The sequence below is a fragment of the Leuciscus leuciscus genome, assembly GCF_965113295.1.
Source record: "Leuciscus leuciscus genome assembly, chromosome: 10".
Taxonomy (NCBI): domain Eukaryota; kingdom Metazoa; phylum Chordata; class Actinopteri; order Cypriniformes; family Leuciscidae; genus Leuciscus; species Leuciscus leuciscus.
This window is the reverse complement of record NC_138734.1, coordinates 11,332,991-11,405,079: the sequence shown is the minus strand read 5'-3', so window position 1 is coordinate 11,405,079 and position 72,089 is coordinate 11,332,991. Positions and strand designations below refer to the sequence as shown.

Genomic DNA, 72,089 nt, shown 5'->3' with positions numbered 1-72,089 from the left:
GATCAAAGACTTCCGATTTTAGCCAAGGATCAGAGGAATTTTTTTGGATTTTCAAAATTAATCTCAGATGGCCAAAATCGCACAGTGTGCACCCCGGCTTTAGACTCCTTCAATTCTTAGGTGTGTTCGCACTTGGCAGGTTTGATTCAAGTAAAACTATCTGTTGTGCAAGATTGTTCTGTTATTGCAGTTCATTTGAATAATTGTAAAAGCTTCCATCCAAACCTTGGTGTACACCAAACAAGCAGACTGAGACCACTAAAAAGGAACTCTGGTCCGGCTCAACTGGAATTTGAATGCAGCACGGACCAAAGACATCTAAATGAACCAAAAACAGGATGTGATGTTACAAAATACGACCCTAAAAAGTACAGAATGCTCAAGTATACCTGTTTGTTCTCATCATAGGAGCTATGTGGCCCATTACAGTTTAGTACAGGCTCAGAAATGCCGTCTTGCAGCAGATCCTTGTCTGTGTCCAACAGAGGAATTCCTTCTGGTGTTTTGACTAATTTACATATTTTTTAAGCTCTTCACAAGTTCTCAGTTGGTAAAAAATACCATCATACTGTATATACGCACAACGAGCAATTTAGCCCATAAGAGAACCAAACTACAACTTTGAACACCCTTAATCTACGTAACTTGCTCCTAAACCACATTTTCAATTCACATCACCTTTATTTATGTAGCTCTTTATACAATACAAATTGTTTCAAAGCAGCTTAACGGTAATAAATAGGGAAATAACATGAATCAATGATACAAACAATCAAAAATGAGACAAATTCAAATTCTGTTGTAAAGCAGGTCTAATAAGAATAGTGTCATTCAGCTCAAGTCAGTTCAGTCTTATTTCAGTTCAGTTCAATAATTGTGTAAAATTCAGGAGCTCTAAAGAAAGCAATAGCGTCATTCTTCAGCTCAAGTCAGTTCAATGTTGATCCAAGTCTGTACAGTAACATGTCGATGATGCAAAATTGGTCAATTATGAAACAAATTCGACTCAGCTATTAAGCAACTATAAAGAATACATTATTCAGTTAAATTCAGTTCAAATTCTCATCTGATAGTGTCAGTGTGGTTAAATCGATAATATTACTGAATATTAAGTGTTTTTTAAACTCCAACTAGACAAGCCAAAGGCGACAGTGGCAAGGAACCCAAACTCCATCGGGTGACAAAAATGGATCAAGTGGACTTGTTTGGAAAACCGCTGTTACACAAACTAAAATCTAATGTCAAACATACTCAAGTCCACACCAAGGGCTCTAGTGTGAAAGCACCCTGAGTTACCTGTCAGCCCACACTGCATCTTCTATTTAGATAGAGTCACGCTCGCCTGAAGCGACAAACACTATTTCCAGCCATCATCATTATCTGCTCTGTGATAAATCTGGAGTTTATAGACATACTTCCTGTGAGACAGCACGAGTCTTACCCCTACAACCTCACGCTATGACCAACAATTGCCCTCTTCACCAGCTAATGCCTATCTATTTATCTAGCAGCTAATAAAGGTCTGTGTGTGTGTGTGTGTGTGTGTGTGTGTGTGTGTGTGTGTGTGTGTGTGTGTGTGTGTGTGTGTGTGTGTGTGTGTGTGTGTGTGTGTGTGTGTGTGTGTGTGTGTGTGTGTGTGTTTCATAATTTCATCCAAACAATCAGCTTAATGGAAGCCATAAGCAGATGGCTTTATTGCCGTTCGTCTCTCAGATATTACCATAAACACTAACTGCTGGCACAGTAATCAGAATTAAAGAGCACTCTCATTTCATATACACATGCGCGCACGCATGAATGCAGATCCGGGCAACAGTAATGACAGCTTTATATGTTATAGAGAAGTTAACGTACTCCAGCCTGAACTGGTGTCATTTTCATAGTGGATTCATTTAGAGACGCTGGGCTGAATAAATCTGCTGAATTAAAAGCAGGACTGAAATCTGTGCAATTATAACATCTTAACCCATCAGATCTGTTTTTATTAACAACTTCTCAGTCTATTCATACACTCCCACAGTTAAATGATTCATATCTGCCCAGGAACATTGCGTTTAAAAGCCCTTGTTAGAATTCTGATTCAAAAAAAAAAGGTGTTTATTAATTTCGGATGAGTGACCCTGATTGCTAAAATGTGTGACAAGTACACATTTTCAATTACGCCGATGTCTGGAGCCAGATCTGGAGAGTATGAAACAGACAACGACGCTGATTTAATTAATGTTTCACAAGCCTGATCACAGATAGAGACAGGTACGGAAAGATTTCCAAGACTGTCATGGAAAACACACCTGTTCTGAAGGATGAAATTAATTTATTCTTGTGGCTCCAGTCACCTCTAGACAGAAACATCAATAGTTAGCAATTAAATCAAGTCTATCGGAATCGGTTCCAGCAGGTGTCAATTTTGTAATTATTTTGTAAAGATAACTTTGGAGCTTGTTTTTCTGTTCATTCAGAAGTGAGAGACACAGTCGTCCATTGTTCATACCAAACATACACTCTTTTGTCCAACTGTGGACACACACACATGATCACAGAGACCATTATCCTGTCATTCTGCTTGTCAAAGGAAACTCACTAGTATGCACATACACACACCCGTACAACTAGAAGTAGAGTTACATAGATTTGAAGCAGGTGGACTTTAATTAAGAATTCTAAGATCTGTTCCAAACTCTAGTGTGCTGCCTACCTAGAAATACATAACTGTAAGGCATCATTCTAACAGACTAGCAACAAAACTTTGATTTTGATATGTGGTCTGTAAATACTGAAAAAAATATTTTTTTTTGCTTAGAGAACTGTATTAGTCAATTATCAAAACTGAGCTTAGCAACATTCTAACATATAACTCAATTGGAATCAATTGTGATTCAAATCTCCTGTGCACTTAAGATGAGAAGTGCTATTTGTGTGGTTTTCAGAGTGGAAGATAGGTTTTATTTCAGTAAGCATGCTGCCTTAAGCCCAATGTATACTTTGGAGAGCATGTCAGTGAGAAAACATGTTAGACACAAAGGATGTAGCTTCAATAGTAATGGTAAATTTGTTTAAAAAATTAAATTATATATATATATATATATATATATATATATATATTTGCACAGTACTGTATACAGTACTGTGCAAAAGTCTTAGGCATGTTACTATCAAAAACTATGCGCAAGTGTACCTGGACAAAAACCGTTTTAAACGCAAAGGGTCGTTACACCATATTGATTTGAATTGGTTAATAGAAGTTAAATCATAAATAAATTCAATTTTTGATTTTATTTTTGAAAGCATTCTCACTTTACAGCATTTTAACACAAGTGCCAGTACTTTTCACAGTACTATAGCTTTGCAGGACGTTCCCGCAGTTCTTCTGGATTTAGTCTGTCTCAGTTTTTTCCATTTCTTCATGTAATCACAGACTGTCTCATTAACATGTCTCATGTCTCATTAACATGCCTAAGACTTTTGCACAGTACTGTATATATATATAAAAATGTATATTTATATATATATATATATATATATATATATATATATTTGTTTTACAATACAGCTTTATATTGTGCATGTGTCAACCTCCTATGTTCATGCATGCTATAAAATGGAGTGTGCTTTGAAAGGCTACCCATTTGGCTTTTCGCATACGCTAACATTCAAAAAATAAAAGTATACTTTGGGCTTTAGAAGGCAGTCGACAGCCACTGTTGACAGAGCTACAGCTTCACTAGGACAAGCCATTGTGTTAACAGTCCAATGATTCAACCACACTCACACAATAACATCATTGTCATTGGAGCCCCATTTCACAGGGTCAGTGAGTCAGGTCAAGGTCAGAGGTCAGTGAGTCAGGTGAAATCTGTAGCACCTGCAACTCAGCACAACACAACTCATAATAGAAAGCTGAGATCAACAAAATGCACTCAAAATGCACCCCCCCAAAAAAGTCAAATGTTTTAGTCAAATGTTCGTGTTACTCCAATAGAACTGGAACAAATGTTCAAACAGAAGTCAATTCAGCCTTATCTAGGAAAACAAGACTCTCCCAGTTACCAAAAAGTAACACACACACACGTATGAGCCCCACAACATGACACACTTGTTGTGTACCTGGTGTGGTGGCAGTGAAGATGATTGTGGGTTAACAGCCATATGGCCTTCCTGCTGGAGTGCAACCTGTCTAATAGTGATTTTATACAGACATACTGCTTCACACCTGAGTCTGTCACTGACCTCTGATGGATTAAAAACTGGTCAATCTGCTCTGAACTGATTGGAGATAATCAGAACATGTTTGAGAGGAGTGCAGGCTTATGATTAATCTACTGCAGAACTTCAGAAATGACTGATGCTCCCTACAAGTAGATCGCACAGTAGAATAAAAAAGTTAATTTAAAGTAGGCATATATGTGTGTATATATATATATATATATATATATATATATATATATATATATATAATTAAAATGAGAATGGAATATGATTAAAAAAACTATTATATTCATTAAAATTTGCCTGTAGTTTATCTACTTTTATGATGAGTCATGCCTGGAAAATTAACCTATGCAAAAATTAAGTCAAACCCAGAGAAAAAATTAAAAAGACAAGTCCCCCCTAATAATCAGATATGGTGAACGTGCAATTCATAATTGATTGTGACGAGACAAGAAAAATTAGGCCTAATAGACCCATTTTCAGCATATTAGGCATAAGATTGAGAATGAATGTGTGCATGTTCTGAATTCGTTTAATAAACGTGGTTACCTGACTTGCCTTGAAGCATTTCAGAAAAAAAAAAAAATATATATATATACTGTATATATATAATAATATTACTTGCAAATGAAATGCATTATTTTACAATAAATAGTTATTACAAGGAGGACAATTACATTTGTGACATCCCTATGAATTTATTTATTTTTTTATTTTTTTTGGTCCCCCGCAATGTTCAAAACATGGTTAAGGCCTTGCCTGTCTATGTTTGAAAAACGATTTTAGAGATGCTATAATTTCTTAGCCACCTGCAATACCTTTTGCATTCTCAAAGTTTTACAAAAATGAAACTTATTAAAACATAGGCTACCTGTGATCAGGAGTGCCGCAATGGTTTCTGGGCCCCTTGGACCGTTTATTGGCCTGGGACCCCCGTCACGATTGCGTCCTTTCGGGCTCCCTCTCTGTTCAGGGTCTCTCAAGCTTTTAGAGAGAATGTGGAGGGATTTTTGAGGTGTAACATAAGCTTATTTGCTAAATAAAAAGTCCCCAATGTATTCAGTTGCCAAACTAACTAAACCATAACTGTATGTTTTCATGTTTTTCATAAAAATCCATGGAAGACATATTTCCTCACATTTTTACACATTATCTGGCAACATGCATTAAAAACATAGCGACTCTTTAAGTTCACAAACAAAAATCAAAGCCTGAATTTCATTTAAAAAGGTAAGAAATTGACACTTTTAAATCTATACCTGCCTGTCTGATTTTGGTTTGTATCTTTGAGTTTGTCCGAAGCTTTATACCGTTTACAGACGGTGTCTGGTTAAATAGAAAAGGTAGGGGAAAGTTAAAGCTTATTCAATAAAATAAAAAATAAAAAACTGTTGCACTTCCATGACTTAACAATGTTTGAGTGGTCTGGTCATCATCAGCATCAACTCATGAGCAAAGCAACTGGCTGAGCAGTTTTCTTATGAAAAGTATAATACCTATTTTTTACTACTATAACAACTATTACTCGTTATTATTCTTTAATGTATGTATATAAAACATGCTGGCGCCTCGCCAGTCTTTACAGACCAACAGCCTGGACATCAAGCTAAAGTTACCTCACCTCATCCCTTAAGGACATCCTCTTTTGAATGAACTGAATTTCATTAAGGGTTTAGTTAAGGTTCTCTGGCTGACAGTGATCTATTACAGATCCTGGATCATCAGTTTCAGACGAATCCACATCAGATCCAATCCTCCAGATCAGATCAGATTAGAAGTCTGCTCCCTAATGCTACAAAAGGTCAAATTTTTCATGTAAAATTGTTGGTATTTATAATAATAGTTCCTCTTTTCTTTCATTTATTACAAACATGAACCAGGATTGGAATTAGTGAGAAGAATGTTCATTTACAGGCATAATTTCGTACTAATAATATCTAATTTTGTTATTTAATATCTAATAATATATAGTTTTGACACGCTCCTTATCTTTGAGTCACAGGCTGAACAAAAATTGTGTGTCTAGGTCTAACTCTATCTAAATATCTAAATATGTCTCAAACAATTTCAGGCCATTTTCCATCCATTTCCACCTTGCAGCAAAGTTTGTATCGTTTCTGGAACTTGCACTTTCTCACTTGCACCCACACATCGAAAAGGAACGTTCTGTCCCTTGTCTACCTAATTTGGAGAGAAAATAACAAATGAGTAATAGATTTCAATTTGGATTTTGTAAACATAATGAATAAAATGTTATCTTTTGATATACAGTATATGAGATTGATGTACAATACTATGTAACATTTTGAACTCAAAACCTAATTTCCTGTCCTAAAAGAGTCTATAACGAAACCAAACTGCTAAAACACACACACACACACACGTTTGTTTTGCTTTACTTGTGGGGACTCTCCATAGGCGTGATGGTTTTTATACTGTACAAACTGTATATAGAATATATACACTAACCTACCCTAAACATACCCATCACGGACAACTTTATGCATTTTTACATTTTTAATAACACACTGTTAATAACACACTCTTTAGTGTACTTACAATTTCACAGCACAGATCAGTTTGGGACAGTTTGGACTTTAATTTAGGGCATTTAACACCTGCGAAGCCCTCTTGATCTGGTGGATTCATAACAAAATGACTTGGCCTTTGTGTGCATATTATGTCTCCTTTTCATTGTATTCTTCACCATTTTAATTTTGTATTCATAATTTAAAGTTAATTGAGAACATGGCATACATAACAATTTCCACTTATGCTGGCACAGGAACAAGTGTTCATAAAAGATGTGCATTTGAGGGCATCACACAAACAGTTTTTTGTGTGTGTCACAGAATGGTGCAGTTCCTGTGTGAACATATGGCATGTAAGTGTCTGTTCAAAACTCCTACTGAGTCATATAACAGATCTCTCTCTCTTTCTCTCTCTCACACACACCTCACACTTCAAGTCTCTAGTAGAACAGTGCATAGTAAAGGCTCCGCCTACACTCACAACTCAAATGAGATTCACTCAGGGATGAGATTCACCCTTGCAAAAGCGCTGAGCCAGCAAGAGGACATGCGCTGAAAATCCCACAATGCTCGGCTGCAGATGAGTGGGGGTCCCAGTGATCACCAAGTGCTTCAATAGGACAAATAATAGTCAGAAAAATCGATTTATTTTTTCCGGCAAAATCTAAATAAATAAGTAAATAAAATGGTTTGCTAATGTATTTTTATTTTTTTTATTTTTTTGTTTAGTATCATATTTCATACATCAGGCTTTAATTGCTCATTGGCAAAACATATAATGCAATGCAACACAATGATGTTTGAGAGATGTATAAAAAACAGTACTCAAAAGCCTGATGTATCGTATTATCATTTTTTTTACAATTATGCATAATCATCTAAAGTCTAAGTGTTCATAATGTATGCTTTATAAAAATCTGTAAAGATTTCACATATACCATGACCTCAGGGTGGACATTATACTAAATAATGTTTTTAGTTCTTAGTAAAGAATTGTACTAAAAGGCCTTTTTTTTCTTTTCTTTTTTTTTGCTATAAAAGCAACCAGATTGTGTACAATCATTTTTCAGCAAAGTTTTGATAATTTGGAGGCCTTGGAAATTTGTGTACCAAATACAATTCAGTAGACTTTTTAGGGTTAAAAAGGGGGTGGAGGTAACAATACTTAATTGGAACACAATATTCAGGATATTCACGTAGTTATTTTACACACAAAACTAGCGTGTGCTTCAGAAAGTTTTTTTGGACTACTTTTATGATACTTTTATGGAACTTAACAGCTCTAGTTCACTTTTATTGTACAGAATAGAGCGGCTCAAATATATTACTAAAATCACCTTTTGTGAATGACATTATTATTATTTATTTATTTTTGGGGGGTGGACTATCCGTTTAACAATAAAATCACCATGCGAATACAAGTAGCACTGTGCCTCTCTTCTGAAAATCACCATCAGACACCATCAGTGCCATCACTGCCCTCAGTGAGTCAGCAGCGATTCTAGTGCTTCCTGTGGATTAGGCTGTATATACAGCGCCTGTGTAATCTGATGGCTGTCTATAAGAGCGGCCACAGCAGCGTTAAATTAAGAGTGCCGCAGTAGAGCTGTGGGATTTGTCTGAATGAATAGAGCATCGTGAGTTTCTCCAGTGGAGCCCTGGAGGAAAACAATAGCTTGATTCTGTGTTGAGCTGCATTAAGCATGACATGATGAGTCACATACACACTCTCACGTCTCACACACAATTCCAAACATGCACTCACACACATGCATGCAACCTCTTAAACACATTCAGAAGCACTGGTAGATGCACATAAATGTGAAAGCAGAAGGTGCATAACTTTTGTTTGTATCTTTTCATCCCAAATCGCTTCAAAGACTAGAAAAAAACCTGTAAACACACATTCCTAGCTTACAAAAAATATGCACCAAGAACATTTTGCTAACGTTCCCAATAAAGTCATCTCTGAATGTTCTATGAACTTTCAAAACATCCAGTTTTTCAAATGTTTTAAAAGCTTTTAGAACTTGCAGTGGTGGAAATGGCCAAGAATTTCCACAACAAATGTATATTTTCAAACCATAGATACAGAACATCCTATTATATTTTATGTATGAAATTTGCATAGCATTTGTAGGCTACATGGATAAAAGATAAAAAATTTTTTTTACAAAATCTATCCTCCCTTGAAATCCACTCCCTGGACTCAGTCTTGAAAGTAGATCGGACCGAGCACCAAAGCACACTTGTAGCCAAAGAGCAGTAAGGGGCGTATACACTCATTAGGGGGAGGTGCCTGTGTTGCATAGCGTGTTTGGGGGCGGAGCTATGAAGATAAGGGTGTAATCCTTTTGGGTAGGGGCGTGTTTGTTTTGGTGATTTCAAATATCAACAGTGTTTCTTAGAAATAGCTTACTGCACCTTTAACATCAATAAAAAAATAAAACTTTAATTCAAAGTTGTTACAGAAATTGAGCAAAGAATTCTCTCAATCACTCATTTCTCTTTCCAAAACTCCTGTTATTATCAAAAAAGTTGTCTACATTTCACAATTAATCTCTTATGTGTTAATACTTTATTGTTTTTTATGAAATTATTTGTGAATGTGCATAACTTAGTCAATGAGCTCTCGCGTTTTGAGCGGTGTTGAGGAACTTAAACCCCTCTGATTGGCCATTGCATTCATGCATTCAACAGACATGTTTGTTACTGGCTAAAATGCTCCAGGCTGGCTTTGTTACTGGCTAAAATGCAAAAAAAAAAAAAAAAAAAAAAAAAAGAAGATAGAACACACTTTAATGCACAAGAGCGTTGGTACTACCAGTACTGCAGAAAGGCTGGTATTGTTAATTTTTTACATTTCAGTATCAATTTGGTACCAAAGTAGCATTTTTGAAAACAGTATAGTGATAGCATAGCCCACATATTTTTTTTTCTTCTTAAAGTCAGCATGAAAAGCATGCAAACCTCTTTTCTTGCCAATTGATATCTGAGTGTATATCTAAAATCTATTTTTTTTTTTTTCACATTTGTTATATTTTTTGTAGAGGCTCTTTAATGTTTTCCAGAAGGTGTTTGTACAATATAACTTTTGTTTCTTAAAAAAAAAACAAAAAAAAAAAAAAACAGAAGACCTGGGGCCTCATGTATCAATCTTGCGTACGCACAAAAACGTTGCGTACGCCAGCTTTCACGCTTACGGTCGTATGTACCAACAGTGAAATTAACGCGAGAATGTGCGTTCCTCCACGCCAATTTCATGTCTGGCGTACGTACATTTCTCATTGTTTTTGTCCGTTGGCGACTCTTACAGGCAATGAAGTGAAGTTGCAAACATTACACAACGAATTGTTCTACAAGTCTATCGCACCACCACCTGTGGGAAGCATTGCTATTAATTTGCAATTTATAAAATAATTGACATATATTGTCGAGCCTTATGGGAATATTCTATCAATTTTGCAATTAAGTAAGAACATATAAAAGCATATGCAAATTGATACAACCCATAGTCTATGGCAATGGCAGCTTTGGTGTAATGTCCACCTTTATATCAGACCATTTCTTTTTAAGGTCATTTAGGGTAGACTGTGTACAGTTGAGACATGTGTACAGTTGAGACACCTTAAATAACTTGCGTTCGCAGCAAGCACAAGTTTTGCTGTGCACGTGCGTATTAGTGTCCTCTTTGATCGTGGGAAATTTGAACAACGGACGCATCTCCGATCCGAAGATATCGGGGAAAGTTTTTTTTTCTAAGATATGACGTTCACTTCACCATGCACTCTCCACAATGAATAGCTTATTATCCTTATGTGACTGTTAAACGTAACTGGTATCACCACAAACGTTATTCTGTATTTCATGGTATTGTGTCATGCAAGGTAATTGCAAAATCTAGAGAAATGTGCGAGGTGGCCAGCGGGGGATAGTTGAGACACATATCTAGAGTTCTATTAAGAAACACATCGTTTAGTTGTTCAGTGTTATGATAACAGTTTAAACGCCGTTATTAGCCAGCATAGGATGCAAATGAAAATAAAATGTGATATTTGTGATATTTAAACTGTGTATTATTAATAAATATTGTTACATATCTTGTTCCTGCTTTATACATTTTAACCAGTGCTAATTTAAAAATGTTGCCCAATTGTTATTTTCTTTATTTGTCTTTATTTTTTTATTTATTTACAATGAATGGTTAGTTACCTTCACATCATTAAAAATGGGGTGTCTCAACTGTACCATGCACTGTCTCAACTGTACCACATGATATGGGTACAGTTGAGACAAAGCTGAGACAAAAAGCACCTTATTTTTATGAGCTAATTGTGGAAAATATAAACTACTTGTGGGTATTATTGATTGATAATATCTTAGTCTACAAGGTAATGAAATGTCATGTGGCGTGTCATGTGGAAATTCACTTCTTTTCAGTGTCTATTTTTGTGTGAAAAAATCAAACCGCGACTGTACTCAGTCTACTCTACAGTGCGACTTTCAGATCCCACCGCATTGACGGCATCAGCCAAACTCTCCCACTCATATTTTTTCCTTTTGTTATTAATTCCGGAGGACAAAGTTCCAAATATTTTTTTTTTGTTGTTTCTACCTCCGATAGTAGCACCTCCAATTCACTCTCTGTAAAGTTTCGTTTCTTGCCGCCATTTTCTTACTGCTTTCTTTTGCCAAAGTGGACTCATTACCATATTTAAATTAATTTAATTAAGGGAGGAGACTGGGTGGGGCGTTGTGTTCGTGCATGTGCGCTCAATTTTACGTTAACTGGGATGTACAAAGAGAATATGCGTGGGATCCATCGTACGCAGAGATTTACATCTGGGTTTTTTTGTGCGTACGCACATTTACAGCTTTGTTCGTACGCAATGTTTTAGTATGAATTCAACGCAAGTCTTTGTACATGAGGCCCCAGGAGAGAGAGAAATGTAGGGCATGACTTGATTTTGTCTGTCTGGAATTGATTGGACGGTTGGATTGATGTTGTTTCCTAATTTCTTTGCGCACAAGTCATCAGAGAAGAGATATCACTGTGAGGGGGAGGGAATGTTAATGTTTTTGATTTATTTATATATATGTGTGTGTGTGTTCAGGATAAAAGTATTGATTTTAGTATTGACTACAAACATTTGATGAGAAATGTTTAAATTGAGATCTCTGAAATTTGATTGCAGACTTTGTTATCTTGGGACATCTGAGCACAGTTTGAGATATTCTTGAGATCATTTCTAGATGTAACCAAAGTATGCATACAGAAAAAAAAAGAAGAAAAAAAAAGGAAAAAAAGGATATATAATATATATATAAAACTAGGATATTGAAGTTTTTAGATCCCTTTGGGCAAAGAGAATTAAATTTGTTTCTTCAAACAAACATCAACAAGCAACATTTATTTATTTATTATATTTTCATAACTTGAGAAGCCCAAAGCTAATCTTGCCAATTAATCTTACCTAATTAAACTGCAAAAAAATTATTGAAATGTCACTTTTTTCTGATTAATCAGATCTCTTCTGTTAAAAAGTAGAAGTTAATAATTAAACAACTCTTTTGTGTCTTTTTCTGTGTGCTCTGAGAAGGCAGCGTATGATTGAAGACCAGAGCAGAACACGTCACCCTGCATCCAAACGCTCATCACAGTAAAGTGCTCGTGCCATTTATCTCTTTCATCCAGAAACATTTGAATCAACATTAGTGCCAGGATATTGAAATACTCCCTCCCAATTTCTGAAAACAGCATGAAACGACATTCACAACCTGTTTAACTTCTGTAATCCTGATTAAAACAGAATATTCAGTGATTCCAATAATGTAGGATGGCACAACATGCAGAATTTGATTGGATCAGGGATGTTGGGTTGTATTATTATTATTATTATTATTATTATTATTATTTTGTTCTTCCCTTACCTTCTTATGCTACATTCAAGTCCACCTTATAAGTTACTTCATACAAATTTGGAAATCATAACTATCTTGTAATGTGCATTTGTGTAGTTTTAGTAGAAAGAAAAAAAACATACCTAGTGGGCAATTTCACATGTATATGTCTCTTTTTTCACTTAATGGCAAACACAGGAAGCTTTTTTAGGACTGATGCAAGAATAAAAGTGCAAACAATGTGTCTTAGATGTTTAACTGATGCTTTATGCTTAGTCACACAAGCCTGTCATCTTATAAACCTTACTTTACTGCAGGCATTGTTGCTATTCTTTATCAACGGTATATACAATGCATATAAAACAGTCAACATTCACAATTAAAACGTATTATGTCCAGTGCCAATTTGATTCTTGCCTTGAACTAGGAAAGACAATGCACAAAGAAAATCCCACTGGTAATTATGCCATGGCATTCATGTCTTGTAAATGCGATTATTCCGACATGACTTGAAAACAGCACTGCTGACATCAACACAAAAGAAAAATAATTTCAGAGGTGGAGAAAGTTACTATGTTTCGGTGGAAGATTCTGAAAAATGTTTTCTTGAGAATAACACACACTGATGAATCATGCAGAATAAGCAAGGACATTTATTAGAAAAGTAAAAAGGTCAGTTTTGAGTCCATGTTGGCTTTAATATGTGTGTTTGAGCGGATATATAGACCTATGAACTATTAAACAGCTGATAAAAATCTATGGCAGGCGTTAATAAGCACAGTGAGAAAACTCTCGCACACACACACACACACACACACACACACACACACACACACACACACACACACACACACACACACACACACACACACACACACACACACACACACACACACACACACACGCCATCAATGAGATAACAGCATGCAGCAGAAAATGAGAGTAAATGTTTACAGCCACTGTATGCAGCCTGAAGTCATTAGCGTGGAATGCACCAATATGACCCTAATTAGCACACAGGTGTCAGGGGAACAGAGTGGCAACACAGAGTCAGAAATCATCCCCATCCACACACACACACACACACACACACACACACACACACACACACACACACACACAGTACCTCTTCACGTCCTCTTCGATTTTCAAGAAAATAAATAGTTTACTGGAGGACAGAAGGGTACAGATAGAGTCACATTACAAGTCTCGTATGGCTCGTTTCCACTGAGCGGTACGGTATGCAATTATTTCCGTTTCCACTGTCAAAAGTTGTGAATGGAACCAAAATGCCGAACCGTACAGTCCCGCCCCACTTTTTGGGTACTCTTCCGTTAGGGTACCTAGCACAGTGGTACGGTACTAAAGGGTGGAGCTAGACTCGCTGCAGAACGTTGATTGGTTGACAGAGTATCGTCACTTGCACATGCTACAAGGGGAAGGACAACATAAGAGGCGCCATTTTTTTATATACAGTTGAAATACAATACTACTGTTATTGTGTCACGAAATGTAGTTTTAAGAGTTTTTCAGGCATTACACCCCTAGTATACGCAGATGCGACTTATATATGTGGGTTTTTTTCTATCAACAATGCAATTTTGACCTGGTGTGCCTTATTTTCCAAAAATATGTTAATGTAGTGGTTTTTTTTTAAAAGAGTCTCACAACCTCAAAGCTCTGGCAAATCCAGTGACTAGTTTTTGGAAGTGTTCATTGCAGCAGCCTGGGAACTGGTTCAAACATGCACTCTGACTCCCGGAAATTTATTGGAGCTGGCAAATTTAACCATTTTTGTATGCAATGTGCATCGGCCATCCTGTGAACGGTCCGAGATTATTGTTCAACAACTGCAGTGCCGTAAGACCGATTACTGAGCAGTTAATACAGATCACACACACAGAGCCCCTCGTGATGAGATGTTGAAATTAAAGCTGATTAGTGTTTGCACTGGCCCTACAGCACCGGCCCTCAGGATCCTCGGCCACATCTCTTTCCCGGTTCTGCCTGCGGTTCGATAAGACGGAGAGAAAATGAGCTTATCAAAAATAATGGATTGTCTCAAACAAAGTCAACATGGACAGCGATAGGACAGGACGTTCAGAGAGAGAACGAGGGCATAGGGTACCAAACAGCTAGCGAATATCGGTTTTCCTCGCCCTAGCAAGGAGAAACTGATGAGATGCAAGAGGACAGACACACACGCACGCAATCAATGCAGCGAGCACGCTACGACCTGTGTGAGAGGAATATTAGCCGAGCAGGTTCAGCCTGCAGGCGCCCGTATGCACGCGCTACAGCCATTAGAGTCCAAACAGAAGGAAATATGGGAGTGACACGCCAGGACACACTAAACAGAGTGTTAAAAAAATCAAACATCTCTTCACATGCTGCTGCGCTGAACCTCGGCAGATGGTTGCAAACATTCAGTGGGATAGAACAAGCGTTCTCTGCGCTATGGCAGCCATCCACGTCTGGACCGAAACACAGCACGATGCCGTTCTCAGGGCAGGGCTGTGTAATGAATAATTAAAGAGCAGAGTTTGGCACCTTTCAGGGGAGAGAGGGAAGGTTGGGACGTCCTTTATACAGCCATGTGTGTACCAGAGGCGGCGGATGCCAGCAGGTCAACCCTCATATTATACAGTACACCAGCCAGACACAGATGGACAAGAGAGAGAGAGAGAAAGAGAGAGTGAGAGTGAGGTAAATGAGTGTTATACTGTAGTGGCAGATGGTTTGTGCACACTTTCTATCCAAATAAAAATAACTTTGAATAATTTGTTAAACCCTTAACTGTACTGAGGAATTACAGACCTTTATTACCTAGTTCTGGCATGAAACTCTAAATGGTGCAGGCTGATAAGTCTTTGACTCATTTGGTAGCGATCACATCATTATCTACATAGCTCAGCTGATTGGTTGCTGTTGCGTCAGCGTCCAATGAGCTGTGGCTCAACATTAGAACAAATACCGGGGTGTTGCTGGTAGCAGTATGCAGCACGCTTTCAGAACGCATTTGGAATCAACATCTAAGATAAGTGATTGACATTTTATTCCATATCTCTGCGCATATTGTGTGGTCCGGTTATTAATTCCTAAACGGAGCAGTCTTTACAAGTTTAAACTAGGTTCATGTTAGAACACTAGTGTTAAGCCTGTCGGTAAGGTAGCCAAGGCACACATAGATCCTAAAACATGCGGTCCCATGAAGAAAAAACAACAACAACAGCAATGTCTGTGAATGTATTGGCAGTAACAAGTCTACTTGCTCTGCTGCAGCAGCAGATCTATTCCACCAAGACCAAATACATTAACATTGCCATATCCATAACCATGCCAATCTCTATTACAATACCAATCTCCTGAGAGTTGTCATGACAGAAATATAATTAAACACAATAATATTTTATTTAGCAAAGACCTATCTAGACTAACGCTGCATCCAAAATCCCTACTTTATAGAATGTGATAGTACACCAACAGAGTAGTAAGTCTGAACTTAGACTGAACTTAGACTTTTTCACTTTTAACACGTAATATGCGTGCGCATGGTGTCACCGTTTACACAAATGCACTTTTTTTTTTTTTTTTTACACAGACAATAACGGTATCATTTTCAAAAACTTGCACTTTGAAACCCGTTTTCAAAATTTAGCATTTTCAGTCCCCCAAAATGCCGTTGTCGTATATATGAACGGCCAAACTCATAAAAAGTTTTCTGTTTTTAGTTGAAAACAGTGTCATGTAAACAGCACATAAAAAAATGTATAAGAAAAATTTAAATTAAACATAGCAAAAATGTTATATGACACACCAAACAGGACATCCTGTAAGGAATAAAGTTCAAGTCAAAATGCAATCCTTGATATTCAGTATGAAAAATATATAGGAATTCGTAATGTCTGCTAGAAAGCAGAGCACATTGAGACTTTATCTTAGTCCCCTGTTTTTCAGAGTTTTCTACAGAGAAAAATACCCTACTAATCTTGTGTCTCCACTATATTCCCACGAGAGAACAAAACAGTGCTTTGATTTGCCAAGACAGTGTTTACAATCAAAAGTCACTGAAATACCAAATCTTTGCTCTATATTCTTACTATATGTGTTTTTTAAGTCTCCATAAGAATTTTAGGAGAAACATCTGAGACATGATACTTGAAGAGATAGTCAAGTCACCTTCATAAGCTCTTTTTACAATACAGATTGTTTCAAAACAACTTTACAGTGATAATAGGAAATTAATGCAACAAATATTGTTTTGGCTGTGCAGCAGCTCTAGAAGAAAGTCATTGTCTAGCTTAAGTTTTTAATTGATTCATTTCCGTTGTAAAAATCATTAGTTATTAAGTTAGGGGCCACTTACATGACACAGATTTCAACTGAAAACAGAAAACATTTAATGCGTTCTGGCTGTTCAATAGTTCACCCAATAAGTTCACTCACCCTAATGCTGTTCCAAACCTGTATGACTTCTTTCTTCTGTGGAACATAAAAGAAGAAATTTGGAATAAATTTGGTAACTAATCAGTTTCGGTGACCATTGATTTGCATTGTATGGACAAATGTTTTGCAAAAGAATACAATACAAGTTTGGACTTTGGAACAACATGAAGGTGAGTAAATGATGACAGAATTTTCATTTTTGGGTGGACAATTAGCACGTACCTCTAAAAGCATTACTGAGAACTCAATTAATTTTTCTTAAGCTATGAAAGGGTCTCTGAGCAATACAATTTTCCTCAGGGAATGACAATTTACCGCAGTAAGAATTTATAAGCCTTTACTGAAGTTATAGCCCTGAGGAATTACAAGCTTTTATTTTAGCAAAGACTTCTGATAAAGTCAAAATATCTTTATTTCCTTTCATTTACTGCTCTCAAAGGGGTCCAAGCATGTCTTTTGATCATATGGTGTATAGTTGGTGCATTTATTACTAGACCAATATTACATTTGTAGCATTTGAAAATGAAAAACAAACAAGACAAAAAGGTCAAGGATAATGCTTGTGGATTTATTTGGCTTGAGATTATTTTGGCACATTACTGAGAGTCAAGTATTTCTGTGAAAGTATCAAAGCTGACGCTCCTAACCAGAGAGTTATATTCAGGTCAAAGACAAGCAAACGCTGGGTCGGTTTCCCGCCCACTCTCTTGTTGTTTCCGAACCAGGGCCTCCTCATTGTGTTTGAGAGGCATTTGATGCGTATTAACATACAACACACAAAATCATGGGAAGGGGTTATTGGGGCGGTCAGAGAAACTTTCGGAAGTTGTAAAGCTCCTTCAGAACCTTCACAAAACAACGCTTTCCCCCTCTAAATTCACCACCCAGGGCTCGTCTTTCTGCTTGTGACCCCAAGGCTGATCCCAGAGCAGGGCTGAAAGAACGCATTGAGTGGGTGAGGGGCCCTGAGCGGCCATCTCAGGATCAGGCTGACAGGGTCAGAAGCAAAAGTGCCCCGTCTCCTTGCCACGCTAGACGTAGCGCTAAACAAGTTACACAAAAGCTGGGACAGACAATTCCGAACCACTCCTACGGACTTCCTACATCTTGGTTGTGATCAGGATAGAAAGGCACATTGTGAAATCTGTTACCTTGAAAAAGCCAACATTGAATTTAAACTTGAAATTATTCTTATTTTTCAAAGATACAATTTCTTACTCTATCTCCTCCTTGAGCTTCAAAGCTACCTGGGTCAGACCTTCAGGCTGTTATATTTTCGAAATGATCGTGATTGCGGTTCTCCTAAAACAGAACCTAAAAATTGGCTCATTCGGTATTCCCAAAATGAGCAAAAACTGTTCAAACTCCAACTGTCATAAATTAAAATCTAAACACAAACAACCTCCCTTTCTCTCACCCTAGCAACCACTCAGAACACCCTAGCAACCTGTTTGTCTGATAGACTGCATTGCCTTAAAACCTTCAAACTTCAAGCTTTTAAAACTACTTGAATCTATTCAGTGCCGGAGCCAGAGGGGTGTCCACCCCAAAATTGTATTTGCTACTGGCAGTTGCTGATGCTGAATATTATAAAAAAAAAAAAAATTACTTTCACCGGCAGCGTGCGCAGTTTTCAAACGGACGAGCAGAGGACGAGAGAATATGGTTGCAAGATACCGAAGAATAAGAAAACATCATATTTGAAGTAAGTTTTTAAGGTTTAACATCAGGGTTGTTTGCTCTGAATAAATTGCGCAATTTAGCATAACAATCCGTATGCTTACACCTGTCCTAGTACTGTGCATGTACCATGCCGTGTGTACGTTACAGTATACAAATGTTTAGCTAATGTGGGGAAGTAGGCTACAGCTCTCAGTGTTCAGCGAGTTAACATTTGGCAGTTTGAAATCGATTAGGTAGCTCAGTTAGGCTACTTAAATTCAGAATAGGTCTAGCAATGATCAAATTGGTAATTTAGACTGGTAGTTGATTTTAATGTACAGTTATGAATGCAATTTAAAGTTACTCTCTCCTCGCCATTGACGAGTTTATGGCTTTCTGTGTTTTCACTGTTATAAGGTATGGGGCACTATTACGCATCTCCTGAACGAGTATCTCCAGAACAAAACGCAGGAAAAGAAGCAGATAAGCGATATCATAATGCGATCACTATAGGACTGTGAAGTTTTGGGGGTGTTGATGGACTCAATCAACTCATCTGTGTTTTGATCATCATTCTGAATCTGATCTGGATGTAGTCTTTGATAAAAAAAAAATTAATGTTGCTTATTTATGAAACTTTATTAATGAAATTAATAAAAAAGGATGCATGAAGCTAGAATAAAACTGTTTTTTTTTGTTTTGTTTTTTTGCTGGCAGGAAAAAGTTACGATAAAAATGTTGGTTATTGGATGATTAGACACAAACAAGCAGATCAGGTGCAAACAGACCCCAGCCCTTGCATCACCACTGGACCCCAGAGCAGCTCCCTACCTGAGGCTAGTCAGAGTCAGTGTGGTCAGACTTCAGGAGCATCTACCAGACTCAGGCAGTCAATCACATACCGAAATCAGGAATTTTAATTGAGATGATTTTGTCAAATTAAAAGGATAGTTCACCCAAAAATGAACACAAAAAGAAGATATTTTAAAGCATGTTGGTAACCAAATAGTTTTGGGTTCCCGTTGACTTCCATTGTAATTTTTCTTTCTATACAATGGATGTTGATGGGAACCAAAACTGTGTGGCTACCAACATGCTTTAAAATAATCTTCTTTTGTGTTCTGCAGAAGAAGGTCATACAGGTTTGGACCTTTAAAATGTTGGTTCATGTGTGTTCTTGTTGTTGATGGCTGTGGCATTTATATTGTGATTATACACTAATGGTTCTTGTGTTATAAATAGATGTATCAAGTGTGTGTGTGTGTGTGCGTGTGTGTGCGTGTGCGTGTGCGTGTGCGTGTGCGTGTGTGTGTGCGTGTGTGCGTGTGTGCGTGTGTCCCCGAAAGTAGTAGTGACCACCCCCTGGCCACCCCATGTATAAAACTCTAGTTCTGCCACTGAATCTATTTTAGATCTTCAAACATTCATTGCAGGCTTTCTCTAGCCAACACCAAAGTTTGTTTTCACAAACTTTTTTTCTTCTCTTTTTCAATTTAAGACTTTTAAAGACCAAATGAAATAAAAATGGATATTTTGTGTGTCTCCATCTAAATGCTAGTCTGTATGATGGTTGCATTTAAAACTTAGTCATTTTCTTCATGGGAAAATTGCTGATTCATCTTTTCTGCTGGAGAATATACTTTTAACCCAATATAATAGTCTTTCGAGTGGAAACATCCATTCCCCATAAACTATAAATACCACTGCCTCTGAAGTAAACTGAAGTCTGATTCATGGGGTCTTGTCATTTATGGTATATACATAAAGCCTCTACGTTACTTTCAGATGGAATATTCTTAGGCAGCCTCGCAGCCTAAACTCTACAAATGCTAATAGCAAAACTTGTGTAACCCTGACATTGACGTTTGTTCATTCATTTACAGGTACTCTGAGAGTGTTTGGCTGCAGTTTCGGTGAGTACTGATCTATAGATCTTTTTTTCTGTGCAGTTTCATAAGTGCCACAATATGCCTCTAACGTCTCATCAAACGCGATAAGCGTTCCAATCGCTTCAAAACTCGACAGGAGCCCACACAGTTTCTCCCTGTAGTGCTGGCCTGCTTTCAGAGCCAAACCATCCTCATTCAAGTCCGCTCCCACTTCCTCTCTCTCCCCGAACAGCAGAAATCCCTTTTTGTCTTTGGCTCAAAGTGGTCTCTAATCCGTTTATTAGCCTGAAAGCTACTGGGACGTGAAGACAAACCACATGATTCCTCTGCCCTGCTCCTCTCTCCGTCCCCCCCCTCGGGAGGAGAGCCTCGCCTCGCCTCGCCTCATACTAACAGCTAGCGTGATTTATACTTCTGTCGGCTCCTGGTATATCCCCTAACACCTCGTAATGTGTCCCTCTTGCTGTGCCGCCCTGGCCAAGCTAAATGGCTAAACGACTGACAGTGAAACAGCACTGCTAGGTCAGACAAGGCAAAACCCGTCATGTCCTCTACTCTTCTAATTAACAACCATTGCTCTCAATTACCAACACACACATACACGCTTGTACCGCCAATGGCTCAAACACACATTCTTTCACATTATTTGCAGCAGGGGCATAGCAACAATGACTTTAAAGACACCATGAAATAGTTTTCTATTGAAACAGGAAGTTTGGACATATTGCACGTCACAGACACAAACACGCTTTGCAACTTGCTTTTTGCTATCTGGACATTCTCATAAAGGAATGCAGAGATTTGCCTAGATTAACAGTCTGGACAAGTCAACGCTAGTTGTCGAAAGTCAGAACAACTTGCAGAGTTGATTTGACAGATTTGACAGAAAGTTGTGTAATGTATGATGGGTTAAGACTGTTTAGCTTCAGACAACGATTCCCATCCAGTCTGAGGATATAAAACATGTTTGATATTTTGAAACAATTTTAAAACACATTTTGTTTAGTATTTTTTTTTTAATACAAAAATCTGGTAGTTTGTCATCATCAGTCATTTAGTGAATGACACCCAATTTTTCCTCTGTAACCATTTACAATGTATGATGCCTAGTTTTTTTTTATTTATTTTTTTTGTTTTTTTTTTATCATTTTCAAATGTAAAAAAATATTTTTAAAGTCTTGTAGTGCATGTTTTGTTCATCATAAACATTTTCACAAATTAACACTTTTTATGAATTTTGAAGCCTAAATACAGTCAATTAGAATTTGAATTAGAATAATTTGCAAGAGGATGATTATAAAGATAACAAGGATGTGAAAGAGGACTATTGAGTAGATGAAGTTACCTGTTCGGCCTGATGACGTTTAATGTTCCTGATAACCTCTTTAGTTGTAGTCACTTGTTAGCAACCACATTTTCCAAAACAAGTAAAAAAATTTAATAAAAAAAAAATAATAATAATAAATACAAATAAATTCATTGGAATTCATAAAGGTTTGCCTAATGTATTTTGTTTTGTAGAATAAAAAATATCTTGAGCTTGTGTTAATTACAGACCTTATTTCAGACATTTCCCCAAAAACCCATTCAAGAAACCCATTGACTCCAGGACGATGAAATCAGAAGTGCTAAAATGCTAACTCATTTTTGGGTTTTTGCCTAAAAAAAAAGATGTCATCCCTGCTGTTGAGCTTATTTACAAAATAGCTGCCCAGGGAAATTTCCAAGATGGCGACCAAATTGACTGATTGACTTAAATGTGACTTTGACTGAACAAGCACACTTGCGGCCACAGCCTTTCAGCAAACCAGTTGCAAATAATGTTGGCGCTGGAAAATGTTACGTCACCTAATTAATATTCATAAGCCAGGCTGATAAGATTTATGAGTCCCCTACCATTTTTCAGATCGTTCCTACAACCAAGATCTGCAGCCTCTCTCTCTTTCTCTCTTTCTCTCTCTCTCTCTCTCTCTCTCTCTTTCTCTCTCTCTCTCAGGACGCTCCAGGGTGCACATTCTGACATATGTGAGCCAAAATAATACAGCACTCACTGTAAATATTTACTATTATATATTAGACAGTCTGGCCAGTGTCCGCCAGCCCTACATTAATCATCATTCTTCTATCAAATTGTGTTGTGACTGAATGATCAATACTGACACAGGTGCCAGATCTTATTTACCAGAGAGAGAGAGAGAGAGAGAGAGAGAGAGAGAGAGAGAGAGAGAGAGAGAGAGAGAGAGAGAGAGAGAGAGAGAGAGAGAGAGAGAGAGAGAGAGAGAGAGAGAGAGAGAGAGAGAGAGAGAGAGAGAGAGAGAGAAATAAAGGACCTTCTTTGTTCAGACAGGAGCACAAAATGTCTCTTGCTAAAGTCTCTGACTGCTGTAATATTTATTCTGATAGGAGTGACCAGACAGGGATTCTTCATCAAAGAAACCAGTTGTTCAAGCAGGAACAGATGAAAAGATCTATTCACTTTCCTTTGATATCCAACTTCAATTGTTGAAAAAAAAGGATTTTTTTTTTTTTTTTCTATCTACCTGTAAAGCTTTCATAAAAATTATTCTGTCATGGCTGGGTTGCAGAAACTAGGAGAAATGGACCTAAATGCTGCAGTTTTATTCATAAAACTCAAGAGGAAACAAAACACTCAAGAGCAAACTCAAGGCAGGAACAGAACAACCTAGCACAATGTAACAATAATGGACAAATGAAGTGAACACAACACAGAGTTTAAATAGACCAAACTAATTAATTAACGAAATTAACATCAGCTGTGACAGATAATAAAGCAATGTAAAACCATGGAAACTATAACACAAACACAGAAACTTGAACTAAACGTGCCAAACCCACCCGCAAACAGAAACAAACCCAGAAGCTAACATATAAACGCATATTCACTTAAGGCATATTTTCTCATGGCCGGCGCTGCGTAATATATGTTTGTTGAAAACCAAATAAATCAATTCAAGAAGAAAACCCCACATGAGGCACAGCTACTGATCTCCACACACATATTAGCTAATGTGGAAAATACATGTGTACCAATAGGTGAACCACAATTACCCGTATCACACCTCAATAGCATCAAATGTGTTTTGCAATACAACATGAACACACGTACATTGTACCTAAAATTTATTAAATAATTAATTAAATAATTAATTGATTAATTAATTAATTAATTCATTCATTCATTCATTCAGATGTAAGTATATAGTAGTTAAAGACACCTATAAAGTGTGACTACACTGATATATTTTGCTTAAAGATAATGCATTTTAAATGTGAGGACAACTAAGCATATTTCCTGCAAAATTCCTATTACTGCAATGCTAATAATAATAATAATAATAATATACTTAAATTAATTACAGTTTTTATGTGCGTACAGATGATTTTCATTACTATTTTACAGAAGAAAAAAATATTATTCCAAAATTTGGGGTAAGATACAACATTTCTTTCTGAGATTTACCTGCATTATGTAAAGGTAAATCTCTCCACACAATACACCCTATAAGACCTAGCACTTGTCTGAGGCGATGTAATAAGTACTATCAAAGTACATCCACTAAACACATACAGAACTCTCTTTCTCTATCAATTCATAGAATCACTCACAGTAATAACAGCTTTGAATAACTGCAGCCAGGGAAGTGAATGAATGAGTGACAGATATTTTTCATGGCTAATGTTCAGTAAAGCTTCACCATAATAAAAGGCTTAAGACAAGTATTTTTTAAAGTAACCAAGTAACACGTCTGTCTCCGGGAAACCATTAGTGTTTACTTAGGATTTATCAATATGATTAAGTCTAAAATAGATCAATCAGACTTTTATGATGGGTTTGAAACTTGAAGTCATGAGGGACTTGTAGAGAAGGCAGAATTTCTTGCTGTTGCTAGAAACACTAATATGACATTATGTCTGGTGCAAATCTTTTCTCTTTTAACATAAACGTTTCATTCAAGGTGACCTACAATATCCCATTTCATAGATAGTCCCACTGAACCAATGCACTGATAAACATATTTTATAGAATGTCCAGTTTTCTTTTTTCATAATGGGGACTTGCAAGCAAAAAAGCACCATAAAAGATATGAAATGCTACACATGACTCATGCGCTATATAAGTAATTTAAAGCCATAGCTTTGTGTGAGGAACAGAATGAAATCTAAGTTATTCAATGAGAAATTTGCCCCTCATCCCTGTGCTGTAGATTTGAAATATCATTCATTTCAGATATGGAACAAAATAAGGGGATAAATGTATGATCATTTTAAGAAATATATAAGATATTAACTATTAATTATTATTATTATTATTTTTATTATTATTGATATCCATTTTTTTTTTCTAGGTCACCTTTACTTATTATTGATTCTTGACCATTAAGCTTCTACCATCACAACAGTTGACTAGGATCACTATGATCACAAAGGGAAAGCTCAAAAATCCAACAAGCAGCACACACATCATAAATAAATAAATAAAAACTGGCTATTAAACCTTAACATTATATAAGTGATGTTATATAAGTACAACAGACTACTAAAAATAAAGGCTCTTTCGGCCTGACCTCTTATACAGTAAGGCAGTGAAAAATTCTAGAGATAATAGGGGGCTCAAAAATTAAAACATTTATGCAACTACTTGATGTGTGTAAATCCGTGAACTCTTCAACTGTTGCCCTAAAGTAGGGCGTTAGTTCCCTTTCGCTGACTTGGTGAGGATTGAAACAACATCACTACGTATTTTTAACCAGCAATGCCTCCTCTCTGGTTCAGGACTTCATGAGTAAAGCCAAGCAGGAAAACAATGGTGTATGAATCTCTCTCTCTCTCTCTCTCTCTCTCTCTCTCTCTCTCTCTCTCTCTCTCTGTGTGATTATTACCTTTCTCTGTTTGCAGGATAATTCCCCTTTTTGGCCCTGCGCTCTGCCGGGCCCCGTTACTCCAAACAAACAGAGCAGAAGCTCTGGAGGGCTTCAAGCTAATGTAGAAACACTATCCTCCAGCTCTCAAACTGCATGTTAATGCTTGCATCTGTGGTGCCGGCCACTCGACGGGCTCAGCCACTGCAAACTGCCCCGGTAGAGCCGCGGCTCTCTCCTTATTAGCAGGCCTGACAGCACACCGTAGACAGAGCGAAGGGGATTAGACTGGACTCCAGAGACGAAAGACAGAAGCGCTCAGTATCACCGCCCGTACATGTGTACAGAACAACTCTCGTGGGTTTTAAAGAGGGATATGAGCAGTGCCAGACTGGCTGTGACTTAAACTCAGCCTGAGAGATAAAGAGACAGAAATGTTTTGGGTTTGACAATATTCGTGGCATAGTGGCACTTGCTTCAGAAAATGTCAACTGGTTCATTGGAAAAACTTAACACTGGCAACATTTTTGCAAAACGCGAAATACGTACCAATATGTACATATCACTGCAGTTTCCAACAGAAATTAACACTAGAGGCAGTAAAACAGCAAGCACTTTTAATCGTTTTCACACACAATTATGATTGCAGGGGCAGATTATGGATTAATAAAGACTTGTTTTCATGCGGCTCCTTGCACCATTATATTATGACCTCAAAACACTTTTTACTATAGTGTATGATTTGTAAACAAATATGTTTTGGAGTTTCCAACACTTAACCAGCTCCATATGTTTGGTTTTACTGACATACTAAGCTTACTCGGTAGCTCAGCTGGTACAGAATTGTACTTGTGATGCGGAGAGCTTGGGTACGAATCCTGTGAAAGACGAGTTACAATAAAAGAGATCGAAAACAAGCTAAAATGGCTTCCTCTTTATTACTAGTTATAGCATGAAAAATGATCAATGAGCAAAGGAAGCAAAGCAAAGATGAAATACAACTTGCTATCATACAACCTCTGACGTCAATGAAACAGCTTTATTTTTACACTTTTACCCAGTGGTGGACAAAGTATTTTTACTTTGTTACTTAAGTACATTTACCAAGTATTTGTACTTTATCAGAATATTTTTATTTTGAAAAAATACATTCCAAAGCATAATTTATTTTATTTACTCCATTACATTTCGTTAAAAAAACTAAAACAAATAATACATTGTCTTTACCTATGTACTGACATTTAAATTTTGACATGACATGATTTGATACACTGCATTTATTGTGTACATACATCTTTTTACATTGTACTTATATATTTTTTAAATACCTGCGTGTAATTACAGCTGCAATTCATTTCTGTAATTACATCTATAATTACACTGTTAGCCTTCCTTTATACCTTAACCCACCAAACCTGTCCTAACCAAACCGTATCCCACCTCAATTGCAGCAAATGTGTTTTGAATACAACATGAACACAACATCAAAGTACATCTGTAGTTAAAGACACCTAATATAAAGTGAAACCTTATATAAAATGACCCTATATTGTGTATTTAACACGCCTGAAAAGCAGCATTGACAAATCAACATCCAGGACTAGAAGTTTATAATAAACTATACTGTTTTCAAAGTATAGCTATACAAGAATTAAACATAATATACGTTACACATCTTGTCTGGGTAAAAAATATATTCAATATTTACATTCATATCATGACCATTTAAAGCCTGTAAACCCAGTAATTGTCATTACATTATGCAGAAAGATACAAGAAAATGAGATCCTGCATTGAGAAAAATCACAAAAAGAAAGAGTTAAAGGAAAATACATGCTGCACATTTATGCTTTTAAACTCCTAAAGCTGGGACTGTTGACTTTCATTGTAAGCGCCTTACTGCAACTATGATTTTTGTTTCGCTTTTTTATTTTAAAGAAGAAAAAAAAAAAATTCTGTGCTAATCGACATTATGCCGTTAATGTTGTCGATAGAGCTTAACCTGTATTGAACCTGGAACATTACTTTAAAGGCTGGATTATGTCCAGTGAGTTGATACTGGACATAGAGCTGAAGGTCATTGCTGAGAACTACTCTCACACACACACACACACAGTTTTGATATCGCTGTGCGGGAGCACTCTGACTTTGCGATAACAGAGAACCCATGATTTACCTCAAGGAGCTGACAGCTTTACCCAGAGAGACAATGCGCACATGTACAGACCCGTCTGCAGGAGGCGTGTGGTGGGACGAGAGGGTGGAGTGTCTGTCTTTGCTGACTCCATCTGTTCAGTGTTAAGGCTGACACAGGCATATGCAGGCAGACTGAACCAGAATGAGACTTCACATAGTAAAAACAGCTTCATCACGCCGTGTGTCATGAGTCACTCTTCCTCTAGATCAGGAATTGAGGTAAAACACAGGGAACTTCCCAAAAAAACACACCCATGCTCTCAATCCTTAAATAACGTGAGAGAACCCGTTCTTCCCCGAAAGATATGTTGCCCTAAAACCTTTCTCTTTTTTGTTAAAGTGTTCTTTTTGAGTCTCCTGCTTCATCTCTGGAGCCATAATATTGGATCTACTCCATCTGTACAGGTGATCAATATGTAGTGGGCGAGAGAGAGAGAGAGAGAGAGAGAGAGAACTCTCAAAATATCACAGGAGCTCATGAGAATATGTGGTATGAACTTTACCAAAGACAAACAAAGCCAAGAGAAAAGGTTCATTTTGGCTTTTATTGACATTAGGATTGACATTGACAATCAGGAGCGGGCAAAAGTTGGACTGCTAATGAGCATAATGTTCAACATTAAGTTCAAATCCCAGACGGGTGATTCATGAACAGGCAAAATACTGTTCTCCTGTATCATCACCGGGTCATTCACCACATGATTACCCCAGGAAGAGCTGTACAAGTCTTTCTACTGTTAGCCACTTTGGGAAAGATAGAGTCTGATAAATTACTAATATCTGTGTCAAACATACTATTGCTTTTGTCTGAAAACATCCTATAGCTTTTGCTCTTCATAGGATATGTTCCAAAACCAACTGACTTTTAAAGCAGCATCATAAAATGTAACCACATAAGTAATTGAGTTGGGCAACAGTCCAGCAAGCCACACAAATACAGCTTTTCATGCAAACCCACAGTCATGACTCACAATTAATTCTCTAAGCTAATACTCTGGTAACATAAAAACACAGAACACACACATTTGTTAAAATAGTTTTTTTCCCCCATTACATTCAACAATTTATTTATTTTTTACTTCTGTAATGTACATTTCTAAGATCCAAAGTGCATCCAGACTAGAGCTGCACAATTCTGGATGAATTGAGAATGACAATTTTTGTTTAGTTTTGTTTCAAATAGAGATCAGAATGATTCTGAATTCTCCCATGATTCTGAACAGACAACTAATGCCGGGGACAAACTTAACAACTAACAAACAGTATGTAAGTGTGTTCAGTTCAGTCTTAGAATGATTCCAATCACTGGAACAGATTTTAAACACAGACTGAACGCAACTGTCTCTGACTCAGCACGTTTGGCCATGATCAGTCGCACGTATCAAATTGCATTCATAATCGGCCTTTAAGTCGTTAAGTGTGTCCCCGGCTTAAGGCTGGAATTTATTATTTATAAGGATTTCCGTATTTTTCGACCTGGGAGCGAAGTGAGCTGCGTTGACTTCACTGTGTGAATACTGAAACTGCTGTAAACAATTACTAAACAAATGGTAGATTCTGCGTTTCCTAACACATTTATTTCATGCATGGCATGCGCGAGCTCGGGGCTCCATCTAGTATATCCGAGTATCTCAATATCATCACTGGTCAAGCGCCAAGCTCATGATCCATTATCTGATCTGGATGGTACTTTTTTCCTTCTTTTTTGTCTTTACCCGATCTCGTAAGTCGTCTCCATTTTTTCTCGATCTTTGTGAATTTGCACCCTTGATTTCCATTGTCTGGTCAGCGTATTATGGACACTATTTATAAGCGATGCTGATGCATCATACACTATATGTGTTTTCTAAAATCGGCTCAAAATACCAAACATGTTTTGATGTCCTCAGACTGGATGGAATCAAAGTCTGAAGCTAAACGAGTCTGTGCCCATCATACACTAAGTAATTTTCTGTGAATTCGGTCAACTCTTGGTCAGACATTTGGGAACTACTGCCGACTCACCCAGATCTCAAATCAGGACAAAAATCTGAGCAAAAGGCGTGTAGTGTATTCCAGCCTTAAACAAAATAACATGCAATTTACTAGTGCTTCTGACAAATTAGTAATTGCTGCAGACTATTTAAAAATGTTTAATCAGTTTGAATGAATTATTTTTAAAAAGGGGATTGAGTGAATGATTCATTAATACTTCAATTGTTACATTATTCGATTAATTGTTTTTGAACGAATCTCTTGAATAAATGATTCAGTGACAAATACATTTTTAACAGTCACTTGTTGCACCTAGTGGCGTAACAATGCAATTAATTAACGCAATTGTTATTTGAAGCGGCAAGTTACTTTGAAAAGGTGATGTGATAGTTCGATTTCAGTTATCATTATAATATTTGTAATAGAAATAACAATACAGTGTGGTTGAAAAGACTGTTTGTGAAGTTGTTTCATACCTAAACATGCAACGCGAACACAGATTTGAATGTCCCACAGTATGATTTTTTTCGAATTTTGCGAATCGTTGTCATTTAGGAATAAATGGGTGGGTGTTTAAATCGAGATTGCGATCTTTTAACGTTTAATCGTGCAGCTCTAGTCCAGACCTGAATAAGAGTTTGCTAAAACAGTGCCTATAGATATCTGCATGTTGGGTAGGATCAAGCTGCCTAGGGAAGCAGCTCACCACGCTTTGGAATAGATCATTTAGCCATATGGTAATGGCTTTGAATTCCCATTTTTCCTCTTTTAAGCACTAGGGCGTATGAGCGAGGCTGCGTTTTTTGCAAAGGGAACATAAATTTCTAGTCTTCTGATGCATGATTGTTTGAACTTGCATCTAATTGTAGAGTCATTACAGGTTAAACCAGCAGACGACTGTTTCTAGCTTCAGGTCTATTCACCTAGCAACCAGATGTCCCTGGCAAAGAGAAGTCCTTTATGTGTTACACTCTGACCTCTTACAAAACAAAACATATTTAACCCTCACCTCCTATACACACACACAGAAAGCAGGACAGTTCTGCTGCTGAGGGGAGGAAACGCTATAGTGAACAAATACGGTTGTGTGAATGCTACTGGGGCACATTCTCATACAGAGCCATGTGAGTGCCAGCAGGCCAGTGTTCGGAGACAGCAGAGGAGGGGGGGGCTGGGATCTTTGCAAACAGTCCATAAAGAGACCCTGCCACCCTCCCGTTCACATGCTAATGAGAGCCACTTTGTGTGGGGGTTAAAAAACTCTCAGGGGTCCGAACAACGTCGATTTAAACCCACAATAGAGCCTCAATTCTCTCGAGAAAAACCCACAATGCTCTCTCTCTCTCTCTCTGTCTCTCTCGCGCTGATAAAGAGATCAGTATGGATGTGTGGGTGTCAGGGTGCATTAGGCACTGACAGAGTGTGATGTACAGAGATCATAATTCACTCACACACACATTTCCTGAAACTAGTATTGATCAGCTGTCCTGAAAAGCAGGCCCCCTCCTTTTTTTGACATTTTCTGTGCGGGTTTTTTGGCAAAATTGTTGAGTGGTTTTAAATGTGGTAAAATGGAGCTGAGTGTACTGCGATCTTATTGATACCTGAATAAATACTCAAATTAACCAAAATACTTACAAAATATAGATTTTGAAACCCCAAAATATGATGATTGCCTTGTGATGGGCAGACTTCCTCAAATATAAAGGTATCTATATATTTTCTCATATTTTATTTTATTATTTTATTTGACTTTTTTAAAGAACTTACTTAAAACTCCAAAACTGAATAATTAACTTTTATGTTGTCACAATTTACTAAAAACAAAACAAATGATTAAAAGTATAGCTGGAAAAAAAGCATTTTTTACACTATTAATTTGAGCTCAATTAATTTGCATAGCATTTTACAGTAATACAGTAACAGTTTTAAAGAGAATAGAGCCCTACAAACCTCAGTCAGAAAGCTAAATGCACACAATGTGTCAAAATATTTGTTTGATTAATTGCTATTGTTTTGATTAATCAATCAGCATTTTATGCAATTCAATCAAAATATTGAATTAATTGACATATTAATTCAAACATATACGTAAACTATTATATTTATGCAGACTAAATTCTGCTGTTTGTGTTGCCAAAGCAGCCCTAGCTACGCCACAAATAATGTGAAATGGTGTAAAATACAGAATGCTAAATAAATAACAAAGAATAAAAAAAAAAAACATTTTCAAAACTGAATAAGAAATATTACTATAATAATATGAATGAAGAATAATCGAAAAGAAGGAACAATATTGGAATTGACAGATTGTGCTGGCACACAGCAGTCCCTCTTCTCTTCGTAGGTTAAGGAGTTTTTATTGTTGTTAGATTTGAAGTCTGTCTGTTAAGTTTTGTTGAAGGACTTTTCAGAGACCTCTTTAAACGTTTGGCATTCAGTCAAGAATGTCTCTCAGACTAACACATACACCTGCTGCTCTTTCAGATTGTTAAACTCCGTGTAAGAGGTAGAAAGTAGAAGTCAGAATACAGAGGTTACATTTTAAATGTTTCATTATATCCAGAGCAACTTACAATGATACAACACAGTGATTCACCCTAAGGAGGCAATAGCACAAGATGTGCTAACAATACAATGTTTCAAAGCTTGGTCAGAATGCAAGTTCAAGTCCACTTCCATATCTATTTATTTTCTCCTAAACCTAATATCATAACTATTTTATGAGGTGGTGAGTTCGTACAATTTAATGCTTATGAAAACATAAGATTTTTAGAAAAAAACTAAGCCTGAAGGTCCACCCCTAAATCTGACCTCAACGAGACTTAGGCAGATTGTATGATGTAATATTAATAGTTAGTACATTAACTAATGTCAACAAATTAAACCTTATTGTAACGTGTTACAAATGAATAGCCACCAATTTGCCTATATATTTGTGTAGTCTTGAGCTTGATGCTGCTTGATGAAAAATGCTGCTCATTATTGCTCTAAACTTGCACTAAAACTTGTGATTTATATCATCCAAGTAGCCTACATAATATTAATAAAACAACTATTTTCTACATAGTAACGATACAACCACAGAGACATTTGCTCTTTGCTCATTTGCTCAGAATCTGCTCTTGAATAGAATCTTGACATGGTGCCCTGGATATTGACATTTGGCATAACTCATAATTAAAATCAGTATAAAAAAAATGTTTTGGTCATAATTTCAGGAGAGAAATAGCACAAACTTTCTACTGTGCATGTGTCTGTGCTCCATAGTCATGGACTATTCTTTGAAAGGCTACACATTTGGCCGTGAGCATGTTCAGTGTACACTTAAATCGCTTTGGATAAAGCGTCAAGCAAATACATAATTTTATAATGTAAATGTAGCTGGTTCTCAAAGTACCAAAGTACTTTGAGAGTACACAAAGTACACGAACCGCACCCCACATATCCATTTTCAAGCACACTCAGTGAACAGTTCCTTCGTGCACACCGGAGTTCAGAAATCAACATTCACATCAATCAAAATCACTGAAGTTTGATGTCAAATGGACTTGGATCCATATAAAAGCTGTGGGGTGAAAACACCCATAATATTTCTCCACCCTTCAGGTGTGTTATAATCATCTCAGGTGTAAACTTGTCTCTCTCACACCCACGCAGATGTACACACACACAATGATAGCGTTACAGAATCTGAGCTTATCTCTAAAAGGTATTCTTTTGGCAAAAAAGTGTAATCTGGAACACAATAGCTAGTGCTAACATTGCTAACTGTCATTCTCGCTGTAATCGTATCCATTTTCACAATCTTATAAAATGATAACATCTCTTTCTCTGGAAAAGTGGCCTCTTTCTCTGGAATTCCAACCAAAACCCAGATAAAAGCCGGAGTTGGCAAACATTCGGTATGCAACCCAAAAATAGCTTGGAATAATAAGCCTGATTTACAAACGGCTTACAAAATATGGATCACACATGTCAGCTGTGAAGCGCGTGCATGTTTGCAGCGCTGAAATGTTAAAGTTAATCACGCAGAGGCTAAGGAGGTCAGAACAGTGAACGTGTCCTCATCAGCTTAAAGCAGTATAACATACACACACACTGACAGAGAAAGAAGACAGGCTTAATATTCTCTCTTTCAGAGTCTGACACTCTCTGGCCCACTTGCTCCAGTCAGTCAGGCCGCTGAGACACAAGAAGTGAAAATACATGTATTTATCTAAACTGTCCCTATTTCCACAGCAGCAAAAAACCACCGCCTTATGGATTCACAAACTATTCATCACATGCGAGTGACTTACAGACACTGGCACAAAATGAAATGCTCTCGAGTCAGTCAGAAGGAAAGGCTGTATATTTCCTTTGGCCTGTCCTTTAAAATAAATCTTCAGGATGTTTTTGTCTTTATCGTCAACCAGATGCAAAGTTTGATCAATTTGATCGCAGAAAAGAAAGGGTAGAAAGTAACAGCACACCTTATTACCAAGCCACCAAATTTGAGGTTTTAATCATGTTCATAGCACAAAGATCAGTTACAGATCTGAAAAAAAACCTTAACTTTTAAGCACCAAAATATTCATCCAAAACATAGACCTCTATATAAACTGAATCAATAATAAATTGTATATGTATTCAGCATTTTGTACCAAATATTTTCGGATTTTCTAAACTATTTTAAGTCGTAAAGTGAGCAGGATATATTCAAATTTAACACATGACTTCGGCAGGCGTGCATTATGATACTAAGCAGGGCAGCGTGGGCTTGAATCTTCCCCCGGCTCTACAGCTCCCCACAATTTTCCAATGCAAGTCTTGTTTTACAGTTTATGATGGAAATCTGTGGTGAAGAATGGAACTGCAGCACACTCTATTTGAGAGCCATTGGGGCAGATTTCAGATTGCCCTGTTTATGTTCATGTTACCTTAAGTAAACCTCGCTCCAGACCAAGACATCAGATATCAGTCTACTTCAGCGATGTGTATATTAGTCTGCATCAGGTCAGTAGTTTGCATGTCTGTTCTTCGTATCAAATTAATGAAAGTTTAAATGCGAAAGCTAATGTGAATAGCCTTTATAGTTCTGTTGTTTTTGTTTTATGTTTGTTTCTAAGAATAGAATAGAAATGATCTATTAATGATCTTTCTTTTCCTCACTGGAATTCCTCGACAACTTGTAACACTCTAAGGGAATGTTTCCACGACAAGGATATGCTTAAAACGGAGACGTTTTTTCTTTGAGTTTTCCTCGTAAAGAGGACACCATTGTCAAAACTATCCCCATTCACAAGGATCCGCGAAAATGACAAAAAATTCTGCTGCCATGCCATTAGATGGCGATGAAACATATAGACTGAACATGTTTTTTGAGACCGCTTTCAAAAACTGGCACTTTGAAACCCATTTTTGTTCCGAAAAGTTTGCGTTTTCAGGCACCCAAAACGCCGTTGTCGAGTAAACGAATGGCCAAAACGCATAAAGTTTCACGTTTTTAGTTGAAACCGGTGTTGTGTAAACAGCCTCTCAAACAACATTCGGAGGCAATAATTACTACATTAAAGCATGTAAGATAGCTTTCTATGCGTGCCTGTCAATCAACATTAGAGCGCCACTCTCAGTCAGAATAACGGAAGGACGATAGACCTCTGCCAAAAGTGTGTGTATGTGTTCAGCGATTACAATATAAAGCTTACACATTGTTTATCATAAACTAGCGCTAAGTCCCAGAATCTGCCTTAACTAAATATATGATCAGGAGCCACTACTGACTTTAAATATTAATCTTTGTTCCACATAATGAGCAATAACCGTGATACATTCCTCAGAAAACGGCAATAATGCAATGATGCGAATTCAAGTCGGTGACTTTCTCGTCGTTTTGTTTTTGTGCAAAAGGAAATGTGAGTAAAAGAGGCAGATGACACTGACAATGCTACGGGAGGTAAAATGACCCCTGGAACATCTTCTTGTCTCATTCTTTCATTCATTCGGCAGTTTAATATTCATCACTTCCCTTCAGCTATGCCCTCACAGGCGTCCCACCGCCCAGATCGCCCCAAATCCCCTCACAAATCCCCACTTCAACATTACCTCATTTACAAAAGCAAAGTCAAGACAAAAGAGCACGTCTCCGAGCAGCGCCGCCTTTAACATGCAGGACGCAGCCATTGAGGCGACAGAGAGGCGCTATTATGAGCTCTTTCACCTCTGAGAACGTTTCTTTAATGATTCTGTTCTGTTTCCATGTTATTTCTTTGCTTCCTTCATTATGTTAATCATTTCTTCACCTCAAGATTTGCCCACACTGTCACACCAGAGCAAACAGAGAGGTGTAAACCTGAAAATTAACCTTGAAAATCCGGCCTCTCTCCTTATCGCATATTGCACCCATACACGAAGTGATTTATGACCTTGCAGGAAACTTGTGTTTAAAATCCTATTACATAGTACGTGAAGTCCGAGCTGTCCACAAACCTCTGTTTAACAAAGATGTATTCAGTCCTTTAAAGGCAATTCTCTCTCCAATCAGGGTTTATAGCTCATCGTTACCAAACAGGCTACTAAAACAAAGGTCTAATCTCACGCATACACACAGCAAATGTGTGGCATATGTTACTGTTTCCGCCCTCCAGGGGACGTACAAACCTTCGGATGAGTCTATCAGGAAGACCCCTGTTGCCATCTCCAACTCTTAAAGGAGCAGTTCAATGAAAATGCTGTTGTGATTTATTGACCTTCGTGTCATTCCAAATGTGTTCCTTCTGTGGAATACAAATGCTTTTTTCCCCCCATACAACAAAAGTAGCATAATTGTCTGTCAAGCTCCAAAAAGCTCTGTAAAGGTATTTATGTAGTCCATTTGACTCACGCACTATATTCTAAATCTTCCAAAGTCATACAATAGCTTTATGTGAAGAACAGAACAAAAACTGAGAAATAAAAATTAGGTTGAAATTATTTTTATTTTATTTATTTTTTTTGTCTTGTTGTAAATTGGCAGACCCCACACAGATTTTTTTCTGGCCAAAATATATTTAAAATATATGGTAAATGTGTTGTAAGAGCACATATTAAAGAAATATATTTTTTAGAAATGTATTTATAGTTTAAGCCTTCAAATACAAAAACATATTACAAAATGTATTTGTGTTGTAAGGGGCAAGAAAATACATATCAGTCTTTAAAATATTTTGAGTAAATGCAAAATGTATTTTTGTAAGCATACTTTGTACAATATAAATATATTTTTATATATAAAAAAATTTAATAAATTGTTTTTTTCTGTCCTGGGTCACTTCATGGTCAATGTCTACTTTTGTTATATGAAAAAGAGCAGTGTGGCTATCATGCCAAACATCTATTGTTGAGTAAATTATGACAGAATTCCTTTGAAATTTCCTACAAAAGAGTTTTTGTTTTAATCTCCTTTTTTTGGCTCTCACATTACACACTGTACGAGTGAGGGTCAAATTCAGTCCAGCTCAAATTATAGTATATATCAACCGTGATGTACTCACACTCATATAAACAGACAACACATGCACAAGATGCATATGGGTAAACACTGTCACACACCCTAACAGACTTTAGCTGCATCAACTGGTGTTGAGATAGCTTGTTGGGGCTTGTTGCAGATTGGAGCAGATCTGGCGCGCGTGTGTGTGTGTGTGTGTGTGTGTGTGTGTGTGTGTGTGTGTGTGTGTGTGTGTGTTGATGAGACTAAAGGAAACAAGGCTGGTTGCAGCTTGTTTACAGGCAGGGCAAATAAAATATGGCCACTCATCTACAGTAAATTAACACAGGCAGGCACACACTCTTGACGGCATAACACACAAAACATTCCCCCATTTCCTGCTCCACATACTTCCTCTCACAACACAAACTTGCAGAAGCATCTCTATGTTGACACAACATATGAATGAGATAAACAGTGACCCCCCCCAAAAAAAGTATTTGGAAACTTCAGTAAATATCATTGCAATACATTTTGAAAAGCCATGGCAGTTTTTAGACAATATATGAAGTCACTTCCCCTTAAAGGGACCGTTCACCCCAAAAATAAAATAAAAAATATTTCATAATTTACTCACATTCATGTAATTCCAAAACTGTATAACTTACTTTCTTCTCGGAAACATGAAAGAAGATATTTTGAAAATGTCTCATTGTTTTTGTCCATACAATCCCTAGTGAAAAAAAAAATCTATACCAAAATGTATTTAAAATACATTTATTTCACACTAAGTATACTACAAATCCATTAACATATTTACTGACATATCGCTTGAGACTTAATGATATAAATATTATAATTAAACTTTATTTGGATAACTTTTTTTGCACAATGCACATTTATTAATATTAAGCCTAAAATGTGTTTTAATATCACTATTAGTAAGGATAGTATGATCTCTGTATAATATCAGTCTTAGATTCAAGATATTTAAAATTTACCTAAAGTATACTTGCAATAGTTCCACTTTAGCACAGTCAAATATACTCCAATATATCTTTAGTTGGACCTCAGCACTATTTCCGTATATTTCCGAAGTGCATTTGTTACAGTTTCAATTTAGCAGACTTTAAGTACAATTGCAGGGTATTTATATTATATACATAAATAATGTGAATGTATGTGTAGCATACTTGACATACACTGAAAAAAAATTGGAGTAGGATTTACTTGAAAAAAGCTAGGCAACTTTTTCCACTCAGAAAATGCTAGTAAATTTACAAAGATTTGCCAAGTAAAAACCTAAACATATTCATCAGTAGCTTTAATAAGAAATCTTTAAGTTAAATTTACTTGGAATATGGAATTAAGTAAACTTTACTTAACCTAGTTAAGTGAAAGTAACAAAGAAAATAAGTCATTTTAACTTGGCTAGTAAAAGGTTGATTATTATCGATTTAGTTGAAATTTCCTTTGCATTACATTCCACTCAAACAATAATATTGAATTATGCCAGTCATTCATAGTATGTGTTTTACTTAGATTATCTAAGTAATTTAAACTACATCATGTTAGATGTTAGGTGTCATTTGAATGCAAAGACCTCAATACTTGGTAGACAATACACAATGACGGTGACATTTGACGGATCGTTTTTGTGTTTGAATGTGTCATTTTGAGCAGAAAATTTACTCAAAATGTCACAAAATGGCAAGTTACTAATCCTGACAACAAAAGCAATGATAAAACAGTGTAAATACAGCTGGAAACCAGTGAAAAATGAACCTCATTAATTATTCAAGGTCCAGTTCATGATGGGAACCCCAGTATCAGAAAAGTTGAGTAATTTTTACTTAATTTTATTGAGTTGATATTTACGCTTTCATTTCTACTCGCTTGAATTAAGTACTGATATGGAATTTACTTAGTTTTTTTTTATTCTTGCCTGAACTAACTTTTTCATGTAAATTACATTGTTGTTTTTTCAGTAGTATTTACTTCACCAAAAAATCATTTTTTACAGTGTACAATTAATGTATTTAAAATACATTTTAGTATTTATTTTCACTAGGGATGGTCTCCAAAATTGGTTGGTTACATTTGTCAAACATTTTTTTTTTTTTTTTTTTTTTTAACAAAGGTGAATAAATTATGACAGAATTCTCATTTTTGGGTGAACTTTTGTCCTAGCAGAGTAACCACATAATGATCAATAAAAATGTAAATGAACTTTTCATAAAATGTAATAGTATTATGTAATTAATTATGCAGGCAAAATTGCCTTTTGTGACTAAGGTCATGAATGTGGCAAAATCAATAATAAGCCAAATTTGCATTGAAAAACATGTTTAACCTGAAATGAATCACAATGTATTGGAATAAAAATTGCATGTGGTTAGTTAAAAAGACAGGTTTTACTGCTTGTGTGCATTTAATTTTGTTCAGTTTAAAGGGATAGTACACCCAAAAACTTTTGTCCATTCAATGAAAGTAAAAGGTCACAGATTTGGAACTAGATAAGGGTGAGTCAATGATGACAGAATTTTAATTTAGGTTAAACTATGCCTTTAAGTCTATAGACTTTATAAGCCAGAGAAACAAGTGCGGAGCCATCTTTAGAATTTTGTCTTTGAACTTTCGTTTTTGTGGTTGCTCAGTATATTTCTATGGCATCGCTGTCTAAGTGAAATTAACTGGTGAAGTGGATTTACCTATTGTAGAGTTCACAAAAGTTATCTTGAGCATTGTAGGCATGAAGCGGATGTCATAACAAATGCCAGTAGATGGGGAAGATTTTAAAACGAATGGTTCATTCATAAATCTGTAAGTTTCTTACCTTCATGTTGTGGAAATGCAAACCGGAAGACAGAAGACGCTAAAAAGGGGGGGGGCTACATAAAGTCTATACGTGTGTGCAGAGATGTGACTTAAAGTGTAACTTCACTGTTACAATGTCGGTAGTATATGTAAATTAACAATGTTTACTCGTTCTCCATGCTACCTGGAATGAGGAATTCATGGTTATTTGTCAGCAAATCTTTTGACGGCTCCAGGGCTTTTGTGAAAACTACAGATTATACTTCCGCATTTGCTATTCTCTCCTACGGAAAGTTGGATCGACAGGGGATTATTAACAGAAGGGTAGGTTTAGCAGGAACATTGTCTACTCTTTAAACGACACTATGGTAAAAATGGAACACTATGGCAATAGCTTTCTTACCTGTACACAACGGCGTTTTGCTTCGGGAAGTTGGGCAGAACTGACGGAATGGCAGTTTCTTTCAGTTTTCCCTCTCCGTTTGGCCTGAAACACTGCTTTCGTGGTCATCCAGTTTGAAATGGTGGCTACAAACATAGAGGTTTTTCAGATTCTACATCAAGGCATTATTTTCGTATTTACGATTCTTTGCAGCCTTTACAACGCACTGGGTCCTTCGTAAACCTAAACGTTACTCATTGAATTATTGCACCAGGGAACAATACAAGTTGACACCATTATAACTAAAAGTTTGCTAAGTAGTATTAAGCAAGGCGATATTTGACCCTTGTACGCATATCCATAGAAGATTGGTGGAAGTAGGCGTGGATGGCAACATACCCAGTGCATTATGGGTGTTGAAGTTTTCGTACCTATTTGGCAAACTGGAAGACAGCAGCCTTATTTCTCTGTTTTCTCTTGTCTGGTAGCACCAATTTCAAAAATGTTTTATTGAAAGCCCATTTTGCCAGCGCAAGAAACTAAACCCCATTCTCTGAATCCATTTGTTGAATTAATCACTCTTTCTGCAAAACATTAAACAAGTTCAGGCAGTTAGACACCATTTGCCATCTTCATGCAGCCTGGGAAAACCCAGACAACTTCCGGCAAATTTAGATTTGCTCTGCAAGTAGTCTGGCAAAAAGCCCATTCAAGCCCATTTGTAATCCGTCGAAATTGCGGCACCAATCAGAAACGTTGAGGCGGGCTTTACACGATGACGATCGCTCTGATTGGTTTTAGGTCTATCCAATTGCGCCCAGAGGCATTTGAGCGACGTCCGTTGGTGAAGCGCACCAACAAACTTTTAAATGCATTATTATATTCAAATTGCAAACACATGAGGACAGTTTCCATGAAAGACCCTCTGGCAGATGAACGTGCTACTACATTTCTCTCCGAAACGGTAGGAAATTAAATTAGATTTAATAGAGGATTTTAACTGTGACAAGATGATTGACAGGGCAGTTTACGTGACAGGATGCACGCGACAGATCCGTCCGATAAAGATGACGAAGTAGTATGTCCCAAAGCTTGCCTACTTTTTTGCTACACATTCAAAAGTAAATACCTTTTCTTCACAAAAAGAGTACATACTTTTATGGCGTAATGTAACTTAGGCGAATTGGGACGCAGCATATGGCTTTACACGATGACGATCGCTCTGATTGGTTTTAGGTCTATCCAATTGCGCCCAGAGGCATTTGAGTGACGTCCGTTGGTGACGCCCCTTTGGAAATGAGTTATTAATGAAGCTTTGCCAGACCATAACTCAGTTACTACTGAGAATGGTCTGGTTTTAACCAGGCTAATCTTCATGCACTCTTTTTGCAAAACTCTAAACACATTCTTACTCATTAAAACACATTTTGCACTGTGATGCACTTGTGTTGCAAAATGGTAAACACAAGTGGCAAAAGGTAAACGCATCTACAACAGTTGTCATCATTGTTTACACAGAACGTCTCAAACTTGTTCACACTTGTTTGTTAATGATGTGATCAAACCAACTGTACAAAATTTAAGCCAGCACAGGTGACACAGGTGCACTGAATGTTGATACCAACAATGGATGGAAGTGGATGAGGACGAGGAAGAGCAAGGTGTGGAGTGTTGTCAAGGCTGGATCTAACACACCAGAGGTTTTTTTTCTTTGCCTGGCAAGAGACAACATTGCCTGTAAAGTCCTCAGGCTGGACCCAAAAAATTATTTGTAGAGACTGGCTGTGTGAATGATGTGAAAGCATTGTTTGATTTTGAGAACAGGTGAAATGGTTTTGAGCTGAATGTTTGATTTTGCCAGAAGAGTCAAGGGTTTGGTGAATGAAGATTTGTGTTTAATGTGAGAAAATGGGTGAAGGTTTCAAGAAATGCATCTTAGCAATTGTGAAAAACTGTAATAACCACATGGTACATTTTAACACAACATGCCAGCTTTTTAGGAAACACAGATTTTCTAAAAGAATGTCAAACATTATAAAATCAGACACGTGTGATATTCAGACCTTCTTATCATGCTGAGCTCAAACATTACCTTTTGAACCTGCAACATAAAAAAACACCTTTATGACTTGACAATTGAAGTTGAGATCTGATACTGAGAGCGGGTAATAAGAGCGACATTATGAATGTCAGTCAGGAACAGCGTACTGATGTGGATTAATAGCTTAATGTCTAATTAGTTTTAGTCTCTGATCTGAAGAAACAACAGACACACGTCCCTCAGCAAACAACAGGTTATGAGTGCTGAGAATATCCTCAGCACAGAAAGCTGTTATCAGGACCAGATAAGAGCAGCTAAGGTGAGTGCTGAGTCTAAAAGACAGACATAATGAGAGAGAATATTTGACATTTTCCAGGCGAATGAGATCCTTGAATCTCTCTCTAAAAAAAAAAAAAAAAAATTTATTTTGCATGTAAATTTCATGGCAATGAGTCAATAAATAATGAGCTCGAATGTCATTTCCTGTCTTCAATCTGTTGGTTCGCACGGACGCTGACATATCCCTCTGGAAATTACCTACAGCGGAGACTATGAATATGATTATGTCTATCTGAGCCACGGTGATAGCTCAGTACATTCATAATTAATGTAAGTGTCAACAAAAATCTTCAGTTCTTGTGGCGTATTCTTAAACCGTACACACATCCTGTCTTCAGTTTCCTGTTGGGATGTAAGCACAAGGTCTGAGGAGAATTGTTTCAGTAGTAAGAGTAGAAACTGAAAAAACAAACTGGGATGTTTGTAATGTTTGAGACGGAGGATGTGCACAGGGCTGTGTCTTCAAGGACAGGGCACTTTCAGAGGGTTGTTGACCGCAGTTACAGCACACTGACCCAGAACCATGACAGTTTATACCAATGTGTGTTCAGAAAGTGAACGCTCTTTAGAACATCCTTACTTTTAATGGCCAATATTCTTGTTGTAAAGTTAATGTTGCAGCCAACACTGGATCTCCCACTGAGATCTATCTATCTATCTATCTATCTATCTATCTATCTATCTATCTATCTATCTATCTATCTATCTATCTATCTATCTATCTATCTATCTATCTGTCTATCTGTCTATCTGTCTATCTATCTATCTATCTATCTATCTATCTATCTGTCTATCTGTCTATCTGTCTATCTATCTATCTATCTATCTATCTATCTATCATATTTCTGTCCGTCTGTCTATCTATCTATCTATCTATCTATCTATCTATCTATCTATCTATCTATCTATCTATCTATCTATCTATCTATCTATCTATCTATCTATCTATCTATCTATCATATTTCTGTCCGTCTGTCTATCTATCTATCTATCTATCTATCTATCTATCTATCTATCTATCTATCTATCTATCTATCTATCTATCTATCTATCTATCTATCTATCTATCTATCTATCTATCTATCGTATTTCTGTCCGTCTGTCTGTCTGTCCATCTATCTATCTATCTATCTATCTATCTATCTATCTATCTATCTATCTATCTATCTATCTATCTATCTATCTATCTATCTATCTATCATCTTTCTGTCTGTCTGTCAATCTATTTTCTGATAGTACCTATCTATCTATCTATCTATCTATCTATCTATCTATCTATCTATCTATCTATCTATCTATCTATCTATCTATCTATCTATCTATCTATCTATCTATCTATCTATCTATCTATCTATCGTCTTTCTGTATGTCTGTCTGTCTGTCTGTCCATCTATTTTCTATCTATCTATCTATCTATCTATCTATCTATCTATCTATCTATCTATCTATCTATCTATCTATCTATCTATCTATCTATCTATCTATCTACAGTATCTACAGTATCTATCTATCTATCTATCTATCTATCTATCTATCTATCTATCTATCTATCTATCGTCTTTCTGTCTGTCTGTCCATCTATTTTATATCTATCTATCTATCTATCTATCTATCTATCTATCTATCTATCTATCTATCTGTCTGTCTGTCAATCTATTTTCTGATAGTATCTATCTATCTGTATCTGTCTGTCTGTCAATCTATTTTCTGATAGTATCTATCTATCTGTATCTGTCTGTCTGTCTGTCTGTCTGTCTGTCTATCTGTCTGTCTATCTATCTATCTATCTATATATATATATATATATATATATATATATATATATATATCTATCTTATTAATAACAGTAACGTCAATCACTTTGTTCAGTCTCTAAACATGGCACCGACAAAACTGTGTATTTAAATAAATTATGAAGTTATCACATCTGCTTTCTAAATGCTATCTAGGAAGTGACTATCCAAAGAAAGAAAGAAAGAAAGAAAGCGGGACAAGTCGTCTGCGAAGGAGTGTAATTATGGACCGTTTATTGTGTTCAGCTGTGTGAAGTGTTTTGAGGATTTACATGCCAGAGCAGTTGGTCTCAGTAGCAGGAGGGGTCGGGCTTGTCCGAGCTTGGTTTAGTCTCTCACTCTCTCAGAACGATGAACATTAAATCGCTGAATCATAATCTTCAGCGCAAATAACACGCCCTCTCAGCACGCGATTTCATCAACAGGTCCTGACAAAAAAGCATTTCCCATGATGAAATTAAGTGTGGAGTATGCCATGGGTCACTGTGGCTTTTACGATTAGAAAGAATAAATAGCCTTTCTGCAAAAGAACTACAGTATGTGTAATGTGTTCATTCAAAATTGAATGTATATGGAGTATTTCATTTGTGTACTGATGGACATTTCCCCTGAAAATATGAAACTGTCCAAATGAATTATCTAAACAGTATCACACAGAAATTCAGCATGACATTATGACAGAGCGAGTTATGCAGTCTGGGTGTCAAGCAGTCGGACTCAAAGGCTCCAGTCCCTCTCTCACACACACACATACACACACACACACACACACACACACACCCCGCCCGATTAAGAGCGTGTCTGTGGCATGATGCTGGTCTGGGCTCCATTTGTCACACAAGTGTTGCACTTCCACGGCCTTGTCTCTCTGTGTGCGTCTCTCTGTGCCATCTGTGGGGGCTGGACTGTACTAAATCAGGCTGAGCAGTGAGAGTGGATGGGCTTCAGAGGTCCACAGGCTGACCCTTCACCCTACACCCCCCACAGAGCACTCAAGAGGCCTGGAGTGCCCACCTCTGCTCCTCTGCCGTCAATCTCAAACATACAGTACAGAAGACAACGGCAGACCAGTAGCAAGTAGTTTAGAAGTCGTTCGGCCTTCTTGCTAAACATTCAAATGTTAATGAACAGTACTGGGGGAGATAATGGAGAGGTGTGTGTCACAAGTGTGTGAGTGTGTTTATGCATGCATGTGTGTAATTGTGAGTGTATGGGGGAAGGGGAAGGTGTTATCACTGCCACAATCTGGACCCCCGAGGAAGAATGATTAAATCTCTGCAAGCATTTTATTTTGCCATTGCTGCTTAAGAAAGATTTGCTGTTTTTTGTTTGTGTATGGTTTATAGATGACTCATTGGATTATAGCATGAACCTGCAGTAATACTGTGAAAGCTATATATATATATATATATATATATATATATATATATATATATATATATATATATATATATATTCAAAGTGTGCTCAGATTTGCCAAAATGCTAGTCTGCAATCAAAGTCAAAGATCTCAATATAAACTCAAATATTTCTCATCAAATTTGATTAAAACTGAATGAGCTGCTCTCCACATAAATTTTTATAACAATTGACAACAATTTGTTTCTATTTGTATTCCTCTAAAACAAGTTTAGGAGAAACATCTAAGGTAAAGTTAAAACTTGGAAACTGGATATCTCAGTTATGACTCATGAACTCTGAATGAGCAACCTCTGAACAATAAAGAAAAAATCATTTGGGAGGTCTTAGGATGTAAAACTCTCACTTTTCAATTTACTATTTCCCTGTAACATCTTCACCTGAGGATGCAGCGCTCATTATGGTCACCACGGCTGTTTTGTGTGTGTGGGCAGCAGCACACACATCGGCTCTGGCCCGTGGGCCCTCGACCAAGAGGGGACGCCCTTCCAGAGTATCGTCCCGTCGGGGCCGCCGCCACGCCCGAACCAGAGACTTCAGCCAAGATGGCCGCCGCCACGCCTGAGTCTTTGACCAAGATGGCCGTCACCGCGCCTGAGAATTTGCCGCTGGTCCGCCCTGGTGGGTCCCTGAACTGTATCACCGGTACCGCCCTGGAGGCATCCTGTCCTACCTATGCCTCTCCTAGTTAGCATCCAGGGCGCCCACCCTCCCACTCCCACTCCCATTTTCATGTTTATTCCTGGATTAAAGTCTTCCTTAATATCCCCGTCGTTGTACGCTTGATTACAGCCACTCTACCCGTGACATACACTGTGTCTGTCAAGTTACCTGCAAGGATGTGTTGGCATTCTGAGTTGCTTCTCCACAGTAATATAATGTTCTAATCATTATATCTACTCCATTAGCAATTGCTGAGAGCAGAGAGATAATATTGACTATTAACATTTCACAGCAACAGTTGTGCACTTATAAGAACCACAATACTAAATGCTGTTGACTGCAGTGTCTCTGCACAGCTGCCAAATCGTAACACTCTGCCACGTTCTTTGTTTTACTATCAGCTTGTACGTGTTAATGTTCACACCCGTACACAATACAGCGAAAAGTGAATCTGTAACTAATTCACACAGCAGCTTATGTTAATATTTAATTGATCAACCAACAATTTTGAAATATATATATATATATATCACAAGATTGAATTCTATTTGTGCAGACATAATTAACTTTGAAAACTTTAATCACGGCTGTGTTTAATGTAAGAGAATGTTTTCTATGCACGCCTTATGTTATTGAAAATGGTTCTAAAAGGTTGACGGTCCAAATGCATGGGGACACTGTGTCAAAATAAATTATATTCGCTTCTTTCTTTTTTGTCTCAAGCTGAAAGTCAAGATTTCCTTGCAAAGAGCAGTTCCAAGGAGTGTGGTTCGTTGTCCTCCCTTCCCAAAACAGTTCTGTGGAAAAGATTTAACAAGCAGCTTACTGCTGGGGGAAGGGATTGGGAAGAGAGGGGGGGCCCCTCAGGGTCACCAAGATGTGAGGGCCTTTCACATATATATACACACACAAGACATCCAAGGCGCTTTATTGCTGTGTTAAAAGTGTTTACATTGTGAAAGCATTAATAAATATTGTACATATCTTTATATACAAAAATACATACAGACAATAAAGGTCTCACACTCTGGCAAGAGAAGAAAAAAAAAAAAAACAGCCTAGCAAGGGAAAGCAGCCAAAAACCACATCTACTAGCGCTGGAGTGGATAGAGGGAGTAGAGGGAAAGAGAGAGGGAGAGGGATAGCGAGAGGGAATGGGGAGGGATCAGTTTCTAGGCTAGGCTGTGGTTGGCTCTGCTGATGGATGGACTCGGGATAGATCGAGTTACACCATTTGCCGTGCATTAGTTTGTTTTCCCCCGCTCAGAACGGAGAGAGACACTTCAAGCTTGACTCAGAGTTTTTGCGATCCAAATCGCGTAAAGAGAAACACGGATTCAGATGAGGTGAGTTTATTTATTGGGGGAAATGCAACGTTACGAGCGTGTGAGACTGTAAAAACGGAGAGAAGGAAAAGAAGCGGCAAGAAAAATATTTTCCAAAACATCAGAAGTACTCTAGGTGCAGCGCAAAAATAGAACTGGAGCTATTTTTATTCACACTGTTACCCGTTCACACCGATTCGGATTGTTTATAAGAGGAGTGACGCACGCGCTTAAAGTTCTTCATTCTGAAGAGCAGATCTCTTGAGGTAATTACTTAGTTGGTTTTTTGATTTGGGTTGTATTGGTTTGGTTTGGTGAATGACGGGGGGATGGGACTAGAGGAGAGGGAGGGTCTTGGTGCTATTTGATCGGTGAGCTTTTGAAGATCACAAAGCTTTATCCAGAAGACGAGCTGGACGAGCCCCGTGGGCTCTGGGAATTGTTTTGCGTGGTTCGGATAAAACAAACACATGGGGATCCTCTGGCTTTATGGAGCGAGCTACACACATGCTGTCTTATTGTATTGGATTTAATAGCGTAAAACTCTTTGGAATATAACGCGGAGAGAGTATCGTAATCTACATGCTCGTTTGGAGAACATTCAGGTAGGATTTCTGTTCTCATTTTTACACTTTGTTGTCACACAAATGTTGAAGTAAATTGTGTAATACTGCTGTACCGAAACTTTTTTTTCCTGTATTTACGGACCATTCGAGTCTGGTGGAGGCGCTTAGATAAAAGTAACTGATTATATTTAGCATTCAATGAGATAAATCAATACTGTCACATCCTGTTGATATGTGCCTTTATTCGATAAGTGTTGTTGTTGTTTTTTCCTATGGTGCTTGTAACGTGTTTTACCTGCGTATTAACATAAAATGAAAATATAGATGGCAAAAAAAACAACAACAAAAAACGGGATTTAAATATGGTGGAAAAACGCACAAAGCGGAGACAAGCTAATTCAAGCATTTGATTCCTCAATTGTATCGTTTCTCTCCTTGCATACTAGCCTATAAACGGGGTCAGATGGGATAAGGGTCAGAAATTAACCCAGACATAAGGCAAAAATGCCCCATGTAGATATTTAAAATATGGGGGCAATATGTTCCTCTTGTGAATTCGCATGATTTTACCAAAAAATGTAATTGTGAAATATACATTTGTCTAGTTACAGCCAATTTAGTGTCAATTTTAATTAGCTAAATCATTTGAAATGTTTGGAACAAATAGGCGGCACGCTTTATGTGAAGGAAAAAAAGCCCTCATAAAGATAAAAAAAATGCCTCTTTAAATCAATGGCAGTTAATTTCTGACATTGGATGGGACAGATGTGTCTCCATAATGCACTTTAGATCTCTCCTGTCCCGTAATGATGAGGGATCGAAGTTCACACAGAAGTACAACAAGGAATATCCACAGCCATAAATTCATCTAACCTTTGCCTGGGAGTTACATTATGTCAATCAAACTGATGCGATCTTTTAAACAACAAAACAATAATAATATCTCTGTTGCATGTAGAATAGCCTTTGACTCGAGGTAGAGGGAAGGGAGAGAGATAGTGTTGCTGTTGTTGTGTAAAGTGGGTTTTGGAGCCCACGGTCTTGCATTAACACAATCAATTTCCCAGCAGAAGCCATTACCGACCTAACACTCCACTGTTGTCTTTTTGCATTTACTGCAACTCAAGAGATTCGTCACGGCTCGGCTCCAGCCTGAACGCTTTGATTCATATGCTCTCTTCAGAGGCGGAGTTCAGGTCCGTTTCCGAACGGAGAGTTTTTTTTGAAGATGCTGTTCATATCGGTCATAGACAAACTGTTGAGTGACATCCGAGATGCGCGGTGATATAGCAAATTAAGCGAAATGCGTTTTATTTATTTTTTTTTATTTTTTTTTACGTGAGTGGCAGCTAGCCGTCAACTGAATGAATGAATGAATGAACGAATGAATGAGTTGTAAGAACGAAGTTTTTTCTTCTTCTTTTTTTTACATACAGCCATCTCGTTTTATTCCGTTTACGCGCAGAATGTTGCTGGTTGCAAAATACTGAGGCAAATGTTGAGTGCAAAACACGAAGTAGGGGAGACTGAGGTAACGCATTAAATGTCTCAAAATTTGGTATAAAGTTCCATCTTTGAGTAGGTTGCAAGACTAATAGAAAACATACATTTAAATGCTGACATCAAAGTTATTTTTTCAAAACAATTGTTATGCTACCATCCCAATCCACCCTTATACATGGTAATTCACAACAGTAAACAACTAGAAAACATTTTAATTCAAACCAGCTAGCAACAAATGTCTAACAAATACATTAAACATAAGCTAACAACTACAACACAAGCTAAAAACATAAGGAGTTTTTGTCCATGTAAGCACCACATGTCCCAACAAGGACAGTAAAACCTGAAATTACCTAGCCTACATCTTGTGAAGCAGCCAACAGTCCCCATGAGGAAAAGAGCTTAATAAATAACCTAAATAGCATCTTAATTTAGCTGAAATTATGTGACTGTTAGGATGTAGGACCAGCAAGAGAAAATGTGTTTTGCTTAGAATGTCAATGGAAAGGCTGATACAAATAATGCGGTAGTCACACTACACAGATGAATAGCTTGTATGGATGTATATATCAAGTAAATCTTACAACTACTGTCACCTCAGAAAGATGCTGATCATGATAATGATTTCACCCTGTAGCTCATTTTTAATTGGTTAAATGTGTTACAGCTCTCTCTTTATTACAACACTCTCCGCTCTTCTCCATTTCTTGCTGTGTGACCATGGAAGATAATGACATATGTTGTTCTCCTAATGCATGCTTTTGTTAATTTGTGCTTCATGAATCTGTGAGTTTGAGAGATTTATATCTGTTAAACACACTGCAAGAGTGTGCTGCCTCTTATCTCTGCTGAACCTGTCAACCCTCTTTCAGAGAGCGCCAGATAACATCTACCTCTTCTGAAACTTCACCGTGAAGCAGTTTCAGCACTTTTCATGTGGGTGTGTGAATAAAGTCAGTCACAACAGCTGGCCACATTGTGTCCACTAAGCCCACGCCAGTCCTGCTGTCTTGTGTTCAGTCTCGGTCAGGCTTGAGTAACTGATTTAACCTTTAAAGCATGGAGGTCTCCTCACTGGCCCGAACTGAACGGACTCTGAGCTCGCTATTGTTCCCTCAACACACACACTCGCACGCACCTGCAGGATAGGGCTTTGGGAGAGTGGGGGTGGGGAGTGGAGCTGCTCAGGTGGGCCCTGAGCTACAGATGTGGAGTAACAAGTTGTGACTCCTTAGCAGTAATCCCACTGTAAACAACTTTATGATTTCAGTGCTCTTCTGTGGGATAGCTCTAATCTCAGCGCGAGCGTCTCTGAAACCACACACATCACAACTGTTGAGTTGTGAGAGTAGATCCGAGGGCCCGTTGTTCAAGATCATTTTAAAGTCTGAGGGTGTGTTTTTGGAAAGATCCTTGTAAAATATATAAATAGTTTGGTTTCCATTTGTTAACATTAGTTACATAATGTAAATACTTTTAAAGCATGTATTTATCGTAGTTAATGTCAATTTCAACATTTACTAATATACTATTATAATTAAGTTAGTATGTTAGTACTATTAAATGGACATGAGCTAACATGAACATTGTGTTTTTATTACCTAACATTAACAAAAAATAATAAATATTTTAACAAATGTATTGCTCATTTTTAATGTTAATGAATGCATTTACTAATTAAATACACTTATTGTGAATTGTTGTCTATATTGTGCATAATCCAGCTAATTAGATAGATACTTCATCTGGTTTGATTATTAATTTAATAATGAAACACTTTTTATTTGGTGGACACAAACCAAAATATATGATTATTCAAAACAAATCATACGTCCAACTTGATTAAGTTACTAAACTGATACTTCATTAATCTAACAGTGCATACTCTGAATTCTGACTGGATGAGCCACAATGATACGGTAAAACAAACATTATACATTACTGTCCACACAGCATTCTGACATGATCACAGTGTTATGTAAAATTATCAATATACACACACCTGTAACCACAAATCAGTTTTATATTATATTTATTAACATAGAAACGCGGAAATGTTGCTTGGCAATCATAAATGAATAAACTGTTTTGTGTTGTGCCTAACAAATACCTTTAAATACAAGTTTTAAACTTATTAAAGATCTAAAACAAGTTTGGGACAGGTTTGGCACACATCCCACTCTGTATTGTCACGTTGTTCCATTTTTATTAATTGCTGTTGTATGTAAACATAAATCACTTCTGAGCGCTGATAGCCACTCGGATATAGCAAAGTCTCCACCAGCTGGCACTTTTCTGCCATTGTGTGGTATATACCATCATACTTCCCAGCCTTATTTTACAGCTTCTGTTGACTTATTCCTTCATCTTCTTTCTCAGTGTCAGGCCTCAGGCAGATCTGCAGGGTTTGTGTTAAACTAAAGCTAAAGTTGATTGAAATGCTCCTCAGTTAAGCAACATAATTCTCTCCTGTATCAAGATGCATACAACTAACCGCACATCTGCTGCACTAATGCAGCCAGTGGGGAGCGTCTATTTCGCAAGGCTAACTGAAACCACTGAACGTCACCGACCGTCTTTGTTCTTTTGGCCTTCACTGTCGCGTTTCCTGCAGCTGGACTCTGGCGGGCGGGCACTGGGTGGATCTGCTGCAGGCAATCTTACTGGAACGACCTGCCAACACCAGGGGCGTGCCAGCATCCCGGGAAACACTGCCAAAAACATCAGCGAGTGCGTGATTGCGTCGCATTGAGAGAGGCTGTAATGAGAGTAGCCAAGGAGCAGATAAACATTAAAGGGTTAGTTCACCCAAAAATGAAAATTCTGTCAGTAATTACTGTTGTTCCAACCCCGTAAGACTTTTGTTCATCTTCGGAACACAATTTAAGATATTTTTGATGAAATCTGAGAGCTGGCTCACTCCTTCACAGGCTGCTAGGTAATCCGACGCTGGTCATGTGTGTGATGCGTGTGATGCTGGCCAATAGTGAGCCTAAGTTCTGTCGTACAACCCAGAAGCGATGCGCTGTTACACTTCGTGAACTCACTCAGAGGCCCACACAGAAGAAAATGAATAGATGAATAAGTCGTTATTTTAGTTTTTTATTTTGCGCAGAAAAAGTATTCTCGTCACTTGATAAACTTAAGGTTGAGCCACTGTAGTCACTTGGACTACTTTAACAATGTCTTTACTAACTTTTCTGGGATGGCAGATATTGATTACCTAGCAGCCTATGAGTGAGCCAGCTCTCAGATTTTATCAAAAATATCTTAATTTGTGTTCCGAAGATGAACGAAAGTCTTACAGGGTTGGAAAAACATGAGGGTGAGTAATGACTGACAGAATTTTCATTTTTGGGTGAACTAACCCTTTAACAGGTTGCGTGACTAGTCAACTCTCTCTTCACGCAGGGCCTGTCCGGGCTCATACACCGGAGGGCAAGAATGGAAAACCAAACCAAGACATTCAATAGAAAACACATTGCGCTTGTGTATATTGAAAAGAAATTTAAGACGGCTGACCTTTGTATGTCCTTTGTTTCTGTTTTGCATTAGGTTTCTCTTGCTCTCTTTGCCCAAGCCTGGTGTTTTTCGTGCATTTGAATTGTTATGGTATTGTAGCATGTCTCTGTAACTCCCTGTGGTGTTTCTATGAATAATGATTAGAGCGAGTAAGGAATTTCTGTCATTGACAATGAATATGTTCCAGGGTGCTGGAAATATCCCCTCTTTATTTCATGAAGTAATATCCAGGCGGAGGAAATGATACGGCGCTGTGAAGCTGTGATTAGACTTTCAGTGCTGTATTAAACTGGGGCTCCTCTTGTACACATAGCTTAATCCATACGGTGTTTCCCGGCCCCTCCGAGAGCTCTGTTCTGCTGATGTGTGCACTTCTGTACGGATCAAAGATGCGCTTGGGAAAAGAAATTCATTTGGAGCTCCGTTATGATAGACACATTTTTTGACCCCTTAACCTTTGACTTCCACTAAGTGTCCAAGCGTTAAAGCTTTTAATCGCTCAAGCACCACATGGGCAAAGAAAACACTCTTTATTCTTGTCCCGTCTTCTGGTCTCTCCTCTTCTTATTTTCTCGCCGTGTCTCGTTTTGATCCTTCTCTTCTCATCTCAATTGTTTTGTACTCGTCTCTTCTTGTCTCTCATGCTTGTCTCATCTCATCCGGTGTGTCCTTGTCTCATCTGTTTTATTTCTGTGTGTCCTTCTCCATATTGTCTCACTTTTTCTCTTTCTCTCATCCCTGTCTCATCTCTTCTCCTAGCCTCCTCTGCTTCAATTCATGCCTCATCTTGTCTTCCTTCTTTATCTTCTGGCCTCATCTTGTCTCTCCTTTTCATCTCTTCTTGTCTCATCTAGTCTCTCATGCTTGTCTCATGTAATCTAGCATGTCCTATCTCATCTGTTCTATCTTTGTCCTGTCTCAGCTTTTCTTGTCTTCCTTTTCTCATTTCTTGTATTATCTTTTCTTTTACCTAGTTTCTCATCCCTGTATCATGTTCACTCCTTGCCTCTCCTTTTTTAATTTTTTTTGTCTCATCTCTTTTCTTTTTATCTTTTATTTCTATGTTCTATTCTCATCTAGCCTCTCATCCTTTCTTCTTGCCTCTCCTTTCTTAAAAAAATGCCTCATTTGGTCTAATTCCATCTTTCTCATCTCTTCTCATCTCATGTTATTTTCTCATCTCACCTTGTGTCTCCTTGTTTTATCTGTTCTGTTTTGTCTTGTCTCCTATTGTCCTATTGCCTCATTTTTCTCATTGACCTCTCACTTTTTCTCACCTCACCTCATCTTTTCTTTCCTTCTCTTTTCTTATTTCTTAAATGTTCTATTTTCATCTAGTCTGTCATCCCTGTCTCATGTCCTCTCCTTGCTTCAATTCTAACCTCGTCTCATCGTCTCTCCTTTTCTTATGCATGTCTCAGCTCCTCGTCTAATTTTTAGACTTTTCTTTCCTTTTCTTGTCTCATATGTTCTGTTCTTTTCTCATCTAGTATCTTGTCCTCTCATCTCTCCTTGCTTCAATGTTCACCTTGTCTTATCTCTTCTCATCTCGTCTCTCCTTTCCTCATCTCGTCCGTTGTCTCTCCGTCCCTTCTCATCCCTTCGTCTACCTGCATCATCAACCTTTTCTCTCTTCTCATCTCATCTCAAAAAATGGCCAGAGAAAGAGTCATTTCTATTGATCTGATCAAAGCTCGATAGCCCAGAATCCCTTGCAGTCAGCCTGTAGAAATGAAGATCCATTATGGCAACAGATGAGCAGAGAAACTCCTTTTCCTTGCAAGACTGTGGATCATGTTTCAGTTGGAGAATTTCCCCAGGCCACGTCCCACTCAGCTGATCAATTGAGAGCTGATCAATCTACGGCTAATCAATAATAGCAGGGTGGTACAGGCAGCATATGCATATTACAGTGTGGGAGCAGGTGCACAGGGCCGCTAATTGCAAAAACGTCAATACTATATGCAAGCATGTGTGGCGAGACACTTTCAGGAAGTGGTTGGGGCCTGACTCACTCACTCACTCTCGTTCTGCCAAGCTGCTTGTTGTCTCCATGTAAATTGTTTATATCCGTTCGGGCTTTGCTGGCATGAATAATTTGTAGCTTTATAAATATTTGACTTTACACTGCTCATTAATATGCACAGATGATTGTCTCTCCAGGACACGACCTCAACCACAGCATGCAGACCTTTGAAAATCTTCCAGTTTGAATGTCCGTTTGAAGACTTCTGTGCCAGGCGCAGCAAACACACTCCCACCTGTAGTACTCAATCCAAACACACATGCGCGCACACTTAATAGTACACAAATTATTTCTCAAAATAAAATATAGTGTGAAAGTGTGTACCAGTGCTAGCTGATAGCACAACGTTCATTTCTGCGTTTGTGGTGTCTCAAACACTCTCTTTCCACCCCCTCTCTGTCTGTTTTTTGACCTTCCTCTCATGGACAGATTTTCAATCATGGATATCGGCTGCCAAATACACACACACTCTAAATGATCTGTTGGGAGTGAACCTGTATGCGTATAAAAAATCAGGCATTCTAATCTATGCAGCAAATCCTGACAGAGGTCATACACAAAAACAAAAGAGGAAAGAGCGCTTGGGATGCATGTTGACATCTGTATTTCTGTGTGTGTTGCAGGTAACATCTACATAAGTGCAGTACAGGTGGTGTTTGCCCTCTGTGCCAGCAATGGGGTGGCGAGAACTGAAGACTGACCTGCTGCTGCTACTGCTGCTGATGGCGTCCCACCTGGAGGCTGTGAGCTTTCCTGAGGACAACATCCCATTAGATGTTGTGGACAGACACTGTAAGCACAGGGAAATGTCATTATGTTTGTGAATTGCCCTCATCTACATAAGATCTTTATCAAGTTCTTTGGGAAAAAAAAACCAAACATTTATTTTCTTCAACTGTGCACTTTTGGTCCTGCGGGCTTTTAGAAAATAAACTCCCTCTCACTAGTTCATCATATTTCCCATTAACAATAGCCAGTGGATATAAATACACACAAACAAAATAGTTTTTGTCATTTTTCTGAACATGTCATTTTTCAGAACATTTTTCCACCATCTCGATTCATGTACGTTTTAATAGCAAAAGAAAAAAAAGAATAAAATGGCAACTCCTTTTGTCTTCCAAAGAAAAAAAATCATAATTAGTATTTATGTATCATAAACATGCACAATTAAATTACATAGTCGCCCTTTTTTTACCCAATTTAATAAAATGACAGCTAGATTGGAAAAGGCGCACACTAAAAATATTCTAAAATGTTAAATATTGAAATGGTTTATTTTATTGTTGGTTTAAAACTACAACAACATAATAATAATCTATATATAGACTAATTATTTATAATGGATTTTTCTAGTTTAATATTGAAAGTCTGGGTTTGGGACTAGGCCTATTTAAACCAATAAAATCAAAGTAATTTGAAAGGTAGCAAAAAATAAATGATGATAAGGCATTCTAAAATATTGCAAGTAATAATTTGTTTAATATCAACCTCTTGGACAAAAAAGTGCCTTTACTTGAAAATACAGCCATCCACACTCTTAAGAAGACATACACGTCTATAGTCGCTGCATTAGCGCTTCTGTGCTCTGCAGTGAGAAAACACCCTAGCATGCTGACAGTGCAGTCACTGGACGTCAATGCGGGAGCTGCTGGTGTAATATGCATTACTTTAGCAAAATCTTTCTTCAGGGCAGTTTAACATGCAGTTGCAACAGCCAATCAATACCAACATCGATCTCTGTTGACGCTAATACTAAATAACAGCGCATCTGTTTGTTCTGCAGATGCACGACAGTACCCGGTTTTCCGTGGACGCCCCTCTGGCAACGAATCTCAGCATAGACTGGACTTTCAGCTGATGACCAAGATACATGATACACTCTTCATTGCTGGCAGGTAAGTCAGCAGTTAAACAGGATGTGGAACCAAGGTCTTCGAGCGCTTGACCTGCTCAGACAAGCTGGTTGATGAACAGTATAACTGTGAGTAGCAATGTGTGTGTAATGTAAACTGTTTCTATCTTTCTCACAGGGACCAGGTGTATTTAGTGAGTCTAAGAGAGTCCTACAGGAATGAGATAATTCCATACAGGGTGGGTTCATAGTAAATCACTTTATGACTGAACGCTCTTGTTCTGACCAGGCGTGACACAATAAAGACACAATAAAGCGGCAAGCGATTAAAAACTATCAATCGCTAGGTTTCTGTTTCTGTCTTTCTGTCCCCGCCCACAGTAAAATGGTATTGGTCCAAAATTGGACTTTACAGAGCTATAAACATTAAAACTTCATAGAATTAAAAAATGTATCATATGTATGTATGTATCTATCTATCTATCTATCTATCTATCTATCTATCTATCTATATATATATATCAGATCAGAATGAGCTTTATTCGCCAAGTGTGCACAAACACACAAGGAATTTTTTGTGGTTTTTACAGGAGCTCTTGGTACATACATACATATATGACATTATATATATATCATCATATATATATATATATATATATATATATATATATATATATATATATATATATATATGGTAATTAAAGCTGGAAACTTTTTGCATAATGCCTGATTAGAAAGCAGTGTAGTATGAGTGTGCGGGTGGGAAACTGTGTCTAATGGTAATGGTGTGTGATGTCACAGAAGCTGACGTGGCGGTCGGGGCAGGCGGACCGGGAGACGTGTGCCATGAAGGGAAAGCACAGAGTGAGACCTCCACCTCTTCAGCATAATTCAGCTGTCATTGGTCTTGTTGTATTTACAGCACTAAAGCAACCATAAATCTCACTGTCTTGTCTTCCTCTCAGGACGAGTGCCATAATTTCATTAAAGTCCTGGTTCCGAGAAATGATGATCTTGTGTTCATCTGCGGAACAAATGGTTTCAACCCCATGTGCCGTTACTACAGGGTAGGTCACACTGTTTATGAGGTCTACGTGACTGTCTGGCTCTTAATAAGTGACTGGTTAATGTGAATGGGAGCATTTTTACAGTACAATGAAGATAAGATCTCAGCATCTCTATTTTTTTTATCTATTTCCGTCTCTTGTTTAGTTGGATAACCTGGAGTTTGATGGGGAAGAGATCAGCGGTTTGGCCCGATGCCCATTTGACGCCAAGCAGACAAACGTTGCCCTGTTTGCTGGTATGAGAGCTGTCAGGATAATGAGGAGGATGATAAATAACTTTGCCGTGAATTTTAAAGGTTTTGGATAAAATTAACGCTCCAACGAGAGCAGAGACTGATGTTACGCATAAATCAGATGTCATAAAAGTACAGTACAGTGTGATGTCACGTGTGCATCTGAATAAGTCTGTACAAGAAACACTGCAAAAAACCTCTTAATCAGTATTTTCGGCTTGTTTTCCAGTTATAATCTTTAAAAAAAAATCTTGTTTTAAGTATTAAACTCACAAAATGTTACTAAATGTATGCTTAAAAAAGGAATTTATAATCATTACTCAGTACATTTAACTAGATTTATGCTTAAACATGAATTTGTATTCATTGTATTTATTTATTTATTATTATTTAGAAAGCTGGATTATTTACTGTACATACAATAGCAGGAACACTTAAGTAAAGAACACTTTTTGGGGGGTCTAAATAGACCTTTCCGTTGTCTTCGAATTCGTTTTGCTTTTCTGTTTCATTCTCGGTGTAAATTGGCCTTTAGTGTTCGGTGAATGCGTGCTGAATTCCAAGTACATTGCGTGAGTTGTATGCAGTTGTGTAATGAAGTCGAAGTGTGTGTTTAAGCTCATGTATTTATGTGTCATAGACGGTAAGCTGTACTCGGCCACGGTGGCGGACTTCCTGGCCAGCGATGCTGTGATTTATCGCAGCATGGGAGACGGTTCTGCCCTTCGGACAATCAAGTATGATTCCAAGTGGTTAAAAGGTACAGAAACTTGTCTGCTAGTCTGTTTTTATGCTAACATTGCTAAATTTGTTGAACCCAGTACACATCTGAACTATAACCTCTAACCGTACCTTAAAGAAGTGGGTCAATGTGGGAGAACAGAAAATGGCGGGTGTTGATACAAAATCCAGCTTTCTGTGGCGCGATCTAGGTCAACACTCAGGCATTCCACTCAGCCAACAAAAACGCATCAAAATTTAACTTGGGGTCAACGATGGAGATGCTAATGCTTCTTTCTCTTTCTCTCCCAGAACCACATTTCCTCCATGCAGTGGATTATGGGGATTTCGTCTACTTCTTTTTCAGAGAAATCGCAGCCGAGCACAACAACTTGGGAAAGGTATGACTTGCAACTTAATGTGCAATGCTAACGTTGCTACAGATGCTAAAGTTCACAAAACACACACAAAAAGTAATATGACGGTACCATGGTACAGTTATGGTAATCCTGTTTTATCTAAACTGTGATAATACAGTTCTGATTTGCATGTTAATGTAGTATTCATAGGCTTTTATTTAGAGATGAGCATTTGTCCCAGAGGGTCAGTATATCATCCGTTGCCTCAGGATTTGCTTTAAATTTGCCCGTATAACGACTTCTTTGTACCACAGACTAATGAATATTTAAATTTAGTTAATTTTGCAGTCAACATCTGCATTGAGAACAGGTTTTACAGTAGTGAATTATTAAGGTGGTAACATGGTGCTAATTCAAGCCCTCAAGCACACTGCAGTTTTGTTCTATCTAAGAGAAAAATATTGCTTGCGTATATTTAGATTCAACTGAGCCGCTTGGGAGATAGATCTATTATTTAGAGAGCGATGCTGAGTTTCTCCCACTATTTTTCTCTCACCGCAGGCGGTTTACTCCAGAGTGGCTCGGATCTGTAAAAATGACATGGGAGGGTCTCAGCGGGTGTTGGAGAAACACTGGACATCTTTTGTTAAGGCTCGCCTGAACTGTTCCGTTCCTGGAGAATCATTTTTCTACTTTGATGTCCTTCAGGCCATTACAGACATAATCGACATTAATGGGGTGCCTTCTGTGGTTGGAGTTTTCACCACCCAGTTGAACAGGTAAAGCTTGTCATAATCCTTTCCATAAAATCTCCTAAAACATGAAAACAGGCTGAATTCAGGCTGATTTCGATTTATTCAGTATCCCTGGCTCCGCGGTGTGTGCGTTCTCCATGGAGGACATTGAGAAAGCGTTCCGTGGCCGTTTCAAAGAGCAGAAGACGGCAGATTCAGTGTGGACACCATTTCCAGAGGAAAAGCTGCCCAAGCCCAGGTTGGTGTACGGCACTAGTGCGTGACGGTCTAATCATTGCGAGATTAATAATTAACATGTGATAATTGGACATGCTGCATATTTAACCTGTGTGTGCAGTGGCCATATGGAGGCGGGTATAGATTTACAGGCATGTGGCACATGGTTCTTTGCCCTCTTTCCCTCAACCGGAACTGCATGTGTGCGCGTTTTGTCTTTTCAGACCCGGCTGCTGTGCGGGACACGGTTCAGCGGAGTCCTACAAAACCTCCATCGAGTTTCCAGATGAGACCCTTCAGTTCATCAAGTCACACCCACTCATGGACGCCTCGGTCCCCTCCATTGGAGACGAACCGTGGTTCACCAAAACAAGAGTCAGGTATGGGCAAAGTTCCACCATTCAGCCTAGTCTCAAAAGCTTGTTCTGACACTATCGCAAGATTTGCTGCAACCAAGACTTTTGACTAACAGCAAAGTCTAAGTACTACCCACTTTGACAGTAAGAGACTGTCGGATCGACATGTAAACCCAGCTCCTTTTTATTAGACTTTTTTTAAAGGTGGATTTATCTGAAATGGTTACATTTCATAAGCAGAAAAAAAATATAAACCCATCAGAAGAAAATACAATACCTACACCGATTATACAATTACATAAGAACACACTGAACAGTTTGCCATCTAGACGCAGTGTTAGCTGTTAAATAAGCATCAGGTAAACATTTTAGAACCCTCCCAGCAAAGAGTGTTGGTTTCACGTTCTAAACAACTGGCACGCCTAATTTCACTAGTTCAGGTCTTGATAGATGTGTCGTGTTTCAACATGTTTTGTCCTGTGCCAGATCAAGTTAAGCTTTTGTAATTCAGGCGTCTCCTTGTAACTGAAAAGCAGCCCTGCACTCAAGTGTTTTTCCTTCTTCTTTGTAGGTATAGGCTAACGGCACTCGCTGTTGATAACACTGCTGGACCCCATAAGAATTACACAGTGGTATTCATTGGCTCTGAGGCAGGCATCTTGCTAAAAGTTCTGGCGAAGACATCCCCGCTGTCTTTGAATGACAGCGTCCTACTGGAAGAGATCGACATTTTCAACCAAGCCAAGTATGTTCTAATCCTATAATTATCTTATGATCATTCTCTTTGTCTTTACATTGTGAGAAATGTATTTGTAGACTCAAGAGTAATTTTATGAAACTATCTTGGCTATTTACCCAAAAAATTAAATTGTCTTTTTGTGACCTGATTGAGAGTTTTGGATTGTGTGAGATGAGATAAGATATGTTTGATGTGAAAGCAAAAGGTTTTCACTTTCCCTCTGGTGTGTGTGTGTGTGTGTGTGTGTGTGTGTGTGTGTGTGTGTGTGTGTGTGTGTGTGTGTGTGTGTGTGCGCTATATGTGTGTTTTGTTCTCTTTCTGTTAATATATGAGGCTAAAGAAAGTATTGACTGACAGATAGATCCGATAACACAATGATTTATCTGTTCTTCACTGTCTCCCTCCCTCTGTTCTATTTTTCCCAGGTGTTTATCCAGCAATGAGGATGATAGGGGAATTCTGTCTTTCCACCTAGATAAAGACACCCACACGCTCTATGTGGCCTTTTCCAGCTGTGTGGTCAGAATACCACTCAGCCGCTGTGAACGACACAGTTCCTGTCAAAAGTGAGTGCTGAATGCAGCTCTACTTAGGCCAGCAAAAAAAACAACTTCTCAGCCATTGTACGGTGTGTTAATCTTTCATATTGTGCCGGTATAAACATTAGTTTTTGTGTTGCAGGTCTTGTATTGCTTCTAGAGACCCGTACTGCGGATGGATGTCACATGGAGCTTGTGAACGTATTCCTGCAGCTATGCAGTAAGTTCTACAATCATTTAAAACAGTTAGATTTACCTAGAAAATGCAACGGGGAAAAACTAGGTATGCTAAATGAAATTACAGACATATTTCCTGCAAAGCTAAACTAGATTCACCCATCAGTCCAAATTTATTTCCTTAGTCCATAGAACAAAATTTCTTATCCCTCTGTCTTTTCCTTTTTTGCAGAACTGGTTATGAGCAAGATGTTGAATACGGCAATACTGCTCATCTTGGCGATTGTCATGGTGAGCTAATCAACACGTGCCCCCTTTAAGAAATATTAGTTAGTAGTTCTCACATCAATAACCCCCTTACACTCTCAGCTGATTGAAATTAACACATATCACACAAACATCATACTAATTCCTCTGACAATTAAACAAACACATATGTACACATACATTGTGTAGGCCTGAACATCACAGAAACATACACCTGCAAGTGAAAGAGCGATACAGCGTAAACCAGAGGAAAACAAACACTTTTTGATAATTTGATAAAAACAGTTGTAGCTTTTTTATAATTTCAAACTTTTATTTTTGTTATTTTATGCTGATTTCCTGTTCCTTTAATTCTTTTAGAATTTTTGGCCACTACATCAGCGCCAGATTTCAAATCATATGGCGACCCAACCTCTGGTTAGTTTCCTGTACTGCACTGATTTCCTTCCTTGAGTTCATCATTCTCCAAATCTCCGTCTTTTTTCCTCTTCTGCTGCCACCTACCTTTAATCATGTGTTCTTCATCACACCCTCATCACTATCATTAAGAGGGCACCTGATCTCTCATCACCAGCTTTTCCATCATTTCATGCATTTGTTCTTGCATGGATATGTGCTACCTCCATCTTTTCATCTCTCTGGACTATATTGTCGCCGTCTTATTCTATTAAAGATGGTCTTCATCCTTTCCCTCCTCTCAGGCTGAAGTTTTCCTTACCTTAGACTCTGCACGGCCATTACTTACTTGTAATGGTCCAAAGAGTCAATCTCTAAAAAATAACCTCAATGAATCGTATAAACTGACATATGTCAGTTCCTCTCAGTATGCACTAACCCCCGATCGTTACGTTGCGCCTATCATGGGCCCCGATTCTTAACAGTTTGTTTGTCGCTACAGACATGGAGTTGCCATCCTCGTCAGTCACAGTGCCCGCAAGTTCTGAACCCATACAATCACTCCAAACCATCCCCACTCAGACTCCCCAACTCTTTGGCTCACGGAAATCTGTGCTCGGCGATGAACCAGCCACTTCACATTCTGTTGAGCCTATACCAGGTGTGCTGGAGGGTAAGGCCTTGACCAGAGCGCTCTGCGCTGCTGCATGGAATTCTGGGTAATAGCTGCTATTAGCGCTGCTAGTCATATGAGAGAGAGCATACTTCTCTGATAGCAGCCCATTCCTTACGAAAATGGCTTGATAAGCAATTCTGCAGTCAGTCACACTACATTAGCAAAGTAGAGATACAGGCTCCTAATGCATGTGCTTTTGAAAACTTTCAGATCAGCACAATGCCTTGTCTTGAAGTGTATTAAGATGATACAAGCAGCTATACTCAGATTCCATCAGCGTATAAAGCTTTTTATTATTATTTCTCCTACTTTTATGTTCCTATGATTTGTTCTCCACTTTTAACTTTATTTTATATATATTCTAGTTTCATGCATTTTCTATGGGATTTTTTTTGTTCAATCTGTCCTAAATGGCTACATCTTTATCTTCTTTCATCCATTTCTTTATCTACCCATTGTTTGGGGTTTTAGGAAATCTTCCAAAGGCCTTGCCACTAAGCAACACTTTTAAGCACCTCTAAAGCAAAATTATTCTCTGACTAACTCTTTCGAATATCTGCGGATGCTAACAAAACTCACCCTCGGATAATATACAAAGACAGTGGGCTTAATTCTTTTTGGGAAAACTCTCATGTAAAACCCGAACACACTAACTCACCTGATACTCAACCCTTGTGCAATAAAATGTTCCACCACACCTCTTTACTAATTTGCCTCCTTCACTAATATAATAACAGGGTACTGCATTGTATTTTCTGAATTTCTTGCTGGGTATGTTTCTTTAAAAAGTTTCTAAAATGTTGAAAATAACAGTAGCACACTTGATTCACGGCAAATGGTTAAGCATGTTTGGGGGGAAAGGACTTTTTGTTTTAAGAGAGAGTTGTTCAGTGCTCAACTGTCTGAGTGTGCTAACATGCTGTTGGCATCTGTGTTGCAGGTGTGTGGGAAATACAAGCAGGTGAATCTAACCAGATGGTGCACATGAACATCCTTATCTCCTGTGTGTTAGCTGCATTCCTGCTTGGTGCATTCATCGCCGGCATGGTCGTTTACTGCTATAGAGACGCTTTCCTTCGCACACCACGTAAGATCCAAAAAGATGCAGAGTCAGCACAGTCCTGCACTGATTCCACTGGCAGCTTTGCCAAGCTCAATGGTCTGTTCGACAGTCCTGTCAAAGAGTACCAACCCGATATGGATTCTCCCAAACTCTACACCAACCTGTTGAGCAATGGGAGGGAGGTGCCAACCACCGGAGACACTAAGACAATGCTCCTGAGTGGGCAACCACCGGAACTTGCAGCACTGCCTACGCCTGAGTCCACACCTGTGCTGCAACAGAAGAGCCATCAGCCAATCAAGAACCAGTGGGAGAGAGCTCATGGTAAGATTAGTAGCTCCCGCAAAGAAGGACCACCAAAAAGCCCACAATACCTTCCCTCCAGTCCACCTCCCCATTCTGGCATTAGCAACCCCCACATCCCTAGTGCTGTGGTACTGCCCAATGCCACACATGAGATCAGGGGATCATTCAGTACTCCCGAAGGGCCTCAAGCAGAAAAGAAGATCCAGAATAGCGATCAACATGGTTCCAAATCTGGCCGTAAAGACCAGAGGCGCACTGTGGATGCCAGGAACACGCTGAACGACCTCTTGAAGCATCTAAATGAGAGCAGTCCCCCAAAGGCCATCATGGTGGAGATGCCCAAATCCCGACAACACCTAATGCTGGAACCCATTGTAAGCCCAACGGAGATTCCACCTAAAGTCCCAAGCCGAGAGGCCTCCTTGTACTCTCCCTCTTCATCTTTACCCAGGAATAGCCCGACTAAAAGAGTGGATGTGCCGACTACACCAACATCACCCACAGGGCAAATGGGAACACTCGAGAGACAGCGGTATCACCGCAGCTCTTCCCAGCGACACTCCATATCCTCGCCACCCAAAGGGCTGCACTCACCTAGCGGGGCCATAGTGTCCCGCCAACCTAGTATGAACAGAGGTGGGTACATGCCCCCAACTCCCACCCCACCCACTAGACTAGACTCTCACGGGGTACCAATGGCTATGACACCTTCTGTATCCCGACAGAGCAGCTACAGTGGTCACGGATCTTTACCACGAACATCCATCAAACGGACAGCATCGTTAAAGCCCGATGTGCCACCCAAACCCAACGGTTTTGCACCACAGACTGCACAAATGAGGGCAGTGAACAAGTATAGCTACTGACATGCCTAGCAAAATCTTACTCTTTGAATGGACAGTGGGAGTAAAAGCGCTTGGCCCGCAGAGAAATGGCCTTTCCTTTGAAGGGAAATGAATCGGATGCCAGAGCGTCTGTTTCGGGTAGCTGTGCTAGTTCGCAATGACCATGTCCCGTCACGCTTGAGTGACAGGTGACGGATTCTGATCTTTAAGGCGGCAGGGACGCCTGAGGTCATAGGTCACAGCTGACGTGCAGCGTAAAGCTGCTTCGAAGTAGCTGTGGCGGTCGGGCAGTGAATGCTCCCCCCTGCACTGTTCTTCCCCATCAATGTGAACTGTATTTGTTAGACTGTTTGGAAAATTTGGTATTCTTGCTTGATATCTCTCAAGAAGACAGAAAGAGTCAAAGGGACATGTTGCGTGTCTGTGTTTGATTAGTCTCTGGGGCTAACCAGTGTGCATTCATTGCCCATGTTTTTTCAGTAAACTGAGAACAAGTTTGAGTCAGCGCTGTCATAAAAATAAATTCCATTTAAGGTGCATTAACATCAGATGTGTTTGGACACAGAAGTCCAGACATTAATTAATAATTTCTGCCTGCAAAAGAAATGTCCTGGGCCCCTTACTTGGACTACTGATTTTAAAACTCACAGGGTAAAAGTGCCCTCAACATTTGTGCTGCTAAGTGTAGATGATGACAGTGTTTAACTCCAGCGTGACGTTCCATGCAGCGGCTCTGCGTGTCAAGCTGCTGCAAGCTTTTAAACCCACAGACTCAGCACAGGATCACGCTGGTCAAATGTACTATGTTCTGTTTTTAGTTACAGAAAATCAATGGGAATCCTGTAATCCCATAAAGTCAACTTTCAACTATGACACAAGGCAGATCATTGATCAACCTCTCTCCTTTCCTACATGCCAAATACTGCTGTTGGGACTATAAAGATATTTCTCTTCCCTCTGAACCATTGAATATTCCTTCCAGTTTACACAAATTTAGAGAACTTGCTTCTTGGTTCCTGGGCAAAGTATTACATAAAACTGCAAACAGCACATTCCTTACTTTAAACCACTCCTCAGCTGTATACTAGACCCTATCCAAGAGATAAGCTTCACTCTGCTTGTTTTAAATAATAGAGGCCTCAATTGCATACTCACTATAAGTGTACAATCACTGCAATACCTTACCAGTGTGTCTTGCAGAGTCGTGCCAGTGATTATTGTTATTGTAAATATACAACTATTTAAGTGTGGACATTTTCAAAGCAAGTTGACCTGGATTTGTGTATTTGTGTGCCTTATTAAAGTCATGAGAGCTTGGTTTGGTTTTGGACATTTCACAGTCAACAAACTTTTTTTTTTCTTTTTTTTTTTCAATATGAAGAGAGAAGGTAAAGCTTTAGGAAATTATAAATAATCTAATTATATTTGAAGTGGGGGCGGGGGTAGGTGCACCCCCAATTTTGCGGTGGTTCCGGCCCTGAATGGGGGATACTATGATATGGCCGTCCCTCAGAATGGTTCCTTTTATATAAGAAAGTTTCTGAATGAAAATGAATGCAAACAAAGATCATAATAATTAATTAGCCATTTTCTTATTGCTACTTTGTTCTTATGTGTTTTTGGAAGGTGCTAATTTGCGATAAGATGCCATGTAATGAATGTATTATGGATCTAAAATGTTTATCACCTGACTCTCAGCTCACAATATTTCACATAATTTAATGGGGGTCAAAACAAGATGCGTTTTTAGAGAGGAGTATCTACGATTGGGGACTCACAGTTTGTGTGAAATTACTAGGGAATTTCAGTGCATCGAGAGAAAACTTGCCTCTTCAAGTCCAAAGCTCCATGTTTGTTTACATGTTCTGATTGTATTTGAGCAACTGAGCGGAGGCTGATCATCACCTGCTAAAGATCAGTTTTATTAAAGGAGAGAGAGTTGATCCTGTGCTCTGGTTCAAGTTGTCCTGTGTTGAGCTGCCTTGTATATTGCAATATAAATCTGCAATCTGACTTCAAGCCTTTATTGTTCAGTCGATATATGTGCAAAGAAACCAGACTGGTTTACCTTTTATTTTTAATACTGTGCAAACATTGGCAGTTGGAATACAGCTTTTCTTTTCTGGAATATTTTAATGTGTAGATATTGTAAAGCTGTTCTGAGAAAATGTAAATAATTACAGTCATTGTTTAAGAATATTTTTGTTGACTTTTTTTAACACGGCATGTATAGTTGAAATAAAATATTACTGCACAGAAAATTTTTTCTTTCTATTTTAGAAAATGATATTAATGAAGAATGATACATCTGCAACACATACTTTAAATATAATCTGTAGTCATGGGACACCTGAGAATCATGGGATTTGCCACCCATGACGTGAGACTCCACTCTTTACAGGACGAGTAAATGAAAAAAGGGGGTAATATTTGGGTGAACTCTTCCTTTAAACTTGAAGCATGTTTGAATTCAAATTTTCTGAAATGCAAATATTTTGCAAATGAACACTGAACCTCAACATATACTGACAGTCCTTCTGCATCCTGAACCTGTGAAATTCAGAGCTGCATGACTGATGTTTTTATCGTCTTCACTGATGAGAGACTTAGCACAGACTTTATTTTTAGACCCTTGTTTTGAAATCTCGGTGGAGAATAAGCCATTCCACATCTTGTTGGGAAATCCTCCAAAGTCATTTGTAAGCTGAGCACCCAACATCTGCTCCACTGGCTCAGACTACAGTCACATAGACATTTGCTCACGCACACACACTCACTGGTAGCATCAGGTATCCAAGATCGTTTGAGAGACTTCACAAGAATTTCAGTAGTGGCCAATGTTTAGGTCAGACACGTCTGGACTGGAATATTCAAGAATTTATTCCACAATGTGTATAGTTGGTTAAGAAGGTCATAAAGTGGAAAGTTCCTTTGTCTACTATGCTATTAGCATAGTGTTTAGATAATAAAAAAAAAATAAAAAAAAAATAAATAAAAACCTTTCAGTGCACAGCAGTGATGTGTTATATGTTTTGAACATTGATAATAATAAGAAATGTTTCTTGAGCATTAAATCAGCATAATAGAATGATTTCTGAAGGATCATGTGACACTGGAGTAATGACTGCTGAAAATTCAGCTTTGCCTTCACAGAAATAAATTACATTTTAAAATATATTCAAATAGAAAACTTTATTTTAAATTGTAGTAATATTTTACAACATTACTGTTTTTTTCTGTATTTTTGATCAAATAAATGAAATGTGATTAATTCCATATCCTTATTGCATTAAAATAATTTAATGCAAATAAATTACTGAAGCATGTGCATTTTGTCTTATTAACGTAATTACGTCACGCAGTTAGATGATCTTGGGAGTTGGGCCTTTATCACACTGAGCATCTACAATGCTGCAAGCACCAACCCTGGTATAGGCGGAAATGTCTATTCTAATCCATTAACCCGATTTCACTTCTCTGTTGCGATCAGATCAAGCCTTTAAACTCCTGGAAAGTTTTAGGTCCAATGATCCATCCAGTAAGGGAATGAATTCAAACAATCAGTCCAAACAGCGCTGATATAAAGAAATCAGGCTTATTAAATCAGAGATGGCAGATATAAACTCGCGTAGCGTTTTCATTGAATTATTCATTCCAGGGTGTGTTTCGCTTTGAAACACTAGCTCTGTTATATTCAGTGGTTGTTTCTGAAGAGCGCGAGTTCAAAGTACCTTTCAAGGAAAGTCTGTTCACTCTGCGGCCATATTTGCAACGCCTCCGGGCAGCTATTTCGGGCATCCAAGATCAAGTCCTAGCTTAAACCTTAGCTTCTAACGACTTTATCAATCAGCGATTGGCTCTTTTACTTGGAAGGCGGGACATAGTCCGCCATATTGCGCTTTGCAGTTTCTCCCATTTATAACTAATAGGAGTGAACCGTCTTTCTATATCTATAGCCTTTAGCAAGTCCTCATTCATTGCACTGAACTAAACGTCGAAACATCCCACCGCTGAATGGCCAAATGATACGCAAACTACGTTTTTCAGCTGGATATAGAAAACCAGCGTCTCGTTAGTAAAGTTTTGATGGATGAGTATTGCAATCAGTCGTACAGTAAGCAGGCGTATGAGTCCATTATATTAATGTGAATACAAACCATGTGCGCTTTCTCAACATTGTATTAATTCACCGTGTTTCCACAGACATTCAGGATAATGTATTGATTTGCCATGTGTGTTGCCATCACATTATGAAATAAATGTTTTTCTCCAAAACAAGTTGGCCACAATTATTGGCGCCCTTTTATTAAATACATTTTGTAATCTCCTTTTGCCAAGATAACAGCTCTGAGTTTTCTCCTATAATGCCTGATGAGTTTGGAGAACACCTGACAAGAGATCAGAGACCATTCCTTCATTCAGAATCTCTCCAGATCCTTCAGATTCCTAGCTCCATGTTGGTGCTTCTTCTCTTCAGTTCACCCCATTCATCAGGTCAGGGAACTGGGATGGTCAATGCAGAAGCTTCATTTTGTGCGCCGTAACACATTTTTGTGTTGATTTTGATGTTTGTTTTGGATCGTTGTCCTGATGGAAGATCCAACCATGGCCCATTATAAGATTTCTAGCAGAAGCTGTCAGGTTTTGATTTTTTATCTGTTGATATTTGATAGAATCCACAATGCCATGTATCTGAAAAAGATGTCCAGGACCTCCAGCAGAAAAATATGCCCACAACATTAAAGATCCAACAGTATATTAAATTGCACACATGGGGTACTTTTTATCCTTGTGTGCACCAAACCCATCAAGCATGTTTGCTGTCAAAAAGTTCTTTTTTAGTTTCATCTGACCACAGAACCCTGTGTCGTTTGAAAATCCAGTAATGTCTGACAACTGAATATGCTGGAGTTTGTTTTTGGATGAGCGAGGAGGATTTTTCTTGAAACCCTCCCAAACAACATGTGGGGATGTAGGGGTTGTTTGAGATTATTATTATTTTTTTGGTAGGCTTCTGACCCCAAGACTCAACTAATCTCTGCAGTTCTCCATATGTGATCCTTGAAGAGTCTTTGGCCACTCAATTACCGTGCATTAAAGGGGTGGTTCGGGATTTTTGACATCGGACCTCATTTTTAAGTCAGCCTGGTTGTTATTCATCAGTGGAGAATTTTTTTTTTTTAAATGATCCAGTCCTTATATTTGGATAGTTAGCCGATGCTAGGCTAGCGCGAGTCAATGGTATATGTTAGCCAGCCATTAAAAACCGTTTTACCCACTCCACAGTGCACCAACCGCAAATCAATTATAACACTAGACTATCGATGTATATGTCTGTTGAGAGAATAATGTTAGAAATCAAACTTACCTTTTCATCACATTGCATTAGTTATAATTTGTTCCCTGTAATCATAAGCCTCGTCTACAGCAGCAGCGGAGTGATATTGATTACCTAGGCAACCGAGTGAGCCGGTACACACATGACGCAAGTGTATTTACCTGCCGCGACTTTGATATTGCTAGCTAACGTTAGCTGGATGTAACGACTGTAGTGCGCTTCTGTTCTGTGTTTACTTTTTGCCGCATTAATAACCGGAGCAAAGTAAAATTCCGCAGCTGCTGAGAAACTAGTTCCTTTGGGATCATTGAGATGAAAGGTAAGTTTGATTTCTAACATTATTCTCTCAACGGACATTTGCATCGATAGTCTAGTGTTATAATTGATTTGCGTTTGGTGCACTGTGGAGTGGGTAAAACGGTTTTTAATGGCTGGCTAACATATACCATTGACTCGCGCTAGCCTAGCATCGGCTAACTATCCAAATATAAGGACTGGATAATTTTGAAAAAAAATTGTCTCCACTGATGAATAACAACCAGGCTGACTTAAAAATGAGGTCCGATGTAAAAAATCCCGAACCACCCCTTTAAGACAATATAGACACACGTCCTCTTCCTGGTAGATTCTTAACATCTTTAGTTGATT

At 38.1% G+C, this 72,089-nt stretch overlaps 1 protein-coding gene across 8 annotated transcripts; it reads left to right on the top strand.

Annotated features, from left to right (window-relative positions):
- Positions 1 to 18,702: 18,702 nt before the first annotated feature.
- On the top strand, positions 18,703 to 67,418 carry sema6d (semaphorin 6D). Of its 8 annotated transcripts, XM_082182875.1 has the most exons (20): positions 18,703 to 18,792; positions 20,633 to 20,662; positions 56,158 to 56,326; positions 57,321 to 57,432; positions 57,568 to 57,628; positions 58,191 to 58,253; positions 58,355 to 58,456; positions 58,602 to 58,692; positions 59,330 to 59,449; positions 59,722 to 59,810; positions 60,330 to 60,547; positions 60,630 to 60,761; positions 60,964 to 61,119; positions 61,667 to 61,840; positions 62,260 to 62,400; positions 62,516 to 62,593; positions 62,783 to 62,841; positions 63,178 to 63,234; positions 63,716 to 63,886; positions 64,830 to 67,418. In XM_082182875.1, exons 3-20 carry the CDS (start codon positions 56,209 to 56,211, stop codon positions 66,122 to 66,124), a joined length of 3,237 nt encoding a protein of 1,078 aa, XP_082039001.1. In that variant the 5' UTR covers positions 18,703 to 18,792; positions 20,633 to 20,662; positions 56,158 to 56,208; the 3' UTR covers positions 66,125 to 67,418. The 8 variants fall into 8 exon arrangements, with proteins under 8 accessions (XP_082039001.1, XP_082039003.1, XP_082038999.1 ...); XM_082182877.1 differs by lacking the exons at positions 18,703 to 18,792; positions 20,633 to 20,662 and adding an exon at positions 47,785 to 47,938 and having other exon boundaries at positions 63,716 to 63,874; XM_082182873.1 differs by lacking the exons at positions 18,703 to 18,792; positions 20,633 to 20,662 and adding an exon at positions 47,785 to 47,938.
- Positions 67,419 to 72,089: the final 4,671 nt, after the last annotated feature.

What these genes read in the sequence shown, in the direction of transcription:
- sema6d (XM_082182875.1), top strand. Translation starts at nt 56,209, where the DNA reads ATGGGGTGGCGAGAACTGAAGACTGACCTGCTGCTGCTACTGCTGCTG. An exon ending in AGATGTTGTGGACAGACACT is followed by an intron (nt 56,327 to 57,320) that starts GTAAGCACAGGG and finishes TTTGTTCTGCAG; the next exon opens with ATGCACGACAGTACCCGGTT. An exon ending in CGACACAGTTCCTGTCAAAA is followed by an intron (nt 62,401 to 62,515) that starts GTGAGTGCTGAA and finishes TTTGTGTTGCAG; the next exon opens with GTCTTGTATTGCTTCTAGAG.